Source organism: Hordeum vulgare, chromosome 4H (assembly GCF_904849725.1).
Source record: "Hordeum vulgare subsp. vulgare chromosome 4H, MorexV3_pseudomolecules_assembly, whole genome shotgun sequence".
NCBI classification, from domain to species: Eukaryota; Viridiplantae; Streptophyta; class Magnoliopsida; order Poales; family Poaceae; genus Hordeum; species Hordeum vulgare.
Genome location: NC_058521.1, coordinates 74188548 through 74260636, shown reverse-complemented (window position 1 = coordinate 74260636; position 72089 = coordinate 74188548). Strand labels below are relative to the sequence as shown.

The window sequence follows — 72089 nt, the reverse complement described above, 5'->3', positions numbered from 1 at the left end:
CGCAAGATCGTGGAGATTTAATTTTTTGTCAATACTGGATGCAACATGAGTAACTAAATGCAAAGTGGCACTTGATTTAGCTGCATGATACTTTCGACCAACAACAATAACTTCATTTCAACCATCTTGGTCACATCCATTTTTTTCACAATCCTTAAACTCATCAACAACTACAGGGAAAAAAAGGAAAAACAATAGAAGCACGGTTTAAAAAGGGAAACTAAAATTACTTGTGAAAACACAAAAAGCCAAATGTAGTACTATAAAAATAAAGAAAATGGATTTCCAAATAAAACAATCCATAAACACAAAATAGCAAGGACTTGAACAAAAACAAGCAAAAGAAGTGAACCAGAAGTTCAACTAGACCTAACAAGGCATGATTACTAAATTTGTGCATGTACACACGTGTTGGCATGAATTGTATGTCATCCAAACACTATCGCTATGCCGTTGCACTTATATTTAGCTTCCTCATAAAATGTTCAATTTTTGTATCTATAGTACATGACTAAGAAATTATAGCGTTGTTGTAGTTAATTAAAGCTTCTAATGTTTATGAATTTGGTTGTTGTCTCAGTAGCAGTTAATTCATTTGCACACTAATCTTTTTTGAGAAGATATGTCATAATTTACCTGTTTCTTCCATTTTCAAAATATGTATTTGGTTATTTTCTATGTTGCTAGAAACCGATTTTCCCTACAATTGTTACTGATTTAGTTTTAAATATTATAGGATGAACGGAAGTGTTCTTATGTGGAGTGAGTTGATCAAGAGTGGCCACAGTCTTTGAATATGTGCCTAGCAAAGTTCTGGACCATACATGCGGAAGATAACAAAGATAGGCTTAAAGGAAGTGTTGTCAACGTTGAAGATTTTTTCAAGATGCGGGAAAAAAGAGGAAGATGGAGCATGAGCTCATATATTTAGAATTAGACTATACTAAGATGGTGTAACATCCCAATTTTCTTAAATTCGGATGTTAATAGATCATTCATATGCATCTCATATTTTATGCATATTTGTGTTCTTCTGAAAATTCTAATCGTTATGTGACTGCGGGCAATTTATTGGAGTGGAGATAATATGACTTCTCCCCTGTGAGTTAAAGTCACCAATTTGGTTTTGCAAATTTTCTAAACTCCGAATTATTATTTTTTGTTGAGTTTTTCAATCGCGTTGTATGACCTATTGCATAAAACTCATTTTTTGAAAGTTTTGCATTAGGTGGAACTAGGATTCCTATATATATTATATATATATTAGTTGTATATATTTTTCTGTTTTGTTTTTCTCCTAAGTATTCTAGTGTATATACATATATTAGTACATATTTTTTTCTAGTAGTTGTTAGCTAGGAAATATTTTCCTTTACCTTTATGCTGCTGTTTGTTTTTTTTTTGTTTTTTTAAAAAAAAGAAAAGAAGGAAACTGGCCAGGCCGAGCCAGGCTCTAACCCAGCCTTGCACCGAGGCATGCAATCCCATGCAGCCATGCACGCATGCAGCCCCACCGAACCCCACGTCCCAACCCTCTCTCTCTCCCCCACGTAATCTCCTCTCCCTCCTCCTTCCTTCTCCCACCCGATTCTCTCTCTCCTCTCTTTCTTTCCTAGGGAACCAGTGGGAAAGCTTCCACCCCGTGCTCTCTCTCCTGCCTTGTCTACCCCTCTCCTCCCTTATTCTCTCCTCTCTCTCCCCATGCGATCTCCTCCCTCCCTTTCCTTTTCTTTCACCAGGAACCGAGCCGAAGCTCTCCTTCTCCCGTGATTTCTTTCCCAGTGTCCCTCTCCTCCTTCCTTCTTTCTTCTCCCTACTCCTTCCTTCTCCCACCCGAGCCTCTCCTCCCTCTCTTCTCTCCAGCGGTTCTTTCTTTCCTTTCTCTGCCCAGGAACCGAGCTCTCCTCTCTCCCTCGCGATTCCCTTCCCGCGAGCTCCCTCCCCTTCCATAGCCACACCTCCCCAAGGGCTATATAAACCCCCCCTTTCCACCGCCACCCCTCCCCAACCCTAGCCACCACCGCCACCTCATCCCGCCGCCGCCCTAGCCGCCGCCGCGAGCAGCAGCAGCAGCCCGAAAGCTGCTGCACTTCGGCCTCGCCAGGAGGAGGAGCCCTCCCCGAGCTCTCTCTCCACCGCCGCCTCTCCCCCGCGGAGGAGGAACCACTCCCCCGCCGCCCAACGTCTCCACCGCCGGAGCTACTCCCTCCTTCCCCGCCGGCGAACTCTCCTCTCGCCGGTGCAACACCTCCAGCAGCAGGTAGCTAGCCTCCCTTCTCTCTCTCTATTTGCATGCATTAGATTCTAGCCTTTAGATCTCCATGCAACGGCCAAGATCAGATCCCCAGTACCCCTTCGGTTATTCTCAGAAAACCAGTAGGTTTTTCTTGCCACTTATGAATTAATCGGCGACTTTGCTAGCCTTAGGCCGTTTGCCCGAAGCGTAGAAACAAACACCACCGCAGCTTGCCACGTGTTAGTACTAGTAGCATCAGTTTTTCTGTTTTGATAGCAAAAACACAAACTTTCAATTTTGTTTTGGCCACAACTTTTTATCCCTACGTCCAATGACATTGATTCTTTTTCCAGTAGCTCACAAATTTCCTGTAGGTTTTAAAAACATATAATTTGTCTATGTTTGAGATTTTTAAATATAAGTTAGAGCAGATTTAGTTTAAACACTGTTTTGCTTATTCCAGGAGTTTGAAAAATGATACTGAGTTGATTCTTTTTGCTACTGTTTTCTAGTGATAAAATCTTACTGTGGTAGAATTTTCAGAATTTGTAAAGTATATTTACTGGTGTTTTCAACAGAAACAAGTTTCTGCCTTACCGGCGCGCGATAAATTCTTTTGCGTAGTCTTTTGCAAATCATTGTATGTGATGTTATTTTTACTCGTGGCATGATTGAATTGCTTATGGTGTGCTTTGTGTTTGTATTGGTGGATCATCCGGAGTGCGAAGCGTGTTACTTAGAGACGCTCGAGCAGGACAACTATCATCAAGGCAAGTCATCTTTGATCATGTTATTTTTACCTATGTTTTCAATGCATAGTAGATCACCTTCTTTGCCCTATTTGCATGCTGCCTAGGTACTTGGAAACTTTAGTCATAGGTGTAGTGTCATGTGGTAGGAACACCAACACCCCGATACTTGGCCGCGGGACGACAATGTTATATATGCCATGCTCTAGTAGACGGGTTATCGGTTGAGTGTATTCCACGAGTGATGCGAGGTTGATATAATAACCAAGACCGGACTAAGACAAGATTTTCAAGACCTCGGACGCAATGCAACACTGGGTGAAGGACGGTTGATCGGCTCCCTGGAAAACCCAGTGGATGTCCGGGATGCTGGAGAGGCCATGTCATCCTACGGAAAGCTTCACCCAGGCTCAAAGGGACGGACGGAGACTTCAAGACTCAAGGCTTACCTGCACAGCCACAAGTCATTATGGGCTCTGGCTTGGTTGGACAACGCGGCGACTCTGGACAGGCGGTGCTAGCAGATGTAGACGAACGGTAGGATTGGATGGGCACCGACAGGGATTCAGAGGGACCCGTTGAAAGACCATGTTTTGATCATCCGGTCTTCAAACACCCTGAAGTGCGAGGACAAACCCGAAGGCGATCAAATCTTGTGGGGAACGTGTGCAAAACTCTGCAGAGTACCCAACCTAATCGATTAGCCGTGTCCACGGTCATGGACAACTTGAGCCGAAGGCATTGAATTTCCCCTGAACTCTCGACACAACTTAATAATGATGTGGGTGTTAACAACTATTCGGGTACGAGAACTGGTTGGCGGAACCATCTCGTTAACAACACACTATGTAGTAATATTTTGCTTTCAACCCCTCTTGTTGTAGGATAAAACTGGCTTTATGCAAAACTTAGCTCCACCGGCCAAATATGCATTTAGAGATAGTTGATTATTATTTTACCCCTCTCTTTGATGATTTGCCGGCATATTCAATATGCTGACCTACACGGCTGCAACGTATCATGTTGCAGAGTACTTTCCCGACCAGGAGTGAGGCTACGTTCTACGCTCAGCGACATGCCCTTGGAGTCGGATGGACTCGTCTACCTGATGCTTCCGCTTAGTCTTCGTTAGATAATCTCATGAGTTGGCCTTCAGCCACTTTATTGTACTCCTTTATTGTAATAAAGTACTCTTTATGAGATTTCGATTAATAAAGCTGTGTGATTGCACTCTTGAATATATACATTATGTACTGTGTGTGTACCAGCATGATCTTGGGATGGTACGGAAACACCAGAGGCTTGACTCGTTGAGTCGGGTCGCTACAGAAATGGTATTCAGAGCACACGCTGACCTTAGGACGTAACCTCTAGGAATGGAAAAGCCTTAGGAAGAAAACTATTTTCTCTTATGTCTATTTCCCCCTCTGATCATTTCTGACTTCTCTCCGATTTTCCAATGTTTAGATGGCCACCTTCATCCCTGTTAAGTTCACGGAGTTTTGCTAGCCCGACACCACTATGCCGTTCGGAAAAGAGCTGGTGCAGATCACCAAGGACTTGAGGATTGCTCTGCCGACTATCACAGGGAAGCCAACTTCGTCTTACCCGGAGGATTCACGCTACAAGATCGAGGTGCATATTCCCGGAAGGACATTCCAGCCGTGCACTGAGCCGATGGATTTCAAGTTCATCGCACCCAACTGGATTCTCGGAAGGGACATGGCGATTCATTGTGCACTCGGACGTATCAAGGATGAATACAAAGGCTGCCCTATTTCTCCAGACCTGTTCGCTGTATCCCGGAGAAATGAAGACGGAGACATCATCTCAAACAAGACCAATGACGCTCTCTTGTCTTATGCCCAGATCTTGGAGAAGCACATCGGAACTCTGGAGTACCACGCGATCAAGGACGCCAGGAAGATCAAGCAACTGTCACTCCGCGAGCTTGAACTTGAAGATGCAGCCCGGGAAGCCCACTATGAGCATGAGCAGGAAGTGAAGGACTTTCTGGAGCGGATCGAGAAGCTGAAGACTCGAGTTGCATACCTGGAGGAGGAACTGGACACGGGCGAGAACCTTCATCCCGAAGGAGACGTAGCCCCCGTGATCAGCAACGACGAGGACTACGAAGAAAGCTCCACCGAAGGACCCGACACCATGCTATTCTGAGGAGGACATTTAGACTAGACCACCAAATTTTACTTTATCATTTTACGTTTTAGGCTGATGTTTAGGATTATCGAATTTTGTACCCTCGTGTGAACCTTGTGATGATTGAATAAAATGTGTGGTGTGATACTCGTGTGTTGCATTCATATGGGTAGTGTAATTCCTCTTAGACCATTGTTCTATGCTAATCTCACCCCTCTACAAACATCAGATGCCTCCGAGACGCGCCCCTGAGTCCAACTTTCCGCCGGAACTCACCCAGTTGATCCAGCAACAAAACGCCTTGATGCAGCTGATCATCCAGAACCAGAACAACAACAACAACCATCATCCACCCTAGGCTGACAATCTCACCCGTTTTCTAAGGTTGAACCCTCCAACTTTCTCCAGCAGCATTGAGCCCATTGTGGCAGATGATTGGCTTCGCAAGATGGAGCGTGAACTCATCACCGCTGGTTGTTCTAAAGCTGAGAAGGTGCGTTTTGCCGCGCATCAACTTGAAGGCCCTGCAGCTGCTTGGTGGGAGAACTACACCACCACTTATCCCATTGCTGGAGTCACTTGGGAGCAATTCAAGCAAGCCTTCCGCACCGCGCATGTATCAGCTGGTGCAATGAGTCTGAAGAAGCGTGAGTTTCGCAACTTACGCCAGGGGAATCACACTGTGGCCCAGTACATTGATGAATTCAGCATGCTCGCCCGTTATGCACCTGGAGATGTGGCCAATGATGCGGCCAAGCAGGAGAAGTTCTTGGAAGGACTGAATGATGAGCTGAGCATTCAGTTGACGGTAGCCACCTTCAACAACTACCAGGAGCTGGTTGATAAGGCCCTCATCTTGGAGGGGAAACATCAGCAGATGGAGAACCGCAAGCGAAAGTATGGGGTTGGAAAGTTCAACTCCGGCACTCAGCAGAAGCCTCGCTGCACCCCCTATTCAGGGAATATCGGGACTGGATCCAGTAAGTTTGGTGGACACGTTCAGCATAACCACCCTGTGCACAACCATGGAGGCCACAACCATGGAGGAAATGGGAATCACCGCAACAATAGCAACTTCAAGAATGGCGGTACTGGCACTCACAAGAATTCAGCTCCAGCTCAGAAGGATCTGACTCACATCACTTGCTTCAAGTGTCAGAAGAAGGGACACTATGCCACTGATTGTCCCCAGAACAAGCAGGGAAATGGAAACGGCAATGGCAACGGCAACGGCAACTCTGCAGCAAAGAAGCCCAATCCTTTTCCTCGAGCTCAGGTGAACCACATTGATGTTGAAGAGGTCTATGATCACCCTGATACTGTGGTTGGTAAGTTCCTGCTAAATTCACATCCAGTATTGGTACTTTTTGATTCTGGTGCAACGCATTCATTCATATCAAGGGTAGTTGTGGAAAAGTATAGTTTGCCAACTAGAACCCTCAGCCAACCTATTAAGGTCAGTTCCCGAGGAGGCATGATGACAACCGGGATAGGATGTCATGCTTTGAGTCTCAACATCGGGAACCATAATTTTCCCACCGACCTCATCGTACTAGAGTCCCAGGGATTGGATGTAATCCTAGGCATGGATTGGTTGGCCAAGTATGAAGGGAATATCGATTGTGCCCTTAAGTCTATTTTGCTCACCACCCCCGAGCAGAAGCGGATTAAGTACGTGTCTCAGCGCCCGACACGGAGTAAGCGAGTAAACTCTCTCACGGGAGTAGTCCAGGAGGAGGTACCGATCGTATAGGAGTACCCAGATGTATTTCCGGAGGAATTGCCGGGCATGCCACCCGATAGAGAGATTGAGTTCTTGATTGAGCTATTACTCGGAACAACACCGATATCCAAGAGACCTTATCGGATGCCCGCAAATGACTTGATAGAAATCAAGAAGCAAATTAAGGAGTTATTGGACAAAGGGTATATCCGCCCAAGTTCTTCACCTTGGGGAGCCCCAGTGCTCTTGGTTGAAAAGAAGGACAAGTCCCTGAGAATGGTTGTCGATTATCGTGCATTGAACGATGTGACCATCAAGAACAAGTACCCCTTGCCGATGATCAATGATCTGTTTGATCAGTTAGTTGGAGCTCGCGTATTCTCCAAGATCGATCTTCGATCCGGGTATCATCAGTTGAAAATTCGTGAACATGATATACCCAAGACAACCTTTACCACTCGGTACGGCTTGTATGAGTACACGGTCATGTCATTTGGACTGACTAATGCTCCGGCATATTTTATGAATATGATGAACAAGGTATTTATGGAATACTTGGACAAGTTTGTCGTAGTGTTCATCGATGACATACTGGTATTCTCCAAGAACGAAGAGGAACACAAGGAACATCTGCGTCTAGTTCTGGAGAAGCTCCGAGAGCATAAGCTATATGCAAAGTACAACAAATGTGAGTTTTGGTTGAAGGAAGTCGGATTTCTCGGACACGTCATCTCAGGAGAAGGAATAGCAGTGGACCCTGCCAAGGTAGCAGCAGTCACCGAATGGGTAGCACCCACTTCAGTCAAGGAGATCCGCAGTTTTCTCGGACTTGCCGGATATTACCGGAGGTTCATTGAGAATTTCTCAAAGATTGCCAAGCCCATGACAGAGTTATTGAAGAAGGAATCCAAGTATGTTTGGAATGAGGAATGCGAAACCAGTTTTCAAGAGCTGAAGAAACGTCTTGTGACAGCCCCAGTGCTGATATTGCCGAACATTCGGAAGGATTTCCAGGTTTATTGTGACGCTTCTCGTCAAGGACTTGGAGGAGTGCTCATGCAAGAAGGCAAAGTTGTAGCCTATGCATCCAGACAGCTCAGACCTCATGAGTTGAATTATGCCACACATGACTTGGAACTAGCAGCCGTAGTGCACGCTCTCAAGACCTGGAGACATTTCCTAATCGGAAATAGTTGCGATGTTTACACTGATCACAAGAGCCTGAAATATATCTTCACGCAGAAGGAGTTGAACCTCAGACATAGGCGATGTCTAGAGTTGATCAAGGACTATGACATGAGATTGCATTATCACCCAGGCAAGGCAAATGTTGTAGCCGATGCGTTGAGCCGCAAGAGTTATGTGAACACGCTCACAGCAGGAGGATTTCCCCAAGAGTTAGTCGATGATCTCCGAGAGCTCAAGTTGGAGATAGTTCCAAGAGGATTTGTTGCCACTCTGGAAATTCAGTCTACTTTGACGGAAAAGATCCGTGAAGCATAGAAAGCTGACAAGGAGATAGCCGAGATTAAGCAGAAAATGGAAGACGGGAAAGCTAAAGGTTTTCGTGAGGATGAACACGGAACTTTATGGTTGAGGATCGCATATATGTGCCCATTGATCCCGAACTCAGGAAGTTGATACTTCAGGAAGCTCATGATTCCCCGTACTCGATACACCCCGGTAACACCAAGCTGTATCTGGATCTGAAAGAAAGTTTCTGGTGGACAGGATTGAAGAAAGACATTGCCGAGTACGTAGCTATATGCGATGTTTGTCAGCGAGTAAAAGCCGAGCATCAGAAACCAGCAGGTTTGCTCCAACCTCTACCGATACCCGAATGGAAATGGGAAAAGCTTGGTATGGACGTCATCACAGGATTACCTCGGACCCGTTCTGGCTATGATTCTATTTGGGTTGTGGTCGATCGTTTGACCAAAGTAGCTCACTTCATTCCGGTGAAGACTACTCACACGAGTGCCAAGCTGGCCAAGATTTATATGACGAGGATCGTATGTCTGCACGGAGTACCTAAGAGCATTGTGTCTGATAGAGGGACTCAGTTCACATCAGAATTTTGGCACCAACTGCACGAAACCTTGGGAACAAGATTGGAGTTCAGCACAGCATTTCACCCGCAGACAGATGGACAGACCGAGAGACTTAATCAGATTCTGGAAGACATGTTGAGAGCTTGCGCCCTAGACTATGGGTCTAGTTGGGATGACAATTTACCGTATGCCGAGTTCTCATACAACAACAGCTACCAGACCAGTCTAAAGATGGCCCCTTTCGAAGCTCTATACGGAAGGAGGTGCGGAACACCGTTGATGTGGGATGGAGTTGGAGACCGACAACTTTTTGGTCCCGACCTCATCCGAGATTCTGAAGAGAAGGTCAAGCTTATTCGTGACCGACTCAAGATAGCTCAGTCCAGGCAAAAAAGTTAGGCCGACAGCAAATGCAAGGAAGTAACGTACGAAGTGGGAGATCGAGCATATCTTCGGGTGTCTCCACTTCGAGGAATCAAGAGATTCTGTGTGAAAGGAAAACTAGCACCATGTTTCATTGGCCCCTACAAAATTCTTGAACGTAGAGGCGAAGTTGCATACAAACCGGAACTGCCGGAAGGATTGTCCGGAGTTCATGATGTCTTCCATGTTTCCCAGTTGAATAAATGCCACGCTGAGATGGCCGATGTTCCGTTGAGAGATACAGTGCCCCTAGAGGCCATACAGCTTGACAGTGACCTGACGTATGAGGAGAAACCCGTCCGGATTCTCGAGACTGCCAACAGAGTTACCCGCAGCAAGATCATCAAGTTCTGCAAGGTATTGTGGAGCCACCACACCGAGGAAGAAGCCACCTGGGAACGAGAAGAGGATCTTCGTCGAGACCACCCGCACCTATTTTCTAGCCAACCCGAATCTCGAGGGCGAGATTCACCTTAAGGTGGGTAGGTTTGTAACATCCCAATTTTCTTAAATTCGGATGTTAATAGATCATTCATATGCATCTCATATTTTATGCATATTTGTGTTCTTCTGAAAATTCTAATCGTTATGTGACTGCGGGAAATTTATTGGAGTGGAGATAATATGACTTCTCCCCTGTGAGTTAAAGTCACCAATTTGGTTTTGCAAATTTTCTAAACTCCGAATTATTATTTTTTCTTGAGTTTTTCAATCGCGTTGTATGACCTATTGCATAAAAATCATTTTTTGAAAGTTTTGCATTAGGTGGAACTAGGGTTCCTATATATATTATATATATATTAGTTGTATATATTTTTCTGTTTTGTTTTTCTCCTAAGTATTCTAGTGTATATACATATATTAGTACATATTTTTTCTAGTAGTTGTTAGCTAGGAAATATTTTCCTTTACCTTTATGCTGCTGTTTGTTTTTTTTTTGTTTTTTTTTTAAAAAAGAAGGAAACTGGCCAGGCCGAGCCAGGCTCTAACCCAACGTTGCACCGAGGCATGCAATCCCATGCAGCCATGCACGCATGCAGCCCCACCGAACCCCACGTCCCAACCCTCTCTCTCTCCCCCACGTAATCTCCTCTCCCTCCTCCTTCCTTCTCCCACCCGATTCTCTCTCTCCTCTCTTTCTTTCCCATGGAACCAGCGGGAAAGATTCCACCCCGTGCTCTCTCTCCTGCCTTGTCTACCCCTCTCCTCCCTTATTCTCTCCTCTCTCTCTCCCCACGCGATCTCCTCCCTCCCTTTCCTTTTCTTTCACGAGGAACCGAGCCGAAGCTCTCCTTCTCCCGTGATTTCTTTCCCAGTGTCCCTCTCCTCCTTCCTTCTTTCTTCTCCCTCCTCCTTCCTTCTCCCACCCGAGCCTCTCCTCCCTCTCTTCTCTCCAGTGGTTCTTTCTTTCCTTTCTCTGCCCAGGAACCGAGCTCTCCTCTCTCCCTCGCGATTCCCTTCCCGCGAGCTCCCTCCCCTTCCATAGCCACCCCTCCCCAAGGGCTATATAACCCCCCCCCTTTCCACTGCCACCCCTCCCCAACCCTAGCCACCACCACCACCTCACCCCGCCGCTGCCCTAGCCGCCGCCGCGAGCAGCAGCAGCAGCCCGAAAGCTGCTGCACTTCGGCCTCGCCAGGAGGAGGAGCCCTCCCCGAGCTCTCTCTCCACCGCCGCCTCTCCCCCGCGGAGGAGGAACCACTCCCCCGCCGCCCGACGTCTCCACCGCCGAAGCTACTCCCTCCTTGCCCGCCAGCCAACTCTCCTCTTGCCGGTGCAACACCTCCAGCAGCAGGTAGCTAGCCTCCCTTCTCTCTCTCTATTTGCATGCATTAGATTCTAGCCTTTAGATCTCCATGCAACGGCCAAGATCAGATCCCCAGTATCCCTTCGGTTATTCTCAGAAAACCAGTAGGTTTTTCTTGCCACTTATGAATTAACCGGCGACTTTGCTAGCCTTAGGCCGTTTGCCCGAAGCGTAGAAACAAACACCACCGCAGCTTGCCACGTGTTAGTACTAGTAGCATCAGTTTTTCTGTTTTGATAGCAAAAACAGAAACTTTCAATATTGTTTTGGCCACAACTGTTTATCCCTACGTCCAATGACATTGATTCTTTTTCCAGTAGCTCACAAATGTCCTGTAGTTTTTAAAAACATATAATTTGTCTATGTTTGAAATTTTTAAATATAAGTTAGAGCAGATTTAGTTTAAACACTGTTTCGCTTATTCCAGGAGTTTGAAAAATAATATTGAGTTGATTCTTTTTGCTACTGTTTTCTAGTGATAAAATCTTACTGTGGTAGAATTTTCAGAATTTGTAAAGTATTTTTACTGGTGTTTTCAACAGAAACAAGTTTCTGCCTTACCGGCGCGCGATAAATTCTTTTGCGTAGTCTTTTGCAAATCATTGTATGTGATGCTATTTTTACTCGTGGCATGATTGAATTGCTTATGGTGTGCTTTGTGTTTGTATCGGTGGATCATCCGGAGTGCGAAGCGTGTTACTTAGAGACGCTCGAGCAGGACAACTATCATCAAGGCAAGTCATCTTTGATCATGTTATTTTTACCTATGTTTTCAATGCATAGTAGATCACCTTCTTTGCCCTATTTGCATGCTGCCTAGGTACTTTGAAACTTTAGTCATAGGTGTAGTGTCATGTGGTAGGAACACCAACACCCCGATACTTGGCCCCGGGACGACAATGTTATATATGCTATGCTCTAGTAGAAGGGTTATCGGTTGAGTGTATTCCACGAGTGATGCGAGGTTGATATAATAACCAAGACCGGACTAAGACAAGATTTTCAAGACCTCGGACGCAATGCAACACTGGGTGAAGGACGGTTGATCGGCTCCCTGAAAAACCCCGTGGATGCCCGGGATGCTGGAGAGGCCATGTCATCCTGAGGAAAGCTTCACCCAGGCTCAAAGGGACGGACGGAGACTTCAAGACTCAAGGCTTACCTGCACAGCCACAAGTCATTATGGGCTCTGGCTTGGTTGGACAACGCGACGACTCTGGACAGGCGGTGCTAGCAGATGTAGACGAACGGTAGGATTGGATGGGCACCGACAGGGATTCAGAGGGACCCGTTGAAAGACCATGTTTTGATCATCCGGTCTTCAAATACCCTGAAGTGCGAGGAAAAACCCGGAGGCGATCAAATCTTTTGGGGAACGTGTGCAAAACTCTGCAGAGTACCCAACCTAATCGATTAGCCATGTCCACGGTCATGGACAACTTGAGCCGAAGGCATTGAATTTCCCCTGAACTGTCGAAACAACTTAATAATGATGTGGGTGTTAACAACTATTCGGGTACGAGAACTGGTTGGCGGAACCATCTCGTTAACAACACACTATGTAGTAATATTTTGCTTTCAACCCCTCTTGTTGTAGGATAAAACTGGCTTTATGCAAAACTTAGCTCCACCGGCCAAATATGCATGTAGAGATAGTTGATTATTATTTTACCCCTCTCTTTGATGATTTGCCAGCATATTCAATATGCTGACCTACACGGCTGCAACGTATCATGTTGCAGAGTACTTTCCTGACCAGGAGTGAGGCTATGTTCTACGCTCAGCGACATGCCCTTGGAGTTGGATGGACTCGTCTACCTGATGCTTCCGCTTAGTCTTCGTTAGATAATCTCATGAGTTGGCCTTCAGCCACTTTATTGTACTCCTTTATTGTAATAAAGTACTCTTTATGAGATTTCGATTAATAAAGCTGTGTGATTGCACTCTTGAATATATACATTATGTACTGTGTGTGTACCAGCATGATCTTGGGATGGTACGGAAACACCTGAGGCTTGACCTGTTGAGTCGGGTCGCTACAGATGGTGTCGGTCAATGCAAAACAGGTTCTTACTAAACTGAAAGCAAAGGTGGAGAAGACGAACCTGGTTGATTATGCATTAGTCGATTAGGGAAATGAATATATTGTTCTAATATTGTTCTTATGTATGAAGGTGAACTAGCTATATGTTGTACTTCGCTGTTTTCAGGTAGCTATCATACCATGATGTTAAAATATATTTATGTGCCTGATATGAAATTGGCAAACAACTGTTAGATATGAAAAGTAAATTTGCATAATACTAGAATCATTAATTGTAAACTAATAACCTGCTAAATGGGTCATGGAAATTTGAAAAACGGTTCTAGCAGTAAAAGTGATTGTGGTGGATACCGCAATGCCATACAGTTTTCTTCATCAAACCGTGTGTGATATAGTGGAAAAAATAAAATGGTTAATGGAGGGAGAGCATGTGTGATCGTTACACCTTTCACACACGAGGCTATACATAAAACTATGTGGGATGCATATACAAACAAAGACGTTCATCTGGGATTCACTATGTGGGATGTGCACACAAACGAAAATGTTTTTCTGGGATTCACTATTTGGGATATGCAGATGAATGGAAACGTTTCTTGTGGATTGACTGTGTGGGTTCCGCAGATGAAGGGAAACGTTTCTCTGCGAATCACTGTGTGGTAAATACCTACGAGCGGAAACAATGGCTAGACTGATCGCACACGAGCTCATTTTGCGCAGCGTGTGTGCCAGAGGGCCTATCCCCGACGGTTTGTGGGTCGCATGTGAAGGACCCCCCTATCTCCCACACTCACTAGGCGACAGTTTAAAATGCCATCATCGGAAGGGGTTAAAAACCGTCTATATAGCACCTTGACGCACCAGTGCCTAGACCTTTCACATCATTAGCAATTCTAACCATCAAGTCACTTAAGCTGTCTCTCATCATGGCATTACGTCTTAATTGATACTTAACATGATTATTGAAGTGCTTTTTCTTAACAATGTAATTATCAAATTCATCCAAGCATTGACTCGGAGTCTTAGTATAAGGTATATCACTTTCATTAAAGGAACAACATGTTTTTACCTCTACTACGTGTGTTGGGATATCAAGTCCATGAATTTCTTCAATAGGTGATAATTTCTTGACATCTTTAGTTTTAATATTTTTCTCTTTCATAGATATTTTTGCTTCTTGCATATGTTTAGGGCCGAGGAATAGAATACCTTTCTTATTTTGAATAGGTTCCAAAGGTGGTTCAAGGAGTGTCCAATCATCGACATTTTGCAATATATTATTCAAGAATTCTTTAGTTGGCCAATAGTTCTTTCCCTGAAAACACAACCAACGCAACTATCTAGGATGACCCTAGAAGCATCGGTTAGACCATTACAAAATATATCAAGAATTTCATTTTTGTTAAGAGGATCATCTGGAAAATCTTTAAGTAACGGGAGAAGCCTCCCCCAAGCTCGAGGGAGATTATCTTCTCCAATTTGCACAAAGTTAAATATTTCATGTAAGGCAGCTTGTTTCTTATGAGCAGAAAAATATTTTTCAGAAAAGTAATAAAGCATATCCTGGGGACTACGATATAACCAAGAGACACAGAAAGGAACCATTCCTTGGCCTCACCTTTTAGCGAGAAAGGAAAAAAGCTTAAGGATATAATAGTAGAGTATATTTTCATCATTAGTAAACAAACCAACAATATCGTTCAGTTTCATGAGGTGTTCGACAACAGTTTCATTTTCATGGTTTTCCTAAAGGATCAGACTCTTCTATAGGAATCAATTCAAGGTCTATAGAGAATTCATATTCCTTATTAGTGACAAATAAAGGAGAAGTGGCAAATTTAGGATCATGTTTTATTTTCTCCATCATAGTTTCTTCTTTTAGTTTGCATAGTATTTTTTTCAAATCATCTCTATTTTCACAAGCAAGAAAGTCCCTAGCTACTTCCTCATCCATAACATAATCTTTTGGTACATAAGGTAATTCATATCTATTAGGAGAGCGAGGTGTAACAGTCAATTCAAAATCTTCATCAGTTTAAACAATTTCAAGTTCTCTAGCTTTTGCAATATGAGCATCAAATAATTCATTCAGTGGCACAGTATCAGTTTCACCAAATATATCAGTAGTATCATCATTAATTTCAGAAGTAGCATCATAAAGTTCATGTGACATATTAGTACGAGCAATAGGTGATGGTGTAATAAGCTGATTCAAAACAGTAGGTGAATCAAAAGCAGAGCTAGATGCCAGTACCTTACCTCCTCTCGTACGAGAGTGGATGATCTTAGTTCAAGTATCTTTCAGATTATTCATAGTAGAAATTGGATATCCTTAAGTTAACACAATAAATGTAGCCATTCTCCCCTGCAACGGCGCCATAAAAAGGTCTTGATAAGCTACAAGGATAGGGGATTGCAACAGTCTTCACGGGTAGTATTTCACCGTAATTTATTGATTCGACACAAGGGGAGCCAAAGAATATTTATAGGCCTTGACAGTTGAGTTTTCAATTGAACCGCACCTGGGATATCTCTCTGCAACAAAGGTTTACTAGCATGGCAAATGATAGTAGTAGCAGTAACAACGATAGCAGCAATTTTGGTAACAACACTAGTAGTAGCAATTGAGTAACAGGTGTGACAGTAACAACAACAGTAGTAACTTAGCAAGATTCGATATATATAAAGTGTAGGCACATGGATCAACGATAGAAAGATATGGATGACATCAATCATGTAACAGTTACACACTGGAGCAACACGGAACTATCTCCAATTCATAAATATAATGTAGGCATGTATTCTGAATATAGTCATACGTGCTTGCGATAAGAACTTGAATGAAATATTTTGTCCTACCCTCCCATGGCAGGGGGTCTTATTGGAAACTTAGGGATATTAAGGCCTCCTTTTAATAAAGAACTAGAACAAAACATTAACACAGGGTGCTTCTTTAATTGCATGTTCAACACGAGGGTTTGGAACTACCTTCAAATCTCATGGGAGGGCAGCTCCACGTGGGACATTTCTCAAACAACCAGGAGAGACTTCCAACATTCTTTCTTCTCTGAAGTAGTTTTTATTGCATGCTGAAATATATGGACCATCAGAAATGCAAGGGTATTCAACAATGAGCGTCCCAGATTCAACAAATGGAAGTCTAACTTCATTCATGATATTTCTCTTTTAGCTTATATGATTAAGGCTAGATTTAAGGATGATCTTCTTAAGTGGATTTCCTTTTTACCTCCATGAGGTTTGTACACCCCACACTCCCACCCCTCACTTGTATATTCTATTCCTTTCCTGTACATAAACCTCTTGTTTTATGATGGAATAAAAGAAAAGGCTGTGGGGTGATTACCCTACAGTAGTTGGTCAAAAAAATACATGAACTCTAAAACTACGACAATCACCGGAAAGAATCCGAATTATTGTAACCTTGGGGTTAGCATATCATGACACGTAATAGGTGAGTACAACTTGCAAGATAATATCCAAATCACTCTTATATTCATGAAAACATAATAGGTTCAGATCTAAAATCATGGCACATGGGCCCTAGTGACAAGCATTAAGCATAGCAAAATCATAGCAACATCAATGTCATAACATAGTGGATACTAGGTATCAAGCCCTATCAACCTTAACTCGATTACATGATCAATTTCATCCAAACCTCATCACCATCCAGCGAGCCTACTAAGGAATTAATCACTCCCGGTGGTGATCATCATGGAATTGTTGATGGAGAAGGGTTGGTGATGACGACGGCAATGAATCCCCCTCTCCGGAGCCCCAAACGAACTCCAGATCAGCCCTCCTGAGGAAGAACATGAGGTGGCGGCGGCTCCATCTCGTAAAAGGATGAAATCTTCTCTCCTATAGGACTGGAATTAGGGTCGGAGGAGCCACATGGTCCCCACAAGCCATCCCGGCGTGCCCCGGGGGGAGGGGGTGGGGGTGGACACACCCTCTTGGCTTGTGGCCCATAGGAAGCCCTCCTCCGGTGGATCTTTGCTGCATAATTAATTATATATTCTAGAAATAATTCAAAAAAAGTTCCATCCAATTCTAGGAACTTTTATTTCTGCACAAAAATAACATCGAGGTAGTTCTGTTGAAAACAATGTCAGTCCGGGTTAGTTTCATTCAAATCATGCAAATAGGAGTCCAAAACCAGAGCACAAGTGTTTGGAAAAGTAGATACGTCACATATCATGTACCGAGTCAAGTGAGTGTGTTCTTTAAGTTGCGACCATTACTTAAACCTTATATGTATAACCACGCTACCCCTTATGGGACGGTGCTTTGTTGATTGCTTTAGTCAAAGCTAGCAGAGAACTCGCATTACTAGTGCCGGTAGTGATGTGGTCACTCTTGATATAGGGTCATGCCGAAAAAGGAAGACCATGGCTATTTTCATAGACACCGGGCACACTATTGGTCCCTTCATGGATGGTACTTGTGATGTACATCATGCAGGTTGTGTGCTAATGAGTGGACTCTTTGTTTAGTGTTGTCAAGGGAAAGGCATTGTTCGGGTGCTTAAGTGGGTATGTAATATACCATGATTTTTGGCTTGACACAAAAGTTCCCCGAGTCTTGTGGGTAAAGTGTGCAACCTTTGCAGAGCATAAAACTATTTGAATAGCCGTGTCCACGGTCAAGCACAGTTGGATGCCCCCTCTTATGCTATGTCCATTGTTTACAAAACTTGGTGTGTGCATGTGTGGGAAGGTGATACATGAGTTGAGTCAGATGACTCGACGTAATGATTAGACTTGAGTTGTTCCAAACTCTGCTTATGTTGATATGTATAACTTGTTCATATGGATATATGCAACCTCATGATGCATGCCTTACAAAATGTTAGGACATGAAATTGCACTCGAAAACAGATTTCCCCAAAAGTAACTACCTAGTATCATTATACCATGCATGATTACCTTGTTCCAAAACATTGGTTGCTTGCGAGTACATTCAAAGTACTCATTGGCTTGCCACTGGTTATTTAATTGGCCAGACATGGAAGAGAGAGAATATGGTGAAGAGTACCTTGGTGACGAACATGTGAATTAGGACGCTTCCCAGTCAGAATCCATGTAGGGTTAAGGTAGATAGCATGGGTCCACGCTATCGTTAAATATTTATGCTATGAATTCATGTTTGATGTTTGGTCTTTGTGGCCATATTTGTGTAATACTTGACCATAATGGTCTTAATTTGTGTAAGACGGTATGTATGGATGTAAGACTCTTGTTATTCAGATTTTGTGTGTTTAGTGAGCATTGATATTTGGGATCACTGTACATGTGCATTCGGTGATCACGACTTATGAGTCGGGGTCCCCACATTAGTACACCCAATCGAGTAAGATTTGCACCTGTCATATTGGGTAAACTGCGATTTTTCAAATTGGAAACATTGTAATTTGACGATCTAGTAATATTAGCATTTGTGAACATTTTAACACTAGCATTTGTCAAATTTTGCAGGAACAAAACCTCCATTATGGTGAAACTTTGAAAATGAAATTCACTAAACATAGATTTCATTCATAGATTAGGAAGTGGACTTTGTACAAAACAGTTCAACTGGACAGGTGAACTAAACAAACTTTTCCCCAATTGTCGCCAAGCATGTATTGAAATAGCTAGTTCAACTATATATACTAGCTAATTTAAAGTATGTCATATAGTTCAATCATATCTATAGTTAGATGAACTGAACAAAATAGCCCCTAAATGCTACTACAAAGGGGCTTTGTACTACTTCCAGCAGCCTCCCCTCTGTCGCATTCAGTAAGAGGCACAGGAGGAGCTTAACAATGAGCTCACGGAGTTGAATCCATCGGGTGCCGATGCTGCCCTCTATCACTCCTCACACGCCTCCTTGAAGCGGCATGACTCGACGTAGATCTCCTCATTTCGTGCCACCACTATGGCATCTGCTGCGGCCACAGCGGTGGTGAGCCCCTTTGTGTGCTCGACCTGACGCTCCTCCTCCTCATCCATGAAGTTGATGTAGTGCACTGATACTTGTGCTCTGCATTAGGTCTTTCATTAAGAGGAACAGGTTATCGCGGCATAATATGGGTAAGTATTTCCCTCAGTTATGAAACCAAGGTTTATTGAACCAATAGGAATATCAATTGCAACCGTCTTTAGCGGCTGTACCAAAAGAACAAACAACTTGCACCCAACGCGGGCAAGAGTGTTGTCAATCCTCTTGTCTTGTTATTTGCAAGCAAGTGAGGTGTGTATAATTATAGAGAGAAATATAAAATAAAAACTAGTAAATGGAAGCAAGGTAATGATGGATTTACCAATTTGTTGTGAATAGACCCAGGGTCCATAGCTTTCCCTAATGGCATCTCTCAAGAAAAATATCATACGGTGGGCAAACAATTTACGATTGGGAAATTGACTAAAAAATAGATAGTTTTTTGATATTCACGGTAATGATCATGTGTATATAGGCATCATGTCCATGAACAAATAGGCCAACTCCTTCCTGCACCTATTACTATTACTCCACTCATCGACCGTTATCCAGCATGCATCTAGAATATTAAGTAAAATACAGTAATGCATGGAGAACGGTCGACCAGAGTTCCGGATGGCCTCCCGTTGGAACAGAGACTTGCAGCGGTGTAAAAAGTGTTTCGGGACTCCCTCTAGTGTTTTTAGGGTATATGAGAATTTATAAGGTAAAGAACGGAGTCGGGAGGGCCACGAGGGAGGCAAAAGCCATCAACCCCCCAGGTCGTGCCATCTTGGATTGTGGGCCCCTCGTGAGGCCTCCAACCTTGTTCCAATGCTAGTTGGCCTTCTTTTGGTCCAGGAAAAAAATCAGTAAAATGTTTCATGGAAATTAGACTTTGTTTGGTACGAAAAACGTGAAAAGTGAAAAACACGCAGAAAACAACAACTGTCACTAGGCACTGGGTCAATAGGTTAGTGCTCAAAAATAATATAAATTGGTAAATAAATACCCCAAAATTATTCTATAATGATAATATATCAGCATGGAACAACAATCAAAAATTATAGATACGTTGGATACATATGATGCACAAGTGTGTTGACTCAAAAGTTGAGCGGTCTGCCTTTTGCGGGTCCTCCCCCCTTCAGGCCGTGGTGGTAGAGCGTGTGATGGCCCTGAAGGGTGATGGTGGGGAGGCGGCCAAGGCGGCCGCTGGTAGGGTGGTAGCAATGGTGGTGGGCAGTGCGGTCATGGCCACGACGATCAGGGCAGCAGCTGCCTTCGGGCAGCGGTGGCGTAGCGTGTGATGCGTGGTGTGTGCACACCCAACAAGGATGCCACATGTACTACACACTTCTGGGGATGGTGCCGCCGATGCGGTGCAACCTCCTAGATGGAGTTATTCTCTAGGGAGTGGTGGAGCAATGGGCCATTGGGGAGAAGCAAACTATAGAGCTATGGGGATGGAGGGGATGAATGCGATGTGCAGTCGCCGGACATGAGGGTTTATAAAGCAGACCGCTAAGCATTGGGGGTTTGGTAGATTTTGCTGAGCCGGGCGGGTGTCACACCCTGTGTTTTGCCTCTTCTGACTAAGTTAACACAACTCAAAAAATTAGGACCAACTAAAACTTTTCTGTGCTTATGATGCTTGACTTGATTGACATTGCTTGTGTGCTTGTTTGTGTTTTAAATTCACAAAAATCCTCTCTTTCAATACTCACCTCCTTGATCCAAATCTTAGACCAATGACCATGCTATGTATATAGGACCTAAAACTATTTTTACAAAATATTATTTCGGCCCCCAAATATTTTATTTAGATCCTATTAACAAAAACACTCCCCTAAACCAAAAAAATACTATTTTAGAAGTTAGTTTAATATTTTATTTAGAACCTTTTCCTAAGATCAGAAATGGTCTTTTATAAGGGAAAATTATTTTATGCTCCAAAAATATTTGAGAAAATTTAGGGAAACTCACTGGATATAGATTTTCCATATATATGAGTATTAACACATGGTCATGTTCAAAATATTGCAAGAAAACCTCCAAAACCCCTTCTGCCTATTTCTAGTATTTGAAATATTTCCATCTGAAATATTCTCAATTAATTCCTGGAAAATTCTAGCAAGTCGCACATGATATATGTGATGATCTTGCTAGGTTTCACCTCAATCCTAATTGTTTAGATTCACCCAAATATTCCAAAACACTCTTTGTCGAGAACCAAATTTGAGCAACTCTACATTAGCAATTGTCTCCAATTGTTATCAAATGTTGTGGACATGTTCTAATCCTCTAATGATACATAAACTCCAAGTGGTGCATCAAGGATAACATAGCCACTTGTCCAAATACACTAAACCCATTTCTGCTCATTTCTGGAATTGGGAATTATTGCACTGTCAAGTTTCCCCATTTTGTCCCAAACTTTTTGGGCATGCTCTAACCCCCAAATGAGACCACCACACCAAGTAGTGCATTAGGGAGAACAGTTTTGCATGAATAGATCTAATGAAATCCATTTCTAGGATTTATAAAATTTGCATTGGCAACTTTCATCATAGAATCCCAATATTAGTGATCAACCTCATTTCCATCTACCACTAAACTGTGTTGAATATCATGGCCGATAGGATATTTTTACTTGCCCAAACCAGTAACAAACACCTTCTCACAGGAAACTAAAGTTATTTTTTTCTCCTCTTCAATGATCTCCTTGGCCCCAACTTTGTACCACACTGCCTACTATGTCTCTTTTACCCCGAGTAAGAATCCCATGGCGCAAGGTCAATCATGGAGGGATGAAAACCAGCTTTTACCCCTATGGACAACCAGGTTCTACCTCTCTCCCCACCTCGTTTCTGTTCTAAAGGATCCCCACAACATCCAAGGCCAGTTATACCTTGTTTAAATTCCCCTAGACCCCATAGATGCAAGTGGCCGCGCCCAAAGCACCAAGTGCATACCATGGGATGCCAAAATGTATCTCTGGAGCACCCTACAATGCGTTCCTGCACTGTAGTCGCACCACAATCCCACGCCCCGATAGCTTCAGGCCTATCCATCATGTCTCCCGAGGCTCCTTTGGCGTTCGGGACACGCTACGCGGTCGGCCCCTGCCGCCTCTTGAGCTTGCGTTGGTTTTTCCCTTGAAGAGGAAAGGGTGATGCAGCACAGGAGCAGTAAGTATTTCCCTTAGTTTGAGAACCAAGGTATCAATCCAGTAGCAGAATCGCGTCAAGTCCAGAGTACCTGCGCAAACACAAAAGAGCATGCACCCAACGCTATAAAGGGGTTGTCAATCCCTTCAAGATTGATTGCAAAGTGAGATCTGATGGCAGAAAGTGCAACGAAGTAAAAGAGTAAGGCTGAAAATATAGTGTGAAGTAGACCGGGGGGCCATAGTGTTCACTAGAGGCTTCTCACAAAATAGCAAATATTACGGTGGGTGAAGAAATTACTGTCGAGCAATTGATAGAACCGCGCAAAGTCATGACGATATCTAAGGCAATGATCATACATATAGGCATCACGTCCGAGACAAGTAGACCGATACTTTCTGCATCTACTACTATTACTCCACACATCGACCACTATCCAGCATGCATCTAGTGTATTGAGTTCATGACAAACAGAGTAAGGCTTTAAGCAAGATGACATGATGTAGAGGGATAAACTCAAACCAATGATGAAAACCCCATCTTTTTACCCTTGATGGCAACAACACGATGCGTGCCTCGCTACCCCTTCTGTCACTGGGTGAGGTCACCGCATGGTATGAACCCAAAATCAAGCACTTCTCCCATTGCAAGAATCATAGATCAAGTTGGTCAAACAAAACCCATAACTCGAAGAGAATTACAAGGATATGAAATCATGCATATAAGAGATCAGAAGAAACTCAAATAAGATTCATAGATAATCTGATCATAAATCGACAATTCATCGGATCTCGACAAACACACCGCAAATGAAGATTACATCGGATAGATCTCCATGAGGATCATGGAGAACTTTGTATTGAAGATCCAAGAGAGAGAAGAAGCCATCTAGCTACTAGCTATGGACCCGAAGGTCTATGGTGAACTACTCACGCATCATCGGAGAGGTCATGGTGTTGATGAAGAAGCCCTCCGTATCTGAATCCCCCCTCCGGCAGGCCACGAGAATGTGCCCCAGATGGGATCTTGCGGAGACAAAAGATTGCGGCGGCGGAAAAGTATTTTCGTGGATCTCTCACGCAGTTTTGGATTTTTTCTGAATTTATAGGCGGAAGAGGTAGGGCAGACGTGCCACAGGGGCCCCACAAGCCTGCTAGGCGTGCCCCCCCTGGCCGCGCCTAGGGGGCTTGTGGGGTCCCCTGCTGGCCCCTACCTTGGTTCTCAAGTCTGGCGCGTATCTTTTGTTCGAGAAAAAATCTTCTCGGAAGTTTTATTCCGTTTGGACACCGTTTAAAATCCTCCTCTGAAAAGGGTCAAAAACACGGAAAAAACAGGAACTCGCACTTGGCACTGAGTTAGTAACTTAGTCCCAAAAAACATATAAAAGGCATACAAAACAACCAAAGTTTGATAAGATAATATCATGGAACTATCAAAAATTATAGATACGTTGGAAACGTACCAACCATCCCCAAGTTTAACTCCTGCTCGTCCTCGAGTAGGGAAGTGATAAAGACTGAATTTTTGATGTGGAATGCTACCTAGCATAGTTGTCCTTTGTAACTTCTTTCATGTGACATGAATGTTCAGATCCTTAAGATTCAAAACAGTAGTTTGCTATTGACATGAAAAGAATAATACTTCAAGCAAACTAGCAAGGTAATCATGAACTTTCAAAATAACAAGGCCAAAGAAAGTTATCCCTACAAAATCATATAATCTGGCTATGCTCCATCATCCTCACACGACTAATTTAAATCATGCACTACCCCGGTATTGGCCAAGTAATTGTTTTTACACTCTTACTTTCTCAAACCTTTTACAACTATCACGCAATACATGAGCGTGAGCCATGAATATAGCACTATAGGTGAAATAGAGTGTGGTGGTGGTTGTGAGACAAAAAAGGAGGAGATGGTCACATTGACTCGGCGTATCAAAGGGCTATGGAGATGCCCATTAATAGATATCAATGTGAATGAGTAGGGATCTCCATACAAAGGATTCACTAGCGCTATAAGTATGTGAAAGCTCAAAAGGAGAAGTAGTGGGTGTGCATCCAACTTGCTTGCTCACGAAGACCTAGGGCAATTTGAGGAAGCCCATCATTGGAATATACAAGCCAAGTTTATGTAATAAAGATTCCCACTAGTATATGGTGGTAACAAAACGAGAGGCTTTCAATCAAGAAGTACATGGAGATTCCCACTATTATGAAGCGCAAGTGTGGAAAAATATAGTAGCATTGTCCCTTCTCTCTTTTTTCTCTTTTTTTTTATTTGGGGTCTTTGGCCTCTTTTTTCTCTCTTCTCTTTTTTTATTTGGGCTCTTTGGCCTCTCTTTTTTATTTTTTATTTTTATTTCCTCACATGGGACAATGCTCTAATAATGACAATCATCACACTTTTATTTACTCACAACTCAAAGCTTAGAACGATGATGACTCTATAGGAAATGCCTCCGACAGTGTACCGGGATGTGCAACGATCTAGCTTGGCGTATGACGTTGAAACATCTCGCTAGCTATCTTACGATCATGCAATGGCAATATGAGAGTGATAGCACAAGTCATGAGACGGAACGGTGGGAGTTGCATGGCAATATATCTCGGAATGGCAATGAAAATGCCATAGTAGGTAGGTATGGTGGCTGTTTTGAGGAAGGCATATGGTGGGTTTGTGTACCGGCGAAAATTGCGTGGCACTAGAGAGGATAGCAATGGTGGAAGGTGAAAGTGCATCTATACCATGGACTCACATTAGTCATGAAGAACTCACATACTTGTTGCGAAAGTTTTTATGAGTAATCATAACAAAGTGCTAAACGCATACTCCTAGGGGAAGGGTTGGTAGGTGTTAACCATCGCGCGATCCCGACCGCAACACAAAGGATGACAATGAATAGATCAATTATGCTCCGACTTCCTAACATAGCGGTTCACCATACGTGCATGTTACGGTTATCACTAAATTCAACACAAGTATTTCCAGATTTACAACACCCTACTAACATAACTCTTAATATTACCAAATTCACATCTCAAAACTAATTGAGAGGAATAAAACTTCTCCTTCTACTCAACACATATAAAGATGGAAGTTTTTGTATCCTCTTTGGGTACCTATCACCTTTGGGACTACTTTCATAGCACAAACCAACTACCAAGTCACGCACCGCCTTGCTCTAAAAGATCTAGGTGAAGCACATAGAGCAAAATTATCTAGATCAAAAGATATAAGTGAAGCACGATGAGTATTCTAGAAAATCCACGATGAGTGCATATCTCTCTCAAAAGGTGTGCAGCAAGGATGATTGTGACACAACAAAAAGAAAAGACTCCTATGATACAAGACGCTCCACGCAAAGCACATATCATGTGGTGAATAAAAATATAGCTCCAAGTAATGTTACCGGTGGATTGAAGACGAAAGAGGGAATGCCTTCCCGGGGCATCCCCAAGCTTAGGCTTTTTGGTGTCCTTGAATTTGGCTTGGGGTGCCTTGGGCATCCCCAAGCTTGAGCTATTTCCACTCTTTATCCCTTTGTCCATGAGAACATGACACAAAACTTGAGAACTTCACAACACAAAACTTAAACAGAAACTCGTGATATCATTAGCACAAGAAAACAAACTACCACCTCTTTAAGTACTGTAGCAAACTTGAATTCTATTCATATTGGTGTTAGGTTACTGTATTCTCACTTTTCCATTTCTAGTACCCGCGATACTATCCGTAGTTTCATCAAAACAAGCAACCAACTCAACAAAAACAGAATCTATAGAAAAAAACCAGTCTGTAGCAATATATATACTTCGTGTACTTATGTTACCTCAAAAATTCTGCAAAATTACGAGTGCCTGGGAAAAAGGCATATCAACCAGCAGCAAAAAGAATCAACTCAAAAGCTCATTTTGAATGAAAATGAAAAATAATCTCGTGAGGGAAAAGTTTCTGTCTTTTTCCAGCAGAATCAAACAACCATCACCAAGATTAGTCATAAAGGTTTTGCTTGGCTCAAACACAAAAAGAAACACAAAAGACACAAGCATAACAGAATTATGATGGTGTGGATGCAACAAAATAGAAAGCAAAAAAGCAAAGACAAATCCATTGGGTTGCCTCCCAACAAGCGCTATTGTTTAACGCCCTTAGCTAGGCATTGATAATTCAATATTGCTCACACAAAAGACAAGAATTTAAGCACAACGAGAGCATCATAAAGCACGTGAAAATCACATCTAAGTCTAACATACTTCCTATGCATAGGCATTTTATAGGAAAACAAATTTTCAAGACAACCAATAGTTACCATATGCAAGGAAGAAGAAAGAGACAATATCAATCTCAACAAAATGAGAGGTGATTTAGTGATATGAAAGTTTCTACCACAATTTTTTCCTCTCTCATAACAATTACATGTGGGATCATATTCAAATTCAACAATATAGCTACCATATAGGATATTATTTTCATGATCGACATATGTGCAAAGTTGACGCTCTTCAAACCCACTTTCAATATTATTGCAAATATCATATTCATCACGACGCTTAAACAAATTTTCAAGATCATAAGAAAAATCATTACCCCAATCATGATCGTTGCAACAAGTAGTGGACATAGCAAAACTAGCATCCCCAAGCTTAGGGTTTTGCATATTTTTAGCATGATTGACACTAATAGAATTTATAGTGAAACCATTGCAATCATGCTTTTCATTCAAGGAGCCCTTGTGAATCACTTCAGAAATTTCTTCATCACAATTTTCAGATTCACGCATCTCAAGCAAAACTCCATAAAGATAGTCAAGTGCACTCAACTCACTAGCAATTGGATCAACATAATTGGATCTCATTAAGAGATTAGCAAGTGGATGAATATCCATATCAATAGATTTTCAGCAAGCGAAGATGCAAGCATATTGAAGGCACATGGAAACACAGGCGAACGGAAGAAGAGCGAAGGAAAAGGGCGAGCGAAAAAAGAAAACGAAAAAAAGGCAAATATTTTTGTAAATTTTTGTTTTTCAGAAGTGGGGGAGAGGAAAACGAGGGGCAAAAAAGTAAATGCAACAGATGAGTTTCCGACACTTACTTGGATGAGTTCTTGACTTGATCCTCCCCGGCAACGGCGCCAGAAATCGACACGTTGACGGGAGACAATTCTTGGCTTGATCCTCCTCCCCGGCAACGGCGCCACAAATCCTTCTGCTGCCTCTTGAGCTTGAGTTGGTTTTTCCCTTGAAGAGGAAAGGGTGATGCTGCACAAGAGCAGTAAGTATTTCCCTCAGTTTGAGAACCAATGTATCAATCCGGTAGGAGAATCGCGTCAAGTCCAGAGTACCTGCGCAAACACCAAAGAGCTTGCACCCAACGCTATAAAGGGGTTGTCAATCCCTTCAAGATTGATTGCAAAGTGAGATCTGAAGGCGGAAAGTGCAACAAAGTAAAAGAGTAAGGCTGAAAATATGGTGTGAAGTAGACCCGGGGGCCATAGTGTTCACTAGAGGCTTCTCTCAAAATAGCAAATATTACGGTGGGTGAACAAATTACTGTCGAGCAATTGATAGAACCGCGCAAAGTCATGACGTTATCTAAGGCAATGATCATACATATATGCATCACGTCCGAGACAAGTAGACCGATACTTTCTGCATCTACTACTATTACTCCACACATCGACCGCTATCCAACGTGCATCTAGTGTATTGAGTTCATGACAAACAGAGTAACGCTTTAAGCAAGATGACATGATGTAGAGGGATAAACTCAAACCAATGATGAAAACCCCATCTTTTTACCCTTGATGGAAACAACACGATGCGTGTCTCGCTACCCCTTCTGTCACTGGGTGAGGTCACCGCACGGTATGAACCCAAAACCAAGCACTTCTCCCATTGCAAGAATCATAGATCAAGTTGGCCAAACAAAACCCATAACTCGAAGAGAATTACAAGGATATCAAATCGTGCATACAAGAGATTAGAAGAAACTCAAATAAGATTCATAGCTAATCTGATCATAAATCCACCATTCATCGGATCTCGACAAACACACCGCAAAAGAAGATTACATCGGATAGATCTCCATGAAGATCATGGAGAACTTTGTATTGAAGATCCAAGAGAGAGAAGAAGCAATCTAGCTACTAGCTATGGACCCGAAGGTCTATGGTGAACTACACACGCATCATCGGAGAGGTCATGTTGTTGATGAAGAAGCCCTCCGTATCCGAATCCCCCTCCGGCAGGGCACGAGAACGTGCCCCAGATGGGATCTTGCGGAGACAGAAGCTTGCGGCGGTGGAAAAGTATTTTCGTGGATCTCTCACGCAGTTTTGGATTTTTTCTGAATTTATAGGCGGAAGAGGTAGGGCAGACGTGCCATAGGGGGGCCACAAGGCTGCTAGGCACGGGCCCCCTGGCCGCGCCTAGGGGGCTTGTGGGTTCCCCTGCTGGCCCTGCCTTGGTTCTCAAGTCTGGCGCGTATCTTCTGTTCCGGAAAAAATCTTTTCGGAAGTTTTATTCCGTTTGGACACCTTTAAAATCCTCCTTTGAAAAGGGTCAAAAACACTGACAAAACAGGAACTGGCACTTGGCACTGAGTTAATAAGTTAGTCCCAAAAAAGATATAAAAGACATACAAAACATCCAAAGTTTGACAAGATAATAGCATGGAACTATCAAAAATTATAGATACGTTGGAGACGTATCAGCCCCTTCCTCCCTCTCTCTCCGACATCTCCAGCCGCACGTGCCCGACACCGCCCGAACCGGCTAATGGTCGAGCTCGCACGCGTGATGCCCCCTGCCCCCCTTGCTCCTTCTCTCCCTCCCTCTGTTCGTGGACGACACCCACGAACACCCCCAAGCCAGTCTGGCCCTCTCCCATGGCCTCCAGCGATGGCTGCAACCTCGCTGACGCATGCTGAGGGAGTCCTGGACTAAGGGGTCCTCAGATGGTCGGTCCATCTCTTATAGGTCAACCGTATGGGCCGTATAATTGAAGACCAGACTGCATAACGACTTCGTATTCAAGAAGGGAAGCTCCGAAGACTAGCGTATTGTCCAAGTTTAGTAGTTTAGGTCGGCGCCTCTGCCCTCGACACAAGGTCCGTTGTATGTAACCCTAGGGACCCCTGGTGTTTAAAAAAATCAGAGGCTTTTATCCGCTAGGAAGGTTGATTCATCTAGGGTTTACCTCATACGATCTCGAGGTAGATCAACTATGTAATCCACATACACCATCAATACAATCAAGCAGGATGTAAGGTTCTACCTCCTCAAGAGGGCCTGAACCAAGGTAATCCTAAAGGCCCCACTTACTGAAGGATAGGGCAAAAGGCCTCGGAGAGCAGGAGATGATCAACGCCTTCCGACATAGTTTCCATGAAGAGGGCATCCTTAACAGCCTCGCCCGTTGCCGGGTTCAAACCTTCGTCGGACTACCAAACCTCATGCTCAAATATTGCTCCATGGAAAGCACTTGGCAAATGCAGCAAATGTGCACGGATCCTGGACACATCGAGCAAACAAGAGGAAATCGAAGAAGGCATGCTCCCCGATTCATAGGGTCGAATACATCTGGGCCCACACAGAAAATCAACAAAACACGGACCAGATCGGTCCTCGACGCACTACTGGATGAGCCTTGCCACATACACTCGGCCACGCCTAACACAAGCTCCACCCACAACCTCTAAGCATGTTGGGTCGCCAGGCAAGTTGCAAAGAGTGGAGAGGCCATCCTAAAGGCCCCACTTACCGAGGAAAGGTCGGGATCGCTGCTGGTGAACAACACGGAGATCCTAATGTTCTACAAAACATTTTCCTCAAAAAATCAAAGAAAGACAGCTCTTCAAGAGCTCCATCAAATCCACCATGTAACAACGACAAAACACAGGTCGGACATACCAATCACTTTTGACAAGGATGACCAGCCGACCACCAGCATAGGCCGAGCACCTGCTGCCCTAGTCCTAAACCCCATAGTCGACAACTTTCGTATAAACCTCATTTACGAGGACACACGGGAAACAATGCAGTTTGACAGATGTCGAATCAAACTTAGCAGCACCACCTTTCGAGGTATGGTCCCCGGAAAACAAGCACGCTGTACCAAACGTGTAACGCTCGACGTGGTATTCCGCACAACCGAGAACTACCAATCCGAAGAACTTCTTTTCCATATCGTTCCCCTTCACAGTGGTTACCAGGCCGTGTTGTGACGCAAAGCCTTCACAAGATTCCAGGCCATACCACATTACAGTTACATGAAGCTCAAAATGCTAGGGACGAATGGTGTGATCACACTCATAAGTGACCCTAATACAGCCTTCCGAGCTGAAAATAAAACGACTCCCTAGCCCTTGAGGTACTAGCGGAAACGATTGCCGCTGAAGAACTCACCACACTCTGCTCCATAGTGGACAAGGACGACATGATTCTTCGTAAGCTACCCAAATCCACATCCTTTAAACTAGCAGGCGAGATCATCAAATTTCAGGTGCATCCAACGGACCTCAACAAAACGGCGTCCATCGGAGCTCAGCTGGACCCCACAATCGACGAGGTGTTGCACAGTTTTTTGCGCAAAAATTGGGACATATTCTCATGGCACCCCTCGGACATGCGAGGAATCCCTCGGGGGCTGGACGAACAAAGTCTAAATATAATAGCAGGCTTCAAACCTGTCAAACAGGCCTTGTGTCGATTTTCGAAACAAAAGTGTCAAGCTATGGCCGAGGAAATTGCCAAACTACTAGAAGTCGGGTTCATCAGATAAATGAAACTTCCCGACTGGTTGGCAAATCTAGTCATGGTACCAAAGAAGGGTAACTCTTGGCGGCTATGTGTCGATTTCAAAGACCTCAATAAGGCCTGCCCTAAGGATCCTTCCCCCTTACCCTAAATAGACCAAATTATCGATGCAACAGTCGGACACGACTCTCTATGTTTCTTCGATTCTTATTCCAGATCCCATTAGATAAAAATGAAGGAATCCAATGAGGCTGCAACTGCCTTCTTAACCCCCTATGGGCCATTCTGCTTTAACACAATGCCTTTCAGGTTAAAGAACGTGGGCGCCACTTACCAGCGCATGATCCAGACATGCTTGAAGAAACAAATCGACAAAACAGTAGAGGCATACATGGACGACGTTGTCGTCCAGACCAAGCACGTGGGCCAGATGGTAGATGACCTCAGGCATACCTTCGCCAGCTTACGAGAATACAACATACAACTTAACCCAGAAAAATGTGTCTTCGGAGTCCCAGCTGGCAAACTCCTCGGATTCATCGTGTCGCAAAGAGGAATAGAGGCCAATCCAGCCAAGATCTGAGTTCGGTCACAACTCAAGTCCCTACAACTCTAAAGCATGTCCAAAAATAGGCAGGCTGCATGGTGGCCTTGAGCCGGCTTATCTCTCGCCTCAGTGAGAAAACACTCCCACTTTAGGTTGCTTAAGAAGACTGATAACTTTGAGTGGACAAACAAAGCCGCGATTGCTCTGGAGGAAATCAAAATGTTGATCGCCATCAACCCCATCCTAGAAGCACATTGTGTAGGAGAACCGATGTTGCTCTACATCTCGTCCACCAATCAAGTGGTCAGGATGGTCCTCGTCATAGAACAGGAGGCCGAGTGTCACCAACTACAGATACAAAGGCCGGTCTACTACGTGTCTGAAGTGCTCAGCCCATGCAAAACTAGATAACCACACTATCAAAAGATTGGCTACACAGTGTTTATGTCATCATGCAAACTCATGCACTATTTCCAAGAATGTGCGGTCACGGTAACATCCGAGGTGCCCCTGAACGACATCTTTAACAACAAGGACGCCACCGGCCGAATAACTAAATGGGCCATCAAACTCCTGCCATTCCATATCACCTACAAGCCACGACGAGCCATCAAATCTCAAGTGTTGGCCAACTTCGTTGCCGAATGGACCGAGGCAGAGCTCCCCAGGGAGTATAGTACTTATGCTCACTGGACCATGTACTTTGACGGGTCCAAAACTATCGCCATACTGGGGGCTGGTGCAATCCTCACATCTCCTACTGGGAATAATGTCTGATACGTGCTACAGATCATGTTTGCCGATTCGAATAATGCGGCAGAATACGAAGCGCTACTACATGGTCTTTGTATGGCAACCTCAATGAGGATACAACGGCTAGATCTATGGGGGACTCCAACCTTGCCATTTCACAAACTAACGGCGAATTCAATGAAAAAAATCCAAAAATGGCAGCATACGGAAATGTTGTCCTCAAGATATCAGCACAGTTGGAAGGATTGGAGTTCCATCACGTCTCTAGAGATAACAACCAAGCCGCACACATCCTCGCCCGCTTAGGCGCAAAGCGTGACACCGTCCCCCTTAAAACTTTCCTAGAGAGGCTTTTCAAGCCATCCCTGGTATGGCAAGACGAGGATACTATCGCGACAGCTGATGGTGTAGCATAGGTTACACCCGCATACCCGAGCCGGACAATCAAGTCGTCGGCGGATCCATAATTGAAGAAACACCTTCAGCTCACGAGGTCATGGCAGTGATTGCACCATGGACTGATCCCTTCCTTACTTACCTTCTTCACAAAGAGCTCCCCGGCGACCAGCCCGATGCGAAACATATAATCCACTGATCAAAGTCCTACAAGGTCCTTGAGGGTGAGCTATATAAGAAAAGCACCACGGGATTCCTCCAGCGATGCATCTCTGAAGAAGAATGGAGACAACTCTTGGCCAAAGTACACGCAGGTATGGGCGGCCACCATGCAGCTGCATGGGCCCTGGTCATTATGGCTTTTAGAGCTTGTTTCTTCTTGCCCACAGCCCGAGAAGACACCCACACACTAGTTCAGCATTGTGCCGGGTGTCGACTTTTTGCAAATCAAAGCCACATGCCCCCAACGGCTCTTCAGTCAATTCCGATCACCCGGCCCTTTGCGAACTGGGGGATGGACATGGTCGGACCACTTAAAGGAGGGACCAAGAAAAAGAAATACCACCTGGTTATGGTGGACAAGTTCACTAAATGGATTGAAGCAAAGCATGTAAGCTCTGCCCAAGCAAAGTCAATGATTGAATTCATATCCAGCGCCGTACACCGTTATGGTGTCCCACACAGCATAATAACGGATAATGGATCCAACTTCACCACCCAGGAGGTCAAATATTGGTGCGCAAACTTGGGCATTAAGCACGATTATGCCTCGGTGTATCATCCCCAAACAAACGGACAGGTCAAACAAGCCAATGGGCTCATTATAAGTGGTATCAGACCTCAGATGGTCCGATCTCTCATAGAATCCGACTGCCATCGGGTGGAGGAGCTCGACTCCCTGTTACGGGGCCTGCGTACCACCCCGAATCGCTCAACACAGTACACACCATTTTTTATGGTGTACGAGGCCGAAGCAGTCCTCCCTTGCGATATCATCCACGCTGTGCCTCGGGTGTGCATGTCTGAGGAAAGAGAGGCCAAGTTAGATCGGCAATACGACTTAGATGCACTGGAAGGCGCGCACGATATAGCTCGAGGCCGGTCTACTTTTTATCAACAATAGGATCGGTGCTATAAAAGTAGAGAAGTTCGGGCAAATGCATACAACATGGGCAAACTAGTCCTACGCCTCCCAAAGAAGCAGAATCATAAACTTCCCAAATGGAGGGCCCTTTCCTAATTGTTGAAATCCTGATAGGAGGAGCTTATCGCTTACACAGCCTAGAGGATAATCGCCTCAAGCCAAACCCATGGAATGCAGCTCGCCTTCGGTGTTTTACGACTAGATCGATGTCGCTACCTTCTTCATAACCTTACGTTTTTTCAAGTTTTTCTTGTTTTACTTTTTGTAGGATTACTTCAATTTCCCCAGGATATGTTCGGATCAACGGATCTGCTTCAAGCACTTATCGGAATACATTCATAATAAATAGAGTGTCTAACCCCGACTTCACCAGGGGGCTTCTATAGTGAAGCCGGCCAAAGTATTTCTTTCTCCTACATCTTTATGTACTATATGCCTCAACTGAATATTGATCTATGCCACTATATGCACCGATTGGACTTAAGATTCTTGCAATGTCGGGTTGCCTTGCGCCTGTGCTTACCCCCTATGTTCCCGAATGTTCAGATATGGGGTAAAGGGAGCACCTCTGCGATTGTTACGACCGGTTCGTCCGAATACGTACCTCAGACAGGTGAAGCCAAAAGATAGCGCTTCTTAAAATACAACTTGGTCGGCTAAAATGAGGTTCATATAATCGGCAATCTTCGCCACAAATGGGGTTTATTCATCTCGAAATCGCAGCTATCCGCACTACAAGGATACATAGCTATAACACCTACGTTTTCCGTAGTACCCCGAAGAAAGGAACACATAAAGGAACTATTATTCAAAATATGTTTCTTATGTCTCATAATAATATAACATAATCCTACTGCGTGCTCTTTGTGTGTTTGCACAAAATGGCCGGATTGCCTAATTCTCGGAAATTAGTTCCTGTTGCCAGAGGATACACAATACAGAACACTGCCCAGTTATTGACATGGGAGGTAGAAGCCGATGTCCGGTTAATGACGGAATATTCAAACACGGAAGAAAGTGTCTTGCTACACAAATATAAAAAGTACATATCATCACGTGTTAAGAGAGTGGTCAAGATGATCTATTATAGCATCTAAGGTGCAATCTTCTTGTGAAAGACGGGCTGCGAGCATCACTTGGTCATAAACGAGATGAAGTGGAATCTCTTTGACATCTGGCCCTGCCGGCCCAACCCGGGCATGTGCTCTAGATTCAGTTGGGTGAAGAGGGTATTCACCATAGCCCACGGCTCCCAAGATCCTTCGCGGCAGGCCGAAGTCCTCCTCAGCTCGAAGCGATTCTGGGCTCCTTCGAAACGCTCGGCAAGCTCGGCAATTCCTTGCAGAGGACTTTCATTTGGCCATAGCGATTTGACCATACTCCACGTAGATTTTCAACCTCTCCCATGCATAATGGATAATTCCTTTAACAGGCCCCCCCGAAAGAGCTCGCATCTTCCTCGGGACGACCAGTCAAGAGACCTGGTAAGAAGGAATTGCACATCTTTACAATCAACGTAATAAAAAGTGAATTATCACCTTCCAGGATTGAGATTTTACTTACAGAATAGGACGCCCTTTAGTTTCCGATTCTCTTAATGGATTTGCACCAATTGAGATTTCAAGTTATCAATCTCTTTGGCTTGCCGCTTATTCTCCTCCTTGAGTTTTTTATTGTCTTCACGACATCGCTTCAACACGCGGTGACCAGCTTCACGACATACATGTGAGAATCACGGGATGCGTCTAAGTCTTTTTGCAATTGGCCTATAGATTCGCCTGCTACGAATTTTTTTTTTCTGTTATAAAGGTAATCTCATGGAAATCCAGCACATTGCACAGTAATTTTAATCACTGTGTGCTTCTTCAGTGCACTTCTTCACCCCCTCTAGTTCAACCTTGCTAGCGTGCAATTTGGCATGGCTTAGCTCGAAATCTATGGACAGTTTCTCGTTCTATTTCTTTAGAGCCTGCATGGTGGTAAACTATTAATTCAACCCTTAATTCGACCGTACCAACAAAATTAAGGCTTGGGGGCTACTAGGTCTGAACTTATGTAAGAATCCAAGACACGTCTATGGGAAAGAGATAAACCAACATAAAAACTTCTGAGAAGAAAATTAATATAACTTTTAGGATTAGATCTAGCTTGTATTGTTAGTAGTCCATCCCAAGCTTCCTTGAACGACTCATCACCTACTTCCTTAAAATCCAAGATTGGGGAACCCTCTCCAAAGTAAGGAGGAAGAGGCATGTCCATAGTGGAAGTAGCTGCTACTTCTCAAATAAGAGCGCCAGAAATTGACACGTTGACGAAGACTTGATTGCGTTGGCTTTTCCCTTGAAGAGGAAAGAGTGATGCAGCACAAGAGCAGTAAGTATTTCCGTCAGCTTGAGAACCAAGGTATCAATCCAGTAGGAGAATCTCGTCAAGTCCAGAGTACCTGCACAAACACAAAAGAGCTTGCACCCAACGCTATAAAGGGGTTGTCAATCCCTTCAAGATTGATTGCAAAGTGAGATCTGAAGTCGGAAAGTGCAACAAAGTAAAAGAGTAAGGCTGAAAATATGATGTGGAATAGACCCGGGGGCCATAGTGTTCACTAGAGGCTTCTCTCAAAATAGCAAATATTACAGTGGGTGAACAAATTACTGTCGAGCAATTGATAGAACCGCGCAAAGTCATGACGATATCTAAGGCAATGATCATACATATAGGCATCACGTCTGAGACAAGTAGACCGATACTTTGTGCATCTACTACTATTACTCCACACATCGACTGCTATCCAGCATGCATCTAGTGTATTGAGTTCATGACGAACAGGGTAACGCCTTAAGCAAGATGTGATGCGTCTCCAACGTATCTATAATTTTTTATGGTTCCATGCTATTATCTTGTCAAACTTTGGATGTTTTGCATACCCTTTATTTATTTTTTGAGACTAACTTATTAACTCAGTGCCAAGTGCCAGTTCCTGTTTTTTCCATGTTTTTGACCCCTTTCAGAGGAGATTTTGAAACGGAGTCCAAACGGAAGAAAATCCCATAAAAGATTTTTTTCTCGAATGAAAGAAGACCAGAGAGCTTGGGAGCCAAGGCAAGGGATCCCCAGGGGCCCCACAAGCCCCCACCCCGCGGCCAGGGGGGAGGCCGCGCCATCCAGGCTTGTGGGACCCCTGAGCATCCCCTGGCCTGGGGGTTGCGCCTATATATTCCAAAAAATTCCCAAAAAATCAAGAGATCAACGTAAGTACTTTTCCGCCGCCGCAAGCTTCTGTCTCCGCAAGATCCCATCTGGGGCACGTTTTGGTGCCCTGCCGGAGGGGGGATTCGGATACGGATGGCTTCTTCATCAACACCATGACCTCTCCGATGATGCGTGAGTAGTTCACCATAGACCTACGGGTCCATAGTTAGTAACTAGATGGCTTCTTCTCTCTCTTGGATCTTCGATACAAAGTTCTCCATGATCTTCATGGAGATCTATCCGATGTAATCTTATTTTGCGGTGTGTTTGTCGAGATCCGATGAATTGTGGATTTATGATCAGATTATCTATGAATCTTATTTGAGTTTCTTGTGATCTCTCTTATGCATGATTTCATATCCTTGTAATTCTCTTCGAGTTGTGGGTTTTGTCTGGCCAACTAGGCCTATGATTCGTGCAATGGGAGAACTGCTTGGTTTTAGGTTCATACCGTGCGGTGACCTCACCTAGTGACAGAAGGGGTAGCGAGGCATGCATCATGTTGTTGCCATCAAGGGTAAAAAGATGGGGTTTTCATCATTGGTTTGAGATTATCCCTCTACATCATGTCATCTTCCTTAAAGCGTTACTCTGTTCGTCATGAACTCAATACACTAGATGTATGCTGGATAGCGGTCGATGTGTGGAGTAATAGTAGTAGATGCAGAGAGTATCGGTCTACTTGTCTCGGACATGATGCCTATATGCATGATCATTGCCTTAGATATCGTCATGACTTTGCGCGGTTCTATCAATTGCTCGACAGTAATTTGTTCACCCACCGTATTACTTGCTATTTTTGAGAGAAGCCTCCAGTGAATACTATGGCCCTCAGGGTCTACTCCACACCATATTTTCAGCCATACACTTTTTACTTCGTTGCACTTTCCTCCTTCAGATCTCACTTTGCAAACAATCTTGAAGGGATTGACAACCCCTTTGAAGCGCTGGGTGCAAGCTTGTTTGTGTTTGCGCAGGTACTCTGGACTTGACGAGACCCTCCTTCTGGCTCGATACCTTGGTTCTCAAACTGAGGGAAATAATTACTGCTCCTGTGCTGCATCACCCTTTCCTCTTCAAGGGAAGAACCAACGCAAGCCCAGCCTTTGTCAACGTGTCAATTTATGGCGTTGTTGTCTGTGGGATAGTAGAAGAATTTCTGGCGCCGTTGCCTATGGGATAGTAGAAGAATTTCTGGCACCGTTGCCGGGGAGGAAGATCTAGTCAAGAACTCATCCAAGTAGGTGTCGCAAACTCATCTCTTGCATTTACTTTGTTTGCCAGTTGCCTCTCGTTTTCCTCTCCCCCACTTCACCAATTTGCCTTTTTCGTTCGCCTTTTCATTCGCCCTTTTTCTCGCCTGCTCTTTGTTTGCTTGTGTGCTTGCTTGCTTGCTGAAGTCACCATGAATGAAAGCACCAAACTTTGTGAATTCTCGAATACTAATAATAATGATTTTATTAGTACTCCAATTGCTTCCGCCACTAGTGCGGAGTCATACGAAATCAATGCCGCTTTGCTGAATCTTGTTATGAAAGAGCAATTCTCTCGCCTTCCTATTGAAGATGCCGCATCCCATCTCAATACCTCCATTGAGCTTTGCGATATGCAAAATAAAAAAGATGTGGATAATGACGTGATTAAATTGAAGCTTTAAATATTATCGATTGGTTTGCTTCTTTGCCCAAAAATAGTATCATTCTAGGGATAAGTGGAAAGATGCTTATATATCTAAGTATTTTCCGCCGGCTAAGATCATCTCTCTCCGTAATGATATCATGAATTTCAAGCAACTTGATCATGAACATGTTGCACAAGCTTGGGAGAGAATGAAAATAATGATTAGAAATTGTCCCGCTCATGGCTTGAGCCTTTGGATGATTATTCAAATCTTTTATGCTCGCTTGAATTTTGCTTCTAGAAATATCTTGGACTCTGGCTCAGGTGCAACGTTCATGGAAATCATGTTAGGGGAAGCCACAAAGCTCTTAGACAACATCATGACAAACTACTCTCAATGGCACACTGAAAGGTCACCTACTAGTAAGAAGGTACACGCTATAGAAGAAATTAACTCGTTGAGTGATAAGATGGATGAGTTAATGAATTTGGTTGCTAGTAGAAGTGCTCCTTTGGATCCTAATGATATGCCTTTGTCTTCTTTGATTGAGAGTAGCAACGCTAGCTTGGACATTAATTCTGTTGGTAGGAATAACTTTGTCAACAACAATGCCTTTAGAGGAAACTATGTTCCTAGGCCTTTTCCTAGTAACTCCTCTAATAACTTTGGCAACTCCTACAACAATACTCATGGAAATTACAATAGATTACCCTCTGATCTAGAGAGTAATATCAAAGAGTTCATCAACTCTCAAAAGATTTTCAATGCGTCCATAGAGGAAAAACTACTCAAAATCGACGATTTGCCTAAGAGCGTGGATAGAATTTCTTGTGATGTTGATGCTTTGAAAGTTAGATGTGCTCCTTCCAAAATCAACATGGATGAAACTTTGAAAGCTATGCGTGTTTCCATGATTGAGAGCCAAGAAAGAACCGCCCAAATTCGTGCTAGACATGAATGGCTTAAAAAGGCGTGGTCTCGTGATGAGAATCACGAAGATCTTAAAGTGCTTGGTGTGACTCCCATTGAATCTTTGTTTTCTTGTGTCAAACCTAATGATTATGGGGCTGGATATGAATCCACTTTGGTTGAAAAGTGCCCCAATGATTCGGAGTCGATCTATCTTGATGCTAAAAGCATTAAAAGTGGAGTAGAAGACGTTAAAACTTTGAGTAGTAATGAAATTACTACCGTGGATTTCAAGGAATTCAATTATGATAGTTGCTCCTTGATTGAATGCATTTCTTTGATGCAATCCATGTTGAACTCTCCACACGCTTATAGCCAAAACAAAGCCTTTACCGATCATATCGTCGAAGCTATGATAAAATCTCTTGAAGAGAAACTTGAATTGGAAGTCTCTATCCCTAGAAAGCTTCATGATGAGTGGGAACCTACCATCAAAATAAAAATAAAAAACTATGAGTGCAATGCTTTGTGTGATTTGGGTGCTAGTGTTTCTGCGATTCCAAAGTCTTTATGTGATGTTCTGGGTTTTAATGAGATTGAAGAGTGTTCTCTTAATTTGCATCTTGCTGATTCTACGATCAAGAAACCCATGGGAAGGATCAATGATGTTCTTATTATTGCAAATAGGAACTATGTACCCGTGGATTTCATTGTGCTTGACATTGATTGCAATCCTACATGCCCCATTATTCTTGGTAGACCTTTCCTAAGGACTATCGGTGCTATCATCGATATGAAGGAAGGGAATATTAGATTTAAATTTCCTTTAAGGAAGGGCATGGAACATTTTCCTAGAAAGAAAATAAGATTGCCTTATGAATCCATGATGAGAGCCACTTATGGTTTGAGCACCAAAGGCGACGATACGTGATTCTATCGCTTCTATGCCTAGCTAAGGGCGTTAAACAATAGCGCTTGTTGGGAGGCAACCCAATGAATTTATCTTTTTCTTTCTGTTTTGTTGCGTCCACACTTTAATAATTCTGTTTTGATTGTGTTTTTTGTGTTTCTTTTTGTGTTTGAGCCAAGCAAAGCCTTTATGACTAGTCTTGGTAATGGTTGTTTGATCCTGCTGGAAAAACACAGAAACCTTTCGCTCACGAGATGATTTTTAATTTTTATTCAGAAAGAGCTTTTGAGTTGATTCTTTTTGCTGCTGATTTATATGCTTTTTTCCCAGGCCGTCGTTATTTTTCAGGTTTTGTGAGGTACCAGAAGTATATGAAGTATACAGATTGCTACAGACTGGTCTGTTTTTGACAGATTCTGTTTTTGTTGAGTTGGTTGCTTGTTTTGATGAAACTATGGTTAGTATCGGGGTGAGGGGGGTACTAGCCATGGAAAAGTAAGAATACAGTAGCCCATCATCAATATAGATGGAATTCAAGTTTGCTACAGTACCAAAAGAAGTGGTAGTTTGTTTTCTTGTACTAATGTTATCACAAGTTTCTGTTTATGTTTTGTGTTGTGAAGTTTTCAAGTTTTGGGTGGACAAAGAGATAAGGAGTGGAAAGAGCTCAAGCTTGGGGATGCCCAAGGCTTCCCAAGCCAAATTCAAGGACAACAAAAAGCCTAAGCTTGGGGATGCCCCGGGAAGGCATCCCTTCTTTCGTCTTCAATCCATCGGTAACATTACTTGGAGCTATATTTTTATTCACCACATGATATGTGTTTTGCTTGGAGCGTCTTGTATCTTAGGAGTATTTTCTTTTTGTTTGGTCACAATCACCCTTGTTGCACACCTTTTTGAGAGAGAGAGACATGCACTCATCGTGATTTTGCTAGAATGCTCATAGTGCTTCACTTATATCTTTTGAGCTAGATACTTTTGCTCTTATGCTTCACTTATATCTTTTGAGCTAGATACTTTTGCTCTTGTGCTTCACTTATATCTTTAGAGCACGGCGATGCGTGATTTGGTAGTTGGCTTATGCTATGAAAGTAGTCCCAAATGTGCTAGGTACCCAAAGAGGATGCAAAAACCTCTATCTTCATGTGCATTGAGTAGAAAGAGAAGTTTCGATTCCTATCAATTAGTTTTGAGACGTGGATTCGGTAATATTGAGAGTTATGTTAGTAGAGTATTGTGAATCTAGATATACTTGTGTTGGAGTTAGTGATTCCCGTAGCATGCACGTATGGTGAACCGCTATGTTAGGAAGTCGGAGCATAATTGATCTATTGATTGTCATCCTTTGTGTTGAGGTCGGGATCGCGCGATGGTTTACACCTACCAACCCTTCCCCTCGGAGTATGCGTTTAGCACTTTGTTTCGATTACTAATAAAAACTTTCGCAATAAGTATGTGAGTTATTCATGACTAATGTGAGTCCATGGTATAGATGCACTTTCACCTTCCACCATTGCTAGCCTCTCTAGTGCCGCACAATTCTCGCCGGTGCACAAACCCACAAAATTTCTTCCTCAAAACAGCCACCATACCTACCTACTATGGCATTTTCATAGCCATTCCAAGATATATTACCATGCAACTCCCACCGTTCCGTCTCATGACTTGTGCCGTCACTCTCAGATTGCCATTGCATGATCGTAAGATAGCTAGCGAGATGTTTCAACATCATACGCCATGCTAGATCGTTGCACATCCCGGTACACTGCCGGAGGAATTTCCTATGGAGTCATCATCATTGTGATCTTTCTGCTGTGAGTAAATATAAGTGTGATGATTATCATTATTAGAGCATTGTCCCATGTGAGGAAATAAAAAAAAGGCCAAAGAGCCCGAAAACAAAAAAAGACAAAAGAAAAGAAAAAAAAGAGGCCTAAGAGCCCAAATGAAAAAAAACAAAAGAGAGAAGGGACAATGCTACTATCTTTTCCACACTAGTGCTTCATGTTAGCACCATTTTCTTTATGATTGACAGCTTCTTGCTTTGTCACTACCATATGCTAGTCGGAATCTTCATTATATAACTTGGCTTGTATATTCCAATGATGGGCTTCCTCAAAATTGCCCTAGGTCTTCATGAGCAAGTAAGTTCGATGCACACCCACTAGTTTCCTTTTGAGCTTTCACATACTTATAGCTCTAATGCATCTCTTGTATGGCAATCTCTACTCATTCACATTGATATCTATTAATGGGCATCTCCATAGCCTATTGATACGCCGAGTCATTGTGACCATCTCCTCCTTTTTGTCTCACAACCACCACCACACTCTATTCCACCTATAGTGCTATATCCATGGCTTGCGCTCATATATTGCATGATAGTTATAAAAGGTTTGAGAAAGTAAGAGTGCGAAAACAATTACTTGGCCAATTCTGGGGTTGTGCATGATTTACATTAGTTGTGTGAGGATGATGGAGCATAGCCAGACTATATGATTTTGTAGGGATAACTTTCTTTGGCCTTGTTATATTGAAAGTTCATGATTACTTTGCTAGTTTGCTTGAAGTATTATTGTTCTCATGTCAATAGCAAACTATTTCTTTGAATCTTACGGATCTGAACATTCATGTCACGTGAAATAAGTTGCAAAGGACAACTATGCTAGGTAGCATTCCACATCAAAAATTCATTCTTTATCACTTCCCTACTCAAGGACGAGCAGGAGTTAAGCTTGGTGATGCTTGATACGTCTCCAACGTATCTATAATTTTTATTGTTCCATGCTATTATCTTGTAAAATTTTGGATGTTTTGCATACCTTTTATTTATTTTTTGAGACTAAATTATTAACTCAGTGCCAAGTGCCAGTTCCTGTTTTTTCCATGTTTTCGACCCCTTTCAGGGGAGATTTTGAAACGGAGTTGTCACATCCCTAACCCTTAAGCAAGTTAGCCTTGTGCTCATGTCTTCTTTGCATTTGCATCTAAGAATTTTCAACAAGAACAAGAAAGTGGCAAAGGAAAAACTCAAAACCCTAGCCACTATTTCAAATAAAGGATTTCTCAAACTAGTTAAAATCAATGAACCCAAAATGGCCTCAAGAAATGTTCAAACTTTCTGATAAATCATGAAAGTAAATGAGCATTGGAGAAAACTATTTTCTTGACACTTTAAGCATTTTAAATTAATGCAAAAGCCACTGGTTTCAAACTTTAAATTTGAAATCAGAAACTATAAATTTTCAAAAAATGTTGAAAACTTTGGAAATGGTTGGGAATATTATAACAATATTTCAGGAGGTCTAAAATAGTTTTTACCTTTTGTTTTGGAGCTGAAATAAATAGCAAAACAATAGTTAGCAAAACAGAAAAACAAAAACAGAAAAAAAAATGGGAAACTCTTACCTGTCGCCTAGCCTGGCCCGGCCCATCTCCCTCGGTCGTCCCCTCCCTCGCGCCAGTAGGAGCAAGAGGTGGCCGCCGCCTCCTCCGGCGCAGCCACGCACCTGTGTGCCTGCTTGGCCGCCGCCTCGCGCTGGCAAGGCCGGGGATAATCTCCCCGAGGCCTCCTCTATCCATTCCCAGCGCTAACTCTCTCCCTCCTCTCGGATCTCTTCCTCCTTCCTGCTGCCGCCATTGGAGCCGAGCTCGAGCTCGAGCCGCAGCACCTCTAGCCATGGGAACCCTCCTCCGAGTAGTCCGTTAGCTCCGCCTCGTCGCCCTGGTCCTCTCTGCAGAAGCCGAAGCTTCCCCGAGCTCTGCATCGCCCCCAACGCCATCGTCTTCCACCTCCGGCCGCCGGACCTCTTCCGTTGATTCGCTCCCTCCGGCGCATCCCCGAGCCCCTCAGCAGCACCATCGGAACCGCCGTGAGCTCGTTGTCGTTTCACCTCTTGCCCCACGCTCTTCCGTGCATCGTAGCCCCGTTCCCCACCAAGGCCGAGAGCTCCTCGCCACTGGCCATGTCGTCGCCGTCGCTGTGGTGTCTGATCCACGCGCTCGAGCTAGGGTTCGAGCTCCTCGAGCCTCCAGGAGCGTGATGAGCCCCTCAGCTGCCCTCCCCGTGCCCTAGAGCCATCGCTCGTAGAAGGCCGAGCTTCGGCCGCCGCTTCGGCTCGTCGCCGGTGCCTCTTCCGGCGACCCTAGCCACCCCTGATGCCCCTGCCAGATCGGCCACTTCACGAGCGTTCCGTAGCTGCAAACCGCGTTCGAATTGGTGCTGTGCAGCGCCGTTTAGGTCGTCTCCGGCGAGCCCTACGCCGCGGGCTTGGTCGCCGGCGACCACCCTCTGGTGGGCGTCGGCGTGGCCGACCATTAGGGCGTAATTGCCCTCCCCTCAGTCGCTGCCAGAGGGCCCCACGCCTGGTCAAACCCCAATTAGGGGCTGGTCAGCGCGGGGTTAGCCCCTGGGTCACTGACCAGTGGGTCCCCCCTGTCAGGTTTGACCTGAACAGGTCGGCTGACCTGCTGACGTCAGCCTGATGCAATAAATAGAATTTCCAGTATAGAAATAATTCCAGTAAATTGCTAAAACTTGTAAAAATCATAGAAATTAATCTGTAACTCCAATGAAAATAATTTATATATGAAAAAGTATCAGAAAAATTCAAGGATTCTGATTATGCAATTTTCAACCATGTTTGAAAAAGTTACAGAACCCTAAATTGTGGAATAAGGAATAATTCAATTCTTATAATTACTTTTTAAATGGAATTTGGAAAAATATTCAGATTTCATTATGAATGCAATGATCACACACTGTCCTAGTTACAAATCAGTACCATAACATGACATCTCATGCATGCTAACATCAAGTTGATCTGAGCATCAGGTCGAATCAATTTAAACGGGCCCGAGAATACCCCGTTTGAATTGCTATTCGAATGTGAATCAAATCAACTCTAAACCTAATACATGTTGAAAATAATAACTTATCACTTTGCATTCTCATGCCATGCTTATGCATCATTTTGATTGCATATGATTGTTATTGAATGTTGCCATTTATTTCGGTAGGCTCCGCAACCCCGGATTCCACCGAATATCCGTCTGACGGATATCGTTCCTCCTCTGAGCAACAAGGCAAGCAACCCTTTTGATCATCCCGATAAATCCCATGTTCTTGCTCCTGCACCTATTTATTGCATTTAAGATCAAATGCTTCAACTGCTTTTGCCACGATAGTTGAACCCACTTCCTTTGCATGACCTAACCTTGTCACAGTAAATAGTCGAACCTTGCAACCTAGCATACCTGGTAGATGCTTAAGCTATGATGTGCCTTATCCTGCTATGCATGCTATGCTTAGAGTTGTGTATGGTCTGTCATCTGGGAGATGAATAGAAATGTGGAATGTGTTCGGTGAGCAAAGGTTGTGTGTTGAACTTGATTTGGTAAAGGTACCGGTGAAAGGCTGTGTAGGAGTACATGGCGGGTTGTTTCATTGGAACCGTCCTTAGGAACTGAGTTCCGTGTATGTAATCCAAGACTAGATACTACCACATGCTAGGCCCTGAAATATGACCCCGCTCGGCCTATTAATCGCGTAGTACTCGGTCCAGGAGTTGCAAGTAGTTTCTGGTGTTTATAGTAATGCTGGAGGTCGTGCATGGTGCTGACGTGAGAGGTGGGCCGTGATGCGGTAGGCAGTGGCACGGTGTACCAAGTGGCACCCGGATGGTGGGCTTGGGAACCCTGCGCACATCGTTTGAGGCCGTGGCGGAAACCTCGGCCGGACTTCCGTACGGGTTACTCTCAGATAGGCGATAAACCTGGACTAGGTACTAGTGTGGTTAACGGTCGTGGCCGACTCCCTCGCTGGGCTTCCGCTTGAAGGTTGCCGAGGTGCATGACGTGCACATGGCGATAAGTGGCGAGAGCGTGTGTGACGAGGTACACCCCTGCAGGGTTATGATCTATTCGAATAGCCGCGTCCGCGGATATGGACTACTTGGAGACATATGTTGTTCATAGATAACTTCAACGGCTACTAATAAAATTGCCAAGATAAGCGTGAGTGTCGTGGACGGCATTTCCGTACGGAGACGGAATGATTCCACGATAGTGTATTGTTGTGGTGTTAGTGGACTCGTGTGCGAGAAATCAAGTTGTCAAAATTATTTTAGAATACAAGTTGTCTAGCCACGAGTCAAATGCTGGCTTTCCCGCATGAAACCCCACAATACCTTTTGATACCTTGCATGAGTAGTTAGTTTTCCTAAAGTCTTGCTGAGTACCTCCGTACTCATGTTTGCTTAATAAATGTTGCAGAGGTTGCTAATGACCCTAATGGAGGGTTCTTCGTAGACATCGACGACGACGAGTAGCTGGTGTCCCAGCTACGATCTGGCCCTACGTTGGCTCTGTAGTATAGTCAGGCCATGTGCCTTCTAGTTGCCCTGTCTGTACCCAGACAGTTTATAACTCTTCCGATGGCTTGTAATTGTATGACTGCTATTATGGGTCGTGAGACCCTTAATGTGTAATATTATGTGTGTGGCTCTTCCGAGCCTCTTAAATAAAGGTTGTATGTTTATGGTTATGTTGTGATGCCATCGATGTATCTATACATATCGGTATGCCATGCGTACGTGTGTCGTACTTGATATGTATGGGGTTCGATTACTTAGTCGTGAACTTTAGTAGCACTCCTTACAAGGAAATTCCCCTTTGTGATCCAACGAGCCTTGGTAGTTTGCTACTGCTCCGGACACAATGGTTGACCGGCATGTGTCCTTCTTAGCTGCTGTGTCTGTCCCCTTTGGGGAAATGTCACGCGATGTAATGGAGTCCTTGTAGCTTGCTACGACTCGTCTACATTCGCTGATGACCGACACCTGCTTTGTTGGGTCATGTATGTTTGTCCTTGTGCGGTACTGCCACTTTGGTTTATGACTAGACATGTCGATCCGGGTTCTTTGACATTGGATTGCTAGCGACACCTTCGCATACGTGAGTCAAAAGACGCAAACGGTCCCGGCTAAGGTAAGGCTGCAGCTGTGGAGTTAACCGTGCGTGAGACCACAAAGGGATGCGATGTGTTACAGGCTGGATTCCTATGGCTTAGGATCGGGGTCCCGACAGGAGTCCAAACGGAAGAAAATCCCCGAAAAGATTTTTCTGGAACGGAAGAAGATCGGAGAGCTTGGGAGCCAAGGCAGGGGAGCCCCAGGGGCCCCACAAGCCCCCACCCCGCGGCCAGGGGGGAGATCGCACCATCCAGCCTTGTGGCCCCCCTGAGCGTCCCCTTACCTAGGGGTTGCACCTCTATATTCCCAAAAATTCCCCAAAAAATCAAGAGATCATGAAAGTACTTTTTCGCCGCCGCAAGCTTCTGTCTCCGCAAGATCCCATCTGCGGCACGTTCTGGTGCCCTGCCGGAGGGGGGATTCGGATACGGAGGGCTTCTTCATCAACACCATGACCTCTCCGATGATGCGTGAGTAGTTCACCATAGACCAACGGGTCCATAGTTAGTAACTATATGGATTCTTCTCTCTTTTGGATCTTCAATGCAAAGTTCTCCATGATCTTCATGGAGATCTATGCGATGTAATCTTCTTTTGCGGTGTGTTTGTCGAGATCCGATGAATTGTGGATTTATGATCAGATTATCTATGAATCTTATTTGAGTTTCTTCTGATCTCTCTTATTCATGATTTCATATCCTTGTAATTCTCTTCGAGTTGTGGGTTTTGGTTGGCCAACTAGATCTATGATTCTTGCAACGGGAGAAGTGCTTGGTTTTGGGTTCATACTGTGCGGTGACCTCACCCAGTGACAGAAGGGGTAGCGAGGCACGCATCGTGTTGTTGCCATCAAGCGTAAAAAGATGCGGTTTTCATCATTGGTTTGAGATTATCCCTCTACATCATGTCATCTTGCTTAAAGCGTTACTCTGTTCGTCATGAACTCAATACACTAGATGCATGTTGGATAGCGGTCGATGTGTGGAGTAATAGTAGTAGATGCAGAAAGCATCGGTCTACTTGTCTCGGACGTGATGCCTATATGCATGATCATTGCCTTAGATATCGTCATGTCTTTGCGCGGTTCTGTCAATTGTCCGACAGTAATTTGTTCACCCACCGTATTACTTGCTGTTTTGAGAGAAGCCTCCAGTGAACACTATGGCCCCCAGGGTCTACTCCACACCATATTTTCAGCCTTACACTTTTTACTTCGTTGCACTTTCCACCTTTAGATTTCACTTTGCAAACAATCTTGAAGGGATTGACAACCCCTTTGAAGCATTGGGTGCAAGCTTGTTTGTGATTGCGCAGGTACTCTGGACTTGACGAGACCCTCCTTCTGGATCGATACCTTGGTTCTCAAACTAAGGGAAATACTTACTGCTCCTGTGCTGCATCACCCTTTCCTCTTCAAGGGAAGAACCAACGCAAGCCCAGCCTCTGTCAACGTGTCAATTTCTGGCGCTGTTTTCTATGGGATAGCAGAAGAACTTCTGGCGCTGTTGCCTCTGGGATAGCAAGATGACATGATGTATAGGGATAAACTCAAACCAATGATGAAAACCCCATCTTTTTACCCTTGATGGCAACAACATGATGTGTGCCTCGCTACCCCTTCTGCCACTTGGTGAGGTCACCGCACGGTATGAACCCAAAACCAAGCACTTCTCCCATTGCAAGAATCATAGATCAAGCTGGCGAAACAAAACCCACAACTCAAAGAGAATTACAAGGATATGAAATCATTTATAAGAGAGATCAGAATAAACTCAAATAAGATTCATAGATAATCTGATCATAAATCCACAATTCATTGGATCTCTACAAACACACCGCAAAAGAAGATTACATCGGATAGATGTCCATGAAGATCATGGAGAACTTTGTATTGAAGATCCAAGAGAGAGAAGAAGCCATCTAGCTACTAGCTATGGACCCGTAGGTCTATGGTGAACTACTCACGCGTCATCAGAGAGGTCATGGTGTTGATGAAGAAGCCCTCCGTATCCGAATTCCCCCTCTAGCAGGGCACCAGAACGTGCCCTCGATGGGATCTTGCGGAGACAGAAGCTTGCGGCGGCGGAAAAGTACTTTGGATGATCTCCTGATTTTTTGTGGGATATTAGGGAATTTATAGGCGAAATACCTAGGGCAGAGGTGGCCCAGGGAGCCCACAAGCCTGGGAGGCGCGGGCCCCCCTGGCCGCGGCTAGGGGGCTTGTGGGGTCCCTGCTGGCCCCCTGCCCTGATTCTCAGGATTCCCAATCTTCTTCTGTTTCGGAAAAAAATCTTTTTGGCAGTTTCGTTCCGTTTGGACTCCGTTTAAAATCCTCCTCTGAAAGGGGTCAAAAAATGGAAAAAACAGGAACTGGCACTTCGCACTGAGTTAATAACTTAGTCCCAAAAAAGTTATAAAAGGCATACAAAACATCCAAAGTTTGACAAGATAATAGCAAAAAACAGGAACTGGCACTTGGCACTGAGTTAATAAGTTAGTCCCAAAAAAGATATAAAAGGCATACAAAACATCCAAAGTTTGACAAGATAATAGCATGAAAACATCCAAAGTTTGACGTATCAAGCATCCCCAAGCTTAACTCCTGCTCGTCCTCGAGTAGGGAAGTGATAAAGACTGAATTTTTGATGTGGAATGCTACCTAGCATAGTTGTCCTTTGTAACTTCTTTCATGTGACATGAATGTTCTGATCCGTAAGATTCAAAACAATAGTTTGCTATTGACATGAAAACAATAATACTTCAAGCAAACTAGCAAGGTAATCACGAACTTTTAAAATAACAAGGCCAAAGAAAGTTATCCCTACAAAATCATATAGTCTGGCTATGCTCCATCATCCTCACACAATTAATTTAAATCATGCACAACCCCGGTATTGGCCAAGTAATTGTTTTCGCACTCTTACTTTCTCAAAACTTTTTATAACTATCGCGCAATACATGAGCGTGAGCCATGGATATAGCAATATAGGTGGAATAGAGTGTGGTGGTGGTTGTGAGACAAAAAGGAGGAGATGGCCACATTGACTCGGCGTATCAAAGGGCTATGGAGATGCCCATTAATAGATATCAATGGGAATGAGTAGGGATTGCCATACAAAGGATGCACTAGAGCTATAAGTATGTGAAAGCTCAAAAGGAGAACTAGTGGGTGTGCATCCAACTTGCTTCCTCATGAAGACCTAGGGCAATTTTGAGGAAGCCCATCATTGGAATATACAAGCTAAGTTACATAATGAAGATTCCCACTAGCATATGGTGGTGACGAAACGAGAGGCTCTCAATCATGAAGAACATGGTGCTATTATGAAGCACGAGTGTGGAAAAAGATAGTAGCATTGTCCCTTCTCTCTTTTTCTGTCTTTTATTTTTTATTTTTTATTGGCTCTTGGGCCTCTTTTTTTCTTTTTTTTATTTGGGCTCTTTGGCCTCTTTTTTTATTTCCTCACATGGGACAATGCTCAAATAATGATGATCATCACACTTTTATTTACTCACAACTCAAAGCTTAGAACGATGATGACTCTATAGGAAATGCCTCCGACAGTGTACCGGGATGTGCAACGATCTAGCTTGCCGTATGACATTGAAACATCTCGCTAGCTATCTTAGGATCATGCAATGGCAATATGAGAGTGACGACACAAGTCATGAGATGGAACGGTGGGAGTTGCATGGCATATATCTTGGAATGGCTATGAAAATGCCATAGTAGGTAGGTATGGTGGCTGTTTTGAGGAAGGCATATGGTGGGTTTGTGCACCGGCGAGAATTGCGCGGCACTAGAGAGGCTAGCAATGGTGGAAGGTGAAAGTGTATCTATACCATGGACTCACATTAGTCATGAAGAACTCACATACTTGTTGCGAAAGTTTTTATTAGTAATCGAAACAAAAGTGCTAAATGCATACTCCTAGGGGAAGGGTTGGTAGGTGTTAACCATCGCGCGATCTCGACCTCAACACAAAGGATGACAATCAATAGATCAATTATGCTCCGACTTCCGAACATAGCGGTTCACCATACGTGCATGCTACGGGAATCACTAACTTCGACACAAGTATTTCTAGATTCACAACACCTTACTAACATAACTCTTAATATTACCAAATCCACGTCTCAAAACTAATTGAGAGGAATCAAGACTTCTCTTTCTACTCAATGCACATGAAGATGGAGGTTTTTGTATCCTCTTTGAGTACCTATCACCTTTCGGACTACTTTCATAGCATAAGCCAACTACGAAGTCACGCACCGCCGTGCTCTAAAAGATCTAAGTGAAGCACATAGAGCAAAATTATCTAGCTCAAAAGATATAAGTGAAGCACTATGAGCATTCTAGCAAAATCACGATGAGTGCATGTCTCTCTATAAAGGTGTGCAGCAAGGACGATTGTGACACAACAAAAAGAAAAGACTCCTACGATACAAGACGCTCCAAGAAAAACACATATCATGTGGTGAATAAAAATATAGCTCCAAGTAATGTTACCGATGGATTGAAGACGAAAGAGGGGATGCCTTCCCGGGGCATCCCCAAGCTTAGGATTTTTGGTGTCCTTGAATTTGGCTTGGGATGCCTTGGGCATCCCCAAGCTTGAGCTCTTTCCACTCCTTATCTCTTTGTCCATGAGAACATCACCCAAAACTTGAAAACTTCACAACACAAAACTTAAACAGAAACTTATGATAACATTAGCACAAGAAAACAAACTACCACCTATTTAGGTACTGTAGCAATCTTGATTCCTATTTTTATTGGTGTTAGATTACTGTATTCTCACTTTTCCATGGCTAGTACCCCCGATACTATCCATAGTTTCATCAAAACAAGCAACCAACACAAGAAAAACAGAATCTGTCAAAAACAGACCAGTCTGTAGCAATCTGTATACTTCGTGTACTTCTGGTACCTCAAAAAATCTTAAAATTTACGACTGCCTAGGAAAAAGGCATATCAACCAGCATAAAGAAGAATCATCTCAAAAGCTTTTTCTGAATAAAAATGAAAAATAATCTCGTGAGCGAAAAGTTTCTGTCTTTTTCCAGCAGGATCAAACAACCATCACCAAGACTAGACATAAGGTTTTGCTTGGCTCAAACACAAAAGGAAACACAAAAGACACTATCATAACAGTATTATGATGGTGTGGACGCAACAAAACAGAAATAAAAATATAAATTCATTGGGTTTCCTCCCAACAAGCGCTATTGTTTAACGCCCTTAGCTAGGCATTGATAATCCAATGATGCTCACACAAAAGACAAGAATTGAAGCACAACGAGAGCATCATAAAGCATGTAAAAATCACATCTAAGTATAACATACTTCCTATGCATAGGCATTTTATAGGAAAACAAATTGGCAAGACAATCAATAGTTACCAAATACAAGGAAGAAGAAAGAGACAATAGCAATCTTAACATAACGAGAGGTAATTTGGTAACATGAAAGTTTCTACAACAATATTTTCCTATCTCATAGCAATTACATGTGGGATCATAATCAAATTAAACAATATAGCTATCACAAAGGATATTCTTTTCATGATGCACATGCATGCAAAGTTGACACTCTTCAAAAATAGTGGGACTATCATCAACTAAAGTCATGACTTCTCCAAACCCACTTTCAATCTTATGGCAAACATCATATTCATCATGAGGCTTTAACAAATTTTCAAGATCATAAGAAAAATTATCACCCCAATCACGATCATTGCAACAAGTAGTGGACATAGCAAAACTAGCATCCCCAAGCTTAGGGTTTTGCATATTTTTAGCATGATTGACACTAATAGGATTTATAGTGAAATCATTGCAATCATGCTTTCCATTCAAGGAGCCCTCGTGAATCACTTCATAAATTTCTTCATCCTGATTTTCAGATTCATGCATCTCAAGCAAAACTCCATAGAGAAAGTCAAGTGCACTCAACTCACTAGCAATTGGATCAACATAATTGGATCTCTTAAAGAGATTAGCAAGTGGATGAGGATCCATATCAAAAGATTTTCAGCAAGCGAAGATGCAAGCATATTGAAGGCACATAGCACACAAGCAAGCAGAAAGAAAGCGGAAGAAAGGGTGAACGAAAAAGGCAAACAAAAAAGGCAAATATTTTTTTGTAAATTTTTGTTTTTCAGAAGTGGGGGAGAGGAAAACGAGAGGCTAAAAAAAGTAAATGCAAGAGACGAGTTTGCGACACTTACTTGGACGAGTTCTTGACTTGATCCTCCCCGACAACGGCACCAGAAATCCTTCTGCTACTTCTCAAACAACAACACCAGAAATTGACACGTTGACGGAGACTTTCTTGCGTTGGCTTTTCCCTTGAAGAGGAAAGGGTGATGCAGCACAGGAGCAGTAAGTATTTTCCTCAGTTTGAGAACCAAGGTATCAATCTAGTAGGAGAATCTCGTCAAGTCAATAGTACCTGCACAAACACAAAAGAGCTTGCACCCAATGCTATAAAGGGGTTGTCAATCCCTTCAAGATTGATTGCAAAGTGAGATCTGAAAGCGGAAAGTGCAACGAAGTAAAAGAGTAAGGCTGAAAATATGATGTGGAATAGACCCGGGGGCCATAGTGTTCACTAGAGGCTTCTCTCAAAATAGCAAATATTACGGTGTGTGAACAAATTACTCTCAAGCAATTGATAGAACCACGCAAAGTCATGACGATATCTAAGGCAATGATCATACATATAGGCATCACGTCCGAGACAAGTAGACCGATACTTTCTGCATCTACTACTATTACTCCACGCATCGACCGCTATTCAGCATGCATCTAGTGTATTGAGTTCATGACGAACAGAGTAACGCCTTAAGCAAGATGACATGATGTAGAGGGATAAACTCAAACAAATGATGAAAACCCCATCTTTTTACCCTTGATGGCAACAACACGATGTGTGCCTCGCTACCCCTTCTGTCATTGGGTGAGGTCACCGCACGGTATGAACCCAAAACTAAGCACTTCTCCCATTGCAAGAATCATAGAACAAGCTGGCCAAACAAAACCCACAAGCCTGGGAGGCGCGGCCCCCTGGCAGCGGCTAGGGGGCTTGTGGGGTCCCTGCTGGCCCCCTGCCCTGATTCTCAGGCTTCCCGATCTTCTTCTGTTTCGGAAAAAATCTTTTTGGCAGTTTCGTTCCATTTGGACTTCGTTTAAAATCCTCCTCTGAAAGGGGTCAAAAACATGGAAAAAACAGGAACTGACACTTGGCACTGAGTTAATAAGTTAGTCTCAAAAAAGATATAAAAGGCATACAAAACATCCAAAGTTTGGCAAGATAATAGCATGAAACCATCAAAAATTATAGATACGTTGGAGACGTATCAGTAGCCATGGCGTCAAACAATTAAACTAGTGAGCGGAGATGCAATCTAGTGAGAAGCAAAACAAGCAAAGATAAATATTTTTGTATTTTTATATTTTATGAGACAAACTAAATATACCAACAAATAAAAAGAGGGACGTGTGAATGAAATTTTGTGTGGAGTTACTTGGTAGTTGGTGATGATATTCCCCGGCAACGACGCCAGAAATCCATCATGATACTTGTGATGTGTGTTGGGTTTACCATGAAGAGGAATGGGTTATCGCAGCATAATGTGGGTAAGTATTTTCCTCGGTTATAAAATCAAGGTTTATTAAACCAATAGGAATATCAACCACAACCATCTTCAACGGCTACACACAAAAGAACAAACAACTTACACGAAACGCAGGCAAGAGGGTTGTCAATCCTCTTGTCTTGTTATTTGCAAGAAAGTGAGGCGTGTAGATAATTGTAGGTACCAAGATAAAATAAAAACAAGTAAATGGCAGCAAGGTAATGAAGGTTTTATCAATATGTTTTGAATAGAACGGGGGGCATAGCTTTCCCTAATGGCATCTCTCATGAAAAATAGCATACGGTGGGTAAACAAATTATTGTTGGGCAATTGATAGAAAAGCAATAGTTATGTGATATTCACGTCAATGATCATGTGTATATAGGAATCACGTACAAAAACAAATAGGCTGACTCCTGTCTGCACCTATTACTATTACTCCCCTCATCGAGCGCTATCCAGCATGCATCTACAGTATTAAGTCAAACAGAGTAATGTGTGGAGAACAATGACATGATGTAGACAAAGTAAACTCAAGCAATATGAATAAACCCTATCGTTTTATCCTTAATAGAAGCAAAACAAAGACGCACCTTGTCCCCTTATGTCACTCGAACATAGAAATTTGCCAGGTTGAACCTACCACAACACACCTGTCTCACCGAAGAAATATCGAACTAGTTGGCCAAACTATTTCAATAGATTGGAGAGAATTACGAAGCTATCATAATCATGCTCATAAGAATCATATAAGTATTCATATGAGACTCAAATATTTATCATGAATAATATGAACATAAACCCACAATTCACTAGATCCCAACAAACGCACCGCACAAAAGGAATTACATCATATGGACCAAAGCGAAGATGCGATGATCAGTGTATTGAAGATCAAGATAGAGAGATTGCCATCTAGGTACTGACTACATATCCGTAGGTCTGTGGTGAACTACTAACACATCATCGTGAGGGAATCAAGATTGATTAAGAGGCCCTCCGTAATAGACCCCCCTACAATAGGGTGCCAAAACAGAGTTCCAGATGGTCTCCCAGCGGAATAGAGACTAGCAGCGGCGTAAAAAAGTGTTTTAGGACTCCTTCTGATGTTTTTAGGGTAGATGAGAATTTACAAGCCAAAGAACGGAGTCAGGAGGGCCACGAGGGAGGCACAAGACATTAGGGTGCCCCCAGGTCGTGCCTTGTTGGCTTGTGCTCCCCTCGTGAGGCCTCCAACCTTCTTCTGATGCTCATTGGTCTTCTTTTGGTCTAGAGAAATCACCAAAAAGTTTCCGGACAATTGGACTTCATTTGGTATGGAAAACCCGAAAAGTGAAAACACGCACAAAACAACAACTGGCATTAGGCACTGGGTCAATAGTTTAGTGCTAAACAATAATATAAATTGGTAAATAAATACCCCAAAGTATCCTAGAATGATAATATATAAGCATGGAAGAATCAAAAATTATATATACATTGAGTACGTATAAACTGCCTATGTAATGATTATGAAATGGATGATATTTATAACTATGCATAATTCCCACAACTGCTCAACAATAATTTGTTTACGCTCCGCTATTATTCTTTCATGAGAGTTGCCTCTGGTGAACCTATGACCCTCGGTCCATTCTCCATATATTTACTAGTGCTTACAATTGCTACCAATTTACTATCATTAGCTTTGTTATTATTATCCTTTGCTATCTTAATTAATTTGCTTTTAACCTTTTGGTTAGCAAACAAGAGGAGTGACGACCCCCTTATTTTCTTGGGTGCAAGCAATTATTTTGCTATGTGCGGGTGTTCTAACATTGTACTTGTTTTGCATCTTACTTGTCCAATAAACCTAGGTTCCTAACTTAGGGAAATAATCTTAGTTGCTATGCTACATCACCCTTCCACTTAGGAGAAATCCAACGACTCATATCGGAGCAGTAGCCATCTCCGACGACCAAGGTGCACTCAACACTTCCATGGCACCTCCTCCTTCGAGGAATAAACTGGTCATGAAAGACAAGGGGGAAACCAAGAAGGTGTCCCTCGACAACAACAAGGGATCCTCCGCCCTGGTTGGTGAGGGTGTCCTGGATTAAGGGGTGCTAACGACGTTGGGCCCATTATATGGGATGAGCAGAGGACCCCTGGATCGTCTACAGATAGCTCAAGACTGGCATGCCCCATATGCATGCTGAAGATGGAATCCTTCACAGACATAGAGCATACTCCAAGCCACATTTGAATCTTCACATGTTTATCTCTAGATGTAACCGACCATATATAAGCCTAGGTACCCTAGCCCGTATATAAGGTGAGGTGTTTAATCCATACACGCAATGTTAAAGTTTTAGATACATTCACGCGATTTCAAGTAGATCATCATGTACTTTGTACTCCAAAACAATCAATATATCAGAAGCAGACATAGCGTTTTATCTCTTTCAGAGGGCCCAAACCTAGGTAAATATCATGTCCCTTGTTCTTCTTGTTACCATCTAGCTAATACGAGTAGCAAGATGCCATATTGTTGATAATAATATTACCCACGCCCATAGCTCATAAATGTGACAACAAGTTACTTAACATTTTTTTAAATAATATTATAACCATTTTTCTCTTACTATTATTAAGATACCTCAGTTATAAACATTTACCTCATATAATGGACACCGGGACCACTCTTGATTTTTCATCTTAATATGCCAATGATTAGATTAATGAAACATAGAGGAATATATATGAAGTAAATGTCCATAAGTGAGTTGTCTCAGTAACAGTAAGAGAAGAAGGCTTATAATTTTGGGATCCTAAAGTAATAGTTCATCGTATATCAACACATCATCACCAAAGTTACATCGTATGAATCATAATCATGTTAGGAAGATCATATGCTCTTTGTACCAAAGCATGTGAGAGAAACTTCTATATAGATAATGTTACAAACCCATAGTCAAGATGGACTACTCACACATTATCATGTAAATAGCAAGAGACTGTGCTGATGATGATGTGACAATCCTTGCCTCCGACAATGTACTGAAATAGGGCTTCAGATTGGATCACCTGTGAACGAGAAGCGACGTGAGTAAAAACTACACGATATATTTGATAAAAGTGTTCAAGGTATTTATGAGAGAGGAAAACAAGAACCGAGGGAAGGAGGTGTCATTATCCTCACACACCACGAACCCTAGTGTGTGTCGCTAGAGTGCCACCCCCATGTGGCCTCTTGGTGAAAGGCCCCTTTTATGGTAAAAAAATAGTTCCTCGATTTTGTTTTAGATTTTTGTAAAGTATGGAAAATAATGTTTTCCCAGAGATAAAAAACACAAAAATTCACAAGCTGCACTCTCATACTTTATTAACTAGAGAACGCCCCGCATGTTGCTCTTAAAATTTTAAGCAATGAATTTATTAAAAAATAGAGTATATGAGAAGAGTACCGCACCATATTCAACCTAGAGTTACATGAGTGTGTGTGCATCTTATATTCTCTTATGACATTCAAGTTAAATTATTTGTTGTTCAAAAATAAAAATAAAAATTTGTGTTGTGGAGGGCTTCATGTGCTTTAATGATGCGGAAGGATCATGTGGTAGAAAACCTGAAATTGCATGGGAGTTTGATGACGTGGAGGGCCCGCATGTAATGAAAAGTTTAGAGTGCGTGCATGTGCTTGATGATATAGATGGCTTGCATGTGTATTTAAATGAGATGTGGCATGTGTGGGACATATAAGATGTGGTGGATAGACTGCATGTTAAGATAAATAAGATAGCAGGATGACATAATATATGATATATGATATGTTAGTCAAAATAATTGATAAACTATTCCATAGTTAAGATGGTCGTAACATAAGATGGTTACTTTATATATCAAAATCTCTGAATTTTTATTCCCTTTCCTCTCTCTAGGACCTTTCCTTGAGTGGGCAGGTTTTGAAAACTACATGGGTCGCGACATGTTCCCTTTTGGAAAACCATATCATCGCTACACATTTCATTGCCTATCTTACTAGAAAGGCTACATTTCTATCAGTTCATAAAGGAAACAACTAAGGGCATGGTTAATAATATAGCCAGTTGCTGACTATATAGACATGCTAGGTCATGAGGAGTTAGTATTATTAATTACCCATACAACAGAGCTTGGTATAAGGTTGACTATAAGTTCACAACTTTTTTTCACTTTCTCTCTACCTCTTTCCTCTCATTAAATTCTTTTACCTAGGAGCACGCATAGTGGTTGGCTCTTGCATGAGGCCCTTCCCGATGCACACGTGCTAATGGTGCCACATAGACAAAAAAGTGACATGGCATCACAATTAAAGAGGAGAGAGAGCATTATGGTGATCCCAGGATGAAACGGTGCTGAGCGCGTGAATCTATGTAAAATGACTACCGACAAATGCGTGAAGAAGTTGAATTATTAAACAATTCCATACATGAAGCTTATCAACAAAATCTAAGCACCTATACATTGGGGAGACTAGTTTCTAAGGTTTTTAATAAACTTAGCACCTCATCTAAGCACCGATGCATTAGAAGAGGCGTGAGATCCCACTCTATCACCTTTTCCTTATCTTTCTCCTCCACATAGACAAACATGCCATGTAAGTAGGCTTATAGCCCACTATAGTACCTGCTCTAAGAAAAATGTCCTTACTGGAATTCTCTATATTTAAATATTTAGCTTCAACTACCTTATTTCAAATCATATGCAGTTACGTCACGTCACTATAATTGCCACATCAGCCAAATTAGATTTATCATCTAATTGCATGCACACATTCCTGCTCCATTTCGCACCTAGTTTCCTTCTCCCGCAATAGTATGATACTTGTTTCTCATCCCTTTCAATTGTATCAAGCACAGGTGATGCATTTAGATAGTTTGTACCCCCTCCGCTCCCAAATAGATGAAACATAAATTGAGTCAAAAAGTCGATGTTTTCTAAATTTCACCAATCATATATATAAATATGAAGATCAACAATACTAGTTCAATATCAAAATATCCATAATTTTATAAATATTTTCATAATGTACTTATTTGAAATCATGGTTGTTGATATTCTCTTCAATATAGTTGATCAGACTTAGAAAGCAATGAGTTTTTAACTGAATTTATACACAATCTCTTTGGGGACGGGGGGAGTACATAGGAGCGTTATTTGATCTACCTGAAAATAAAAATTGTATTGCACTTAAGAATATGAGCTAAATATATATACAAGGCTAGCCGGCGCCCGTCCACCCGCGATGATCAAGAGCGAACCTACTATAAAATTGAGGTCCGAGCGATACAATTCAAAGCGCTACCAAAAGAGAAAATTGTGTGGACACCCTATCCCAGTCCCCACCATATCATCCGTAAATAAAAAGAATGTGGTGCCCATTTTCCTCCCCGCGCCTGCTCTGTGGTCCCTCTACCCTCACGAGTTCCCTTCCACTAATTGAACCGAATGTCGGATTTGAGATCCATTTGCATCCTTAAGTTTCTCGCGATGAGATTTTCAAAACCACATCGCATATGGACATGCTTCAACTATTTATTTTAAAAAGCAACTTTGGTATCAAATGGGGCACTTTTAGTGCTACATACAATCAACTTCACTACACTATGAAACCAATGAGTTCGGGTAACATTCTCCCAACTTGCCTATTGCGATCATCAGTTCGCTACCGTTCATGCTTAGTTTTCGACAATATGATGAAGTTACCTAGGATTGATGCTCAACTTCCTACTATTGGTAATTAGTTGCCTAGCATTGAACTTTAGTTTCCTAACTTTGATAATTAGTTTCATGCAATATAAAGCCGCCTATCATTTTCTTATAAGTTGCCTACAAATACTATGAATTTCCTACCAAAACTCGTTGCAAGAGCTCCACTCGTGAAAAAAGATCTCAATTTCTCATGTTGCATTCAAAATTTATAGAACTTCTAATCTTTTTATACAAAATAAAGAGCACACACGTTAGATCTTAAGGCAACTTCTCTCCATTTGAAGAAAAATTATCAATGATGGGAAACTAATTAGTAATAGCAAACAACTTCAAATGGAGGTAGGTAACTTCATGCAACTTTTAGAAGCAACTTTTCTTCTACGAGAGGAAACTTTAGTGCTACAAATATGCAACATCACCGCATTGCACATACTAGTGAATTGTGTATAGCATTCTTCTAACTAGCCCAACGTAAGTGCTAAGTTTGCCCAATATTGATGCTTGTATGTTGTGTTTCTAAATTTCCTGTAATACTATGAAGTCATATACCGTTGATGTTTAGTTAATAACTAGTCAGTTACGTACTATAGGTCCCATATGTTAGTAACATTGTTAATTAGTCTCCTACTAGTGATGCCTAGTTACATGTCATTGCTAATTAGTTTCCTAAAGTACTATGCAAACTTGGTCGTCATTGTTGCTTAAGTTTCCTATCTCCGAATCATAGTATTAGAATACTTGCCAGTTATGAGAGGTAGATCAGAGGTGAGACTAGTTAGCTTGGCAGTCATGGTAGCCAACTTTGAGGAAATTTTCAATGATAGGAAATCACACTACGCAATCTAACAAGTAGTTGATTTCCTATAGCACAAAAGTTAGCCCTGTAGCACCCAAACTTGCTCATGGAACGAATCTAATCAAAATAGATCTAGTTTTGAAGAGCTTGTGGCGAGGAACCTAAGGGTGAAACCGGGTCTTAACTTTCATGCTCGGTTGAAAACAAATTCGGCCGTGTTTGCATAATATATGTTGTATGCACGTTCATAACACAAGTTGCCTCCTTTAGTGCTGAAAGTCGCCTCATGTGATGCCAAAATTGTTTTTTAAGTAAGACAAGGTACTATGAAAGTTGTGTACCATAATTTCTAAGTTGCTTGCGTAAAAAATAAGTTTCCTACATCACCATGAAGTCATCTACCACCTATGTTTAGTTGTCTACAACACGCTGAAATTTGTGTGCCATGGCTTCTAAGTTTCCTAAGATATACTTGTACTAAAATTTGGGATATTATTTGGATACTCACTAGTTATATTACACAACTTAAACCAACTAGGGCAATGCACACATGTTTCTACATGCAGAATGCAAAAAATGACTCAAACATGTTAAAACAAGCACGAAAGTTTCTCTTCTCGCATCCCACTTTTCATCGACAACTGTGATTCCCAAGCAAACTTAAATTTTGAAGATCAAATGAGAATGTGAAAATGAAGCACCTATTGAATAGAAGCGAATGATATGTTGCAATAGTTCTAAATATTCTCATGGTTCCACACTAATTATGTAAAACTCATTGGGTGTCCATGCATCCTATGAAACCAAAAAATACATTAATAAAACATCATTTTCAATCACAATATATACATCACACAAGACTTATGATTGTGTTGCTATAAATACCATCTTTGAGCACATCCTCATTTTCTTCTTTACTCTATCATTCATCGTTGACAACAAAGGATTTATCTCCGAGCTCCGTCGTCATTGCTAACTTCACGAGCATGACAATGGTAAGCTCATGTTTATTTTTCCTCTTTGTATGTGTGTTGTAACAACACAACAACAATCCAAATTTGTAACAAGTTAAAATACAACTAAATGTTTGAATAATGTATGAAAGGTTCGCCACATTTTATAACTGCAGGTGAAGATCACGAAGAGCATGTCAAGCATGATGGTTCTAGTGCATTTCCCTTACTTCACTCCATCCACCACCCTTGCTTATTTTCTTTCCTTGATCTCCTTCACACAAATCTTCTCTCTGCACACCTCTCTCTGCTTCACCTTCAATTTCACAATGTTGCCACTTTGGCCCATCATTACTTACGCGTCTTATGCAACTCCAAGATATCACTGCTCCCTTAGTGGTGCTATGGCTTATGTTTCAATGCTAGAGTGCTATAGTTTAAGGTTTAATACATAAATTATAAATCTTTCATTTTTTATCATCTCTATATAGGTCACAAATTGTCAAAAAATTGCGAAATTCTACATGGGTTTCAACTTGATACACATGTACCTATTTTTAAGGAAATTTCCAATAGTAATACCCTTTTTCTATGTTATAGATAGGTACACCATAACCCACAATTAGTTTACTAGTTCATGAATGTTAACCATATGAAGCATCTCTAAGAATTAGATTGGATTTAATACAACAATGGTGCTAAACTTTCTTAGCAAAAAAATGAATGCAACATGCTTCCTATTTCATGCAAGTATAATAATTTCCTTCAACCAATGGCTAACAATAACTTGTATTTCACACAACATATGTCGTGGCCAGATGGTCTTCAACTATTTTTTTTAATACAATGTAGCATGAAAAATCAAATAGAGAAGAATTATACCAACTTGTAAGGAGCAACTGGTATTTCTCCGCCACTTTATGATTCCTCCATGTATCCAAATGAATCGCATTCATCCAAGACATATACATGCACAAGGTTTAGGATCATACTTCCCCTCTTACCCTCGAGATTTCTAACTTGAGCTAGTCTTACACAACAAAATTCAACAACACCATTTACACTGTCCCTCGTATCAATATTTCCACAAGAATGATATATCATGTTGAATAACCACATCATAATCCAATACAATCACTTTCGTTAATGTTTGAGGAGTAAAGAATTGTGAATGACTAAACAATGGTAAGTATTACATTCTTCTCGGTTGTTGCCGCTCGGTGCTACTGATAAAACATATAAATCGGTAAAATATAGCTCTCGCTGACACTATTTCCGTAGTTTCTCCAGAAGTATTTTTTCATAGTTTACGACATGGCGAGGTGCCTTTTGTAAGAATTGTTTTGGTAAACGATTATTTCATGCCATAGAAATTTCAACATCATGTAAGATATGAAGAACATAGTTTCCTAGCTAGTACAGGAAAACGGACAAGAACGTTAGGAATGCCATTATCAAAATATAAAAACAAACTAATGACTGTAAATAACACCGACATACGTTAGAACCGATAATTTTTGGGTTGATGAGGTATAACATGAACATGGTGCCTATTGTGTGGGTATTAAACTGAGAGACGAAGAAACATCTAAATCCAAATCCAATTACGCGGGTTTGCAATATTCAACCTCATAAAAATAGTCGTGGGTTTTAGGCAAGGTAATTCTTGGGAGGGAGCTTCTAGAGGCACCGCCTCGCGCCGGAGGGAAGTTGCAAATACCTCGTCATGGTTGGCTAGGTCCACCATCTCCCTCACCGCTTCACGCCGCACACGCATTGCCAGCGAACCAGTCGTAGACGCCCATAACCAATGCTTCCCCATGTGTACTGCTGACATCCATCATCGAGCGTCGTTCCAGGACGGGCCTATGAAGGGCAGGAGCAAGGAGGAGATCGATGCCTGCTAACGCGGCATCTGAGAAGGTCACTAGATATGATTGATGGTGTATATAGAAAAAATGTGATTTGTGAATCTATTGAGAATAAGTATTCTATGTTATTAGGAAAAAAGAGTGGAAAGTAAAGTTTGTTTGTGATTTGTAATATGATTAGTGATTTCTTGATCTAAAATGAAAGGAAAGATATGATGATGTTATTAGGAAAGTTCCATTTGTTAAAGATTGGAGAGGGGGAGAATGGTTCATATGGTGGGTACATTAGGAAAATCGGCAAACTGAAACACAAGTACTTGGGAGGTGGGGTTGGGTAGACAAAAATTGTTGGGAGGGGAGCGGGGGAGAGTCCTTCGATCGTTCGGTGTGGTAATGAAAGGAAACGACATACGGACTCCAACTTTAGGAGTAGAGATGTTTTGCTATTTAGTAGTCATGATGGACAACTCAGGAGGCCATTGAGCTCATTGATAGTCATGATATATGTGACCAAATAGAAGTTGCTCCCTATATCATTAGAGGTTACCTTCTATAATACCAAAGTTGCGTCAGGAAAATAACTATCTAAAAAACATATACGAAAGAGATCTAGTTTTGAAAAGCTCATCCTGAAAATTCTAACAAAAATCAGGATTTCATTTTGACGTTCGTTTCAAAAGTTATAGATTTCTTATGTTTTAAGAAACGAAATCAAATACACGAAAACATAGAACCACACATACTACTATTCGCAGATGTCAGACCGTGCGTTCTTTTCTCTCCTCTGCATTGAATGTCTGCCAAGCAAGACATGGCGCGCTAGCTGCAACCAGACAATGCAGCTGCACCAACAAGCATTCAGGAAATAATATTCCAGCTTGCAAATCAAAAGTTTTAAAACACTACAATGAATGATTGAAAGTCTGTCATACCACAATTCCTCGTATTAGTAGTGTCCGGGCTCCCTGAAGGCATTGAACGGAGGCCAGCCCACGTACGAGGCCCATCTACGAGGAAACGGAACGGAACACAACTGGCGACGTGGCTCACGATGAATGGGGAAGGAAGCGTCACGGGCTCACGCGGCGAAGCTTCTAGCGCCTGGCGACCGGAGTATACATAGGGATATTTTCGCCAGGGTTCACCTCCGTTTCACCTCCGTTTCATACTCGTTGGCTGTTAGCCGCCCATGCGACACGGAACCCTAGCCGCCACCGCATGCGGAACCCAGCGCCGTACGCCTCCCTCCTCAATGACGTCCCTCCCGCCGACGTCAACGGCGCCGGCGCCGGCGCCGACGCCGACGCCGACCTCTGCCCGGACGGCGGCCTGTGCTGGCCGGACGACCCGCTCGACGAGGTCATAGGCTACGTGTCCATGCTCGACGACGGCTTCTTGGAGGGCCTCGGGCTGCGCTGCTCGCCGCCGCGGGGCGGAGTCGGCGACGGCCAGGACTACTACGGGGGCGCGCTGGAGGGCATGGAGGCCGACGCGAACCTCGGTTCGCTGGCGGAGGAGGGACCGCTCTCTCTCTGTGGCGCCGGCGCCCCCGGCGGCCGGAAGAGGACCGCGTTCCACGTGTTCGACAGTAAGCCCCAGGGGTTGCCGCCGGCGCGAGCGCGCTCCCTGTCTTGCAGCATGACGACGACCTCGTCGTCCACCGCGTCCTGGCGCAGCAGCCTCTCGCCCACGTCCGGCGTGACCGAGTCGCCCCGGGAGCCTGCCTCCGAGGGCGATGACCTGCGTTGGACTTTGCCGAGGAAGCCGCACCACCGACGGCCCGTCCGCAGTCGCGCCGCCTGCCCCTCCATGTCTTTGGCTCTCCCGCCCCAGCTCATGTCGGCCGCCGCCTACGACTGTCAAGGTGACAAGAATCCCAACGACGACAAAGACAAAGACTACGTGCTCTGCAAGAACGGCCGCGGCAAAGCCGGTCCACGCCCGGCCCGGCGGCAGCAGAAGAAAACGGATGGCCCGGGTAAGATTTGCACCCACTGCGGCTCGACGAGCACGCCGCAATGGCGGACGGGGCCGGCCGGGAGCGGCACCCTGTGCAACGCATGCGGCATCCGGTACAAGATGGGCAAGCTATTCCCGGAGTACCGCCCGTCCACGAGCCCCGAGTTCAGCAACATTGAGCACTCTAACCGCCACAAGAACGTGGAAAGAATCAGGGATCGGAAGAAGAAGTTGAAGGTGATGACTCCCGAGGTGCCGGTGAGTCCGGACGTCGATGACAAAGTGCTCCTTCGAGCCTGTAAATACGAAAGGTAGCTAGCGTAGGCACCGCATGACATGACATGGGTATCAGTTACCTGCACATTCGATTCGTCCGAGTTCGTCGGACGGTTAGGTCATGCATGGATTGCTTTTTAGGCTCGGGCATGTTTGATTTCATTGATTTATTAATTTCATTCATAGGCCATAAATGTTCGTCCGAGTTGTCAGTATTAATTTATGTAAATATTAGGATTTAGGTGTGTGGATGCAACTTGGTTGCAATGTGATTGTCGCTATCTTCAGTTTCACTTAGAAACTCATGTGATATTCTGTTTAAATTTGTCTATTCTGAACAATTTGAAAATCCAAAGCACGAAGAAAGCATATCCTGGCAATTTTAATACAAGGCAAAATTTCGGCCACTGTATTCTATTTTGTTTTGTAAAGTTTGTTGGTTTTCGTATGATGACGAGGGGATGGGAAATGAAATGTTTTTTGTGGCAATTTGAATTGCAAGAACATCAAATCCTGACCAAAAATTGAACTAAGCAGATTTGCCATACTTGCCATACTCGTCCAATATAAATTTGCATGCAAATCGATCGCAATTGTCATGCTCCCCAACTGACGTTTGTTAAGCTGGTCCTTTTCCAACAGCTATTTACTACTCCCTCCGTCCCAAAATAAGTGTCTCAAGCTTAGTATAACTTTTTACTAGAGCTAGTATAAAATTAAGACAATTATTTTGGAACGGAGGGAGTACATCCATATAATTTGCAGAAATTAATATAAAAGCTATCAGCTTTGTTATCTTATTTTATCAAGAGAACCATCGTACAATTTAATGATATTCTGAAATTTCTGATTGGGATTTATTTTCATAATGCTATTTGCTTCAACGGTGAGATAATTTGCATATATCTGATTGAAACGATCTATATTTTTGGAACGTAAGATGATTTATACACCGGGACGTGAAATTTACGGCTCAAAATTTATCTTTATCATTTTCCTGTCACTCCCCGGGTTACTTCATTCATGCAAGCAGTGCAATATTGCTTGGCTGATGGGTAAGGGGAGGTGATTCAGAATCTTTACAAGAAATATGGAAGGGAAGTAAATTGGATTCGGAAGTTTTTTACTCTCGACTACGGAGGGAGTAGTTGGCTAAGTGAGCTGTGTATGCAATTTAATAGCAGGACAAAGAAAATTGTTTCCGCACGTCCTGTTTGATATTTAAAGTTTTAAACTTAAGGCTTTAGATGAAAGTGGAACACCACATATACATGCTTTCGAAATAGGTATACAAGTTTATGCGCAGAGAGTGCATAATAATGTCAAAATCGCTTACCAATTAACGTGCTGGGACAGCTGCAATCGGAAAAATAATCAAATTCTTAAGTTGTAATTTTTTCTGAGCGAGAAAACAGTAGGCACTCCAGAGGGTCCTTAATCAATGGGAACATGCTGGGTATCATTCTGCCTGTAACTATAGCTCGATTTGCTACGGATACATAATGTTGGGAATCATTGTATCATTCTGTTCATCAGCTTAAGAATATATTTTTTGCTCTTTCCTCAAACTGTTCGTCGTAAGACATTGAAACTTTTAGAGAAGCCACGCATGTTCAATTTGACTGGTTGGTTTTTCCTTGGTAGCTGGATTCTACAGGGTAATCCTGGGGCTTTTCGGTACATACACCCATGCAGGGCATGCCTCAAGCTGGATTATATTGAGTAATCATGTGGCTTTCCCGCACACCCATGCGAGGCTGATACTGCTAGAAGTATTATCCATGTTTAGGGCATCTCCAACATAATCCCTTAAAACATACACCACAATTTTGCAGATGCACGAGGGACGTGTCCACGAATACGGATATGAAAGCCGGTTAACTATATTCTACAAATGTCCGTTAAACATATGCTAACTAGTTAGCAAACCTTCCGCGCTAAGGGGTTGTTTGGTTCCTAGCCACACCTTGCCACACTTTGCCACAACTTACCTTAGGCAAGTTTGACCAAGTTAGGTGGGTGTTTGGTTCTAGCCACACCTAAGGCAAGCATTTTTTAATGAGTACTAAACCCCACATGTCATAGACACAAAAAGTGTGACAAGATTCCCTTAGGCAAGTCAATGTGTGGATAATAATTTGAGCAACTCAAGTAAGACAAGTGTGGCAAGTGTGGCAAAAATAATATGGTAAGATATGGTAAAGATAGTCACAATCCAAACAACCCCTAATGTGATGCTAATTAGTAGCTTTTGTTAAAATGAGCGAATCTTCCACCAAAATGTATGCTTTCATTAAATGGATCAACCAAATGAGTGAATTTTCGGCCAAATGCATGCATTGTTAGGCCAAAAATGAGCAAATCTTCCGCCATGCAATGCTAATTACTCCCTTCGTTCCTAAATATAAATATTTATAGAGATTTCACTATTGAACTACATACGGTTGTATATAGACATATTTTAAAGTGTGGTTCACTCATTTTGCTTCGTATGTAGTCCCCTATTGAAATGTTTAAAAAAACTTATATTTAGGAACGGAGAGAGTAGTAGTTCCTGCGAAAAAATGAGTGAACCTTCCTTCAAATGCATGCTTTGATTAAGTGGGCAGACCAAGTTAGTGAACCTTGCGCCAAATGCATGCTTTGCTAGGCAAAAATGTCCAAACCTTTTGTCAAAGCAATGCTAATTAGTAGCTTCCGCCAAATTAGTGAAATTTTCTACAAACATGCTAGGGCGGCTTGCAGCCTTCCTCAAATGCCAATGTTAATTGTCAGCTTTTCGCCATCCGGACAGAGAGGAGAATAGTACATGGTTCCAAACCGTTTCCTAAATTTTCTTCTAGTTAGTGGGAAAATTCGGACATCCAGACGCGAACCGATGCGGCATCAAGGTGGATAGCTTATATCGTTCGGACACCTCAGTCCGGACTTTTGTGAGCATTTTAAGGGTCCGCGTTGAAGATGCTCCTAGTTATTGTCCACATTTTGGATTCATCGCTACTATTATTATTGTGTCCACTGTTTGGATTAAGGTGGTAATGCACATATACGACTGAAATTGATAGCCGGTATGTGATTTTGATCTCCCTTAAAAAAGCTGATGATCAAAATATATGCAGAACACTCTTCTACCATAGTCTTGCAAGCCTACCAGAAGCTATCACCTATGCATTATAATACTAGGGCTTCCCAACATACCCATGTAGGTCATGCTTCAAGATGGATTGTACTGGGTAATCATGCTTTCTTGTACACCCATGCAGTGCATGTTTCAAGCTGATACTACAAGAACTATTATCCGCTCTTAGAGCATCTCCAACGTAATCCTTCAAAACGGACATCGTAAATTTTTTGCACGTGCGTTGCGACATGTCCACAGACACTGATAAGGAAGCATCTAAACCTATTCTTCCAATGCCCGTAAAAAATATGCTAACTAGCTAGCAAACTTTCTGCGGCCAAATACAATGCTAATTAGTAGCTTTCACCAAAAAAAAAAAAAAGGAGGGAACCTTTTCGCCAAAATGCATGCTTCCATTAAGTGGGCCAGCCAAATGAGTGAACCTTCCGTCAAATGCATGCATTGCTAGGCCAAAAATGAGCAAATTTTCCGCCATGCAATGCTAATTAGTACTTCCTCCAAAAAATGAGTGAACTTTCCTTCAAATGAATGCTTTGATTAAGTGGACAAGCCAAGTTAGTGAACCTTCCGCAAAATGCATGCTTTGCTAGGTAAAACTTTCGAAACCTTTCGTCAATGGGATGCTAATTAGTAGCTTCCATCAAATTAGTGAACCTTTCTACAAACATGCTAGAGCAGCTATAAGCCTTCCTCCAAACGCCAATGTTAATTGTGAGCTTTTCGCCATCCGGACATAGAGGAGAATCGTACATGGTTCCAAACGTTTCCTAGATTTTCTTCTAGTTAGTGGGAATTCGGAAATCCGGACGCGTCAACACACCGATGCGGCAACACGGTGGATAGTTTACATCGTTCGGACACCTCGGTCCGGATTTTTGTGAGCATTTTGTGGGTCCACATTGGAGATGCCCTTAGCTATTGTCCACATTTTGGATTCCTTGGTACTAGTGTTATTGTGTCCACAGTTTGGAATAGGATGGTGATGCACTTATAGGACTGAAATTGGTAGCCGATATGTGATATTGAACTCCCTTAAAAAACTTGATGAGCAAAACATATGCAGAACACTCTTTTACCATAGTCTTGCTAGCCAACCAGAAGCTATCACATATGCATTATAATCCTAGGGCTTTCCGGCATACCCATGTAGGTCATGCTTCAAGATGGATTGTACTGAGTAGTCTCGCTTTCTGGTACACCCATGCAGGGCATGCTTCAAGCTAATACTACTAGAACTATTGTCCGCGCTTAGAGCATCTCCAACGTAATCCTTCAAAACGGATATCGCAAATTTTTTGCACAAGCGTCGGGACATGTCTACGACATGGTTAAGGGAGTCTGTCATCTAACCCTATTCTTCCAATCCCCGCTAAACATTTGGTAACTAGCTAGCAAAACTTCAGCCGCCAAATACGATGCTAATTAGTAGCTTCCGCCAAAAAAAGGAGGGAACCTTTCGCCAAAATGCATGCTTTTATTAAGTGGGCCAGCCAAATGAGTGAAGATTCCGCCAAATGCATGCATTGCTAGGCCAAAAATAAGCAAATCTTTCGCCATGCAATGCTAATTAGTTGTTACTGCCAAAAATTAGTGAACCTTCCTTCAAATACATGCTTTGATTAAGCGGGCATGCCAAATTAGTGAACCTTCGGCCAAATGCATGCTTTGCTAGGCAAAAATGTCCAACCCTTTCGTCAAAGGGATGCTAATTAGTAGTTTTCGTCAAATTACTGAACCTTTCTACAAACATGCCAGAGCGGCTACTAGCCTTCCTCCAAACGCCAATGTTAATTGTCAGATTTCCGCCATCCGGACAGAGAGGACGATGGTACATGGTTGCAAACCTTCCCTAGATATTCTTCCAGTTAGTGGGAACTCGGACATTCTGGAGCGTTAACGGACCAATCCGGCATCATAGTGGATAGCTTACATCGTTCGCACACCTCGGTCTGGACTTTTGTGAGGATTTTGAGGGTCCTCGTTGGAGATGCCCTTAGCTATTGTCCAAATTTTGGATTCCTTGGTACTAGTGGTAGACGGTATACGACTGAAATTGGTAGACTGTATGTGATTTTGAACTCCTTTAAAAAAGTTGAATAGCAAGAGATAAGTTG

General features: G+C 42.8%; 1 pseudogene; it reads left to right on the top strand.

The window, feature by feature from the left end:
* The first annotated feature begins 33258 nt into the window (after positions 1 to 33258).
* Positions 33259 to 71227, top strand: LOC123450288 (annotated as a pseudogene).
* Positions 71228 to 72089: the final 862 nt, after the last annotated feature.